Source organism: Dunckerocampus dactyliophorus, chromosome 2, assembly GCF_027744805.1.
Source record: "Dunckerocampus dactyliophorus isolate RoL2022-P2 chromosome 2, RoL_Ddac_1.1, whole genome shotgun sequence".
Taxonomy (NCBI): Eukaryota; Metazoa; Chordata; class Actinopteri; order Syngnathiformes; family Syngnathidae; genus Dunckerocampus; species Dunckerocampus dactyliophorus.
In genome coordinates, this window is record NC_072820.1 from 24,752,952 (window position 1) to 24,825,040 (window position 72,089).

General features: G+C 39.3%; 2 protein-coding genes across 9 annotated transcripts; both read right to left on the reverse strand.

Moving 5' to 3' along the window:
* Nucleotides 1–345: 345 nt before the first annotated feature.
* LOC129176996 (choline transporter-like protein 5-A) lies at nucleotides 346–34,893 on the reverse strand. 7 transcript variants are annotated; one of them, XM_054767654.1, is made up of 24 exons: nucleotides 34,777–34,872; nucleotides 33,160–33,230; nucleotides 29,409–29,457; nucleotides 28,210–28,334; nucleotides 26,562–26,635; nucleotides 24,181–24,265; nucleotides 22,398–22,482; nucleotides 20,591–20,719; nucleotides 19,371–19,431; nucleotides 19,104–19,227; nucleotides 15,896–15,979; nucleotides 15,593–15,705; nucleotides 15,308–15,439; nucleotides 13,326–13,425; nucleotides 12,928–13,020; nucleotides 12,399–12,486; nucleotides 10,761–11,029; nucleotides 8,463–8,557; nucleotides 7,795–7,898; nucleotides 7,619–7,692; nucleotides 4,711–4,781; nucleotides 4,537–4,625; nucleotides 3,921–4,005; nucleotides 346–1,963 (listed from the first exon to the last, which is right to left on the reverse strand). In XM_054767654.1, exons 4-24 carry the CDS (start codon nucleotides 28,284–28,286, stop codon nucleotides 1,878–1,880), a joined length of 2,118 nt encoding a protein of 705 aa, XP_054623629.1. In that variant the 5' UTR covers nucleotides 28,287–28,334; nucleotides 29,409–29,457; nucleotides 33,160–33,230; nucleotides 34,777–34,872; the 3' UTR covers nucleotides 346–1,877. The 7 variants fall into 7 exon arrangements, with proteins under 7 accessions (XP_054623629.1, XP_054623630.1, XP_054623631.1 ...); XM_054767655.1 differs by having other exon boundaries at nucleotides 33,134–33,230; XM_054767656.1 differs by lacking the exon at nucleotides 33,160–33,230.
* Nucleotides 34,894–40,198: 5,305 nt separating this feature from the next.
* Nucleotides 40,199–66,137, reverse strand: sdr16c5a (short chain dehydrogenase/reductase family 16C, member 5a). 2 transcript variants are annotated; one of them, XM_054768291.1, is made up of 8 exons: nucleotides 65,977–66,137; nucleotides 62,467–62,807; nucleotides 59,358–59,489; nucleotides 59,138–59,237; nucleotides 57,098–57,242; nucleotides 50,870–50,995; nucleotides 41,073–41,213; nucleotides 40,199–40,874 (listed from the first exon to the last, which is right to left on the reverse strand). In XM_054768291.1, exons 2-7 carry the CDS (start codon nucleotides 62,785–62,787, stop codon nucleotides 41,117–41,119), a joined length of 921 nt encoding a protein of 306 aa, XP_054624266.1. In that variant the 5' UTR covers nucleotides 62,788–62,807; nucleotides 65,977–66,137; the 3' UTR covers nucleotides 40,199–40,874; nucleotides 41,073–41,116. The 2 variants fall into 2 exon arrangements, with proteins under 2 accessions (XP_054624266.1, XP_054624267.1); XM_054768292.1 differs by having other exon boundaries at nucleotides 66,007–66,094.
* Nucleotides 66,138–72,089: the final 5,952 nt, after the last annotated feature.

Consider the following 72,089-nt stretch of genomic DNA (forward strand, 5'->3'; position numbering starts at 1 on the left):
TTAGTAATCAGTGTCGATAATGAGGCAGGAGTGGAGGTAATCACTGCAGCTGTGCCTGCCTCGTCCTCCTGCAGCAGGTGTGCACATACCCTTGCTAGACGTTGGTCCATGTTGTCTACCGCTAGGGTGAGTGCGGAAACGGTGTCCGTGAGGTCACGCAGCCTCTTCTCATGGTCGCTGACCAGCTGGCCTTGATGAGACAGGGCGCTGCGGAAATGGTCCAACCCTGCGGGCTCCATTGTGGCCAGATTGTTCTGTCACGAGTGGGAGTCGCCACTTGTAAAAAGGGGCGGAACCCAACGCAAGGAGTCAGACCAAAAATAGAAACAAAAGGTATTTAATAACATAAAGTGTCCCGAGCGGGAAAAGTACAACACAAGGGAAAGTCACAAACCAAAAGTAGAAAAACACAAAACGCTGCCAGCAGAAGGCTGACAGGAATAACTAGAATGTAACTAAGAAATACTGCAGGCAAACCTGAGCAGGAACAATAACTAGTGTAACAGGAAATAGTACTAAGCAGAGGGACAAGGGTGAGCCAGAAAGCGGGGAACAGGTAAGGAGCCGGACGAAGCGGAACAGGTAGCAAGGAGTACAATCTGGCACTGGCTTCTCGTTGCCGCTGGGTATATAAAGGGTGCTTGATGAGATTGTCAGCAGGTGTGTGCTGGGAACTCCACCCACACCGGCTGAAGCTGCACAGAGAGCAAACAGACACAAGGCGGCAGCAGAGCGACAAACACCATCGTAACAGTTTCATTATTGGTCCAGCTGTAATCGTTCAACCACGGTAAGATTTCAACATTCAATCTGCAGTTTTCCTTTTCAACATTTGAAATTCCACCGTCTGGCTATCAGAAATTTTCAAAGACATTTCCACATTTTATACAATTCAGTATTTTCTGTCACAATTTTCCCGTTGTAAATGAATAAACAATTTCAATGTCACCCCCTGTTGGTAGAAATGCAGTTTACATTTAACATTGCATGTGATCTTCTGCTTGTTCTGTGTACAGTGGAAGGCTCAGGTGGTAGCGTGGCTGTCTCCCAACGTGATGGTTGCTGGTTTGATCCTCATCTACACATAGCATAGAAATGTAGATTTCAGCCATTTCTGACTTAAACCCCCCCACACCCTACTGGCAGTTTTAAAGTGTTTTTTAGTCACCAGATTAGCAATTATTTGTCATTGTATGGCACACATATGCACATCCATCGTCAAAAAACAACAGTGATGTTTCACAGCATCATGTGACAAAGTACGCAATCATTCCAGACTTATATCAGGATTTATAAGTGTAGTAAAAGTGATGGATGAAGTGAAAGTGGTACAGTAAATGCACAATTTCACTTGGCAGTGCAAATGAATCCAGCTTTTGTTGCCTCACAGTGAGAAGAAAAGCAGCTGCGTTAATTTGGAGTTTTCTTTATGATATCTGCATTGCAAGATCTTACTAATGTAGGTATCAGGCTTCCTTAAGGGTGTCACCAAGAGACATGCAGTGGTTGTGTCCATCCAAAGGCCTTTTTGGCTACGTTCACCCTGCAGGGTATAATGCCCAATGCCCAAAAAAAATGTGACTTGTTAATGTGAACGCAAAGGGTCTGGAAAGTGACTTGCATGCACAAAAGCACAAGGTCACACGCATTTCCGTGTGTTTACGGAAGTAAAGTTTGCTGCAGTGTGTGCTCTAGTGATGTGCTACACCACTGATTTAATTTCCGATCCTATAATGGATAAAATTCAGGCTGGTTTTGGTGGTGACCCATCCGATACTTTGTGTAAACAGTGTGAACGTAGCCTTTGACCCTCACACTTTGAGGATTGACCATGTTGCTTGCAGAGTCGCTGTTACATTGATGCATCTCAATGCATCTCAATGTTTTCCCAGAATCCTGTGCAACTCTGGGGACATGAGGAAAGGTTTTTCTGAGCTCCCGTCGTTCCTCTCTAGGTCGTCACCTGATTAGAAAAGGGGGGTTTGAAAAAACAGGCTCGTTAGTGCAATCTGTTCAGCGTTTAATTGACATGAATGTTAAATGAATCTACAAACATCTGTCAGTAACAGTTCCGACGGAAGAGTCCTAGCCCAAGCCTGTCCAGACTTTTTCCAGTGAGGGTCACATTAGTGAAAAATGAAAGGATGCCACTTTGATATTTTATAAAGCAACACATATAAATATGTTGAATTATGTATATATTTATGAAGTGATATGTATATTTCAAGAAAAAACTGCATATCAGCTTTGTGACATAAGTGAAAAAGCAGATTATGCTCTTTGCTCCTTTTTTCCCATTTTTGCTGTTTTTTGTGTTTTCCAAATACTTCAAGTTTCTTCTTGAACAATTTTTATGAATTTTATTCTCATAATATTATCACTTTATTCCCATGACTTTTGGACTTTATTTCCATTTTTATTGTAACTTTTCCCATTCCATTCCATTTTCTTTTGTATATTCAAGTCCGGGTCATAGGGGCAGCAGTCTCAGTAGTCCCTGTCCACCTCTTCCAGTTCCACCGGGAGGACTCCAAGGCGTTCCCATGCCAGCTGTGAGACATAATCCATCCAGTGTGTCCTAGGTCTGCCCCGGGGCCTTCTCCCGACTAGGCATGCCCGGAACACCTCACCAGGGACGTGCCCAAGAGGCATCCGAACTAGATGTTCGAGCCACCTCAACTGTCTCCTCTCGATGTGAAGGAGCAGCAGCTCTACTCTGAGCCCCTCCCGGATGACCAAGCTCCTCACCCTTAGGGTGAGTCCAGCCAACCTATGGAGGAAGCTCATTTCAGCTGCTTGTATCTACGATATCAATCTCCATAATTTTTCCATAATAATAATTTCCATAATATTTTTACTCAGAATTTTTTCCGTACATTTTCCAAAAATTACAACTTTGTTCGTAGTATTGTTTGTTTCTCATAATATTAAGACTTTTAAAAAAATAATCTTTTCTTTAATATTTAAATGTATAAAATGATGATAAAATTATAAAATTATTTGTTCTCATAATATTGACATTATGCTTGTAAAATTAGGACTGTTTCTCGTTAGATTACAACTATTTTCTCTTAATATTTTGACTCTATTCTTGTAAAATTACTGTACATTTTTCCATTTTGCTGTTGATGTTTATTTTTTTCGTTTTCTTTTTAAATGATCTTTTTAGAATGTGCCGCATGCCCATAAAAAACCCCGTCTTGGGCTGCAAATGGCCCTCGGTCCGCACTTTGGACTCCCCTGTCTTAAGATGTGTCTCAATTGGAGTGGATGGACACCCCCCCAGTAGTCGCCATCTTGGCAACGTAGCGGAAGGACACGGAGTAACTTGAAATAATGGTGCCTGAGGAGCAACCTGTAGAAGAACCTAGTAATTATTGCCATGCAAGAGAAGAACAAGTAATTTCCAGTAAGTGCGCAGCAACAGTAATGCATTTGGGACAGTACTACACTGTCAAAATTCATGCTGGTTTGTAGGGAATCAAATACTTATTTCTCTCCATTAAATTAATACATAACATTTGCTTATTTACAGGAATCCTTGTTGATATTCTGTCTTTCTCTAGAGTGAGTTATATTTAGGTAGCGCCACCTATCACCGCCAGTCGTACCATGTTCCTCTGAACCCCAAATGAGCAAGCACTTGGCACAGAGGCAAGGAAAAACTCGGTCTAGGGAGAAACCTCCAACTGAACCTAGACTCTTTGGGTCTGTCTTAGTTGGTTGGGTTGAAATTGGGAGACTGAGTAGAGTGGCAGAGGACAGACAGAGAAACCAGGATGGAATGGTTTAGCTGTTAGGGGAAACAATGTGTGTAAATATCATTCAGTTGGGTATGAGTGCCCTGAGTTAATGCAGGATAATAGTATCAAAAACAGATGGATGAGTGAAATATTTAAATAGAGTATTGCTTTACTTACAGAAGCAGAGGAAAAAGGTGTCCACACATGTGGTATAAACATTGAAGAAGCCATGAGCAATCAGGTAGGCACCCACCACTATCGTCTGATTTGGAAAAAGAAATAATAAGTGACCATGTTTATTGCCTTGTCTCAAGAAGTTAAAAAAAGCATACTGCTAAACTTGGATCATGCTCCTGAGTCGAGGTGCCAGGATATGCTACCTCATCTCACTCAGTGACTCACATGATAATGTGACTCTCCCAATACTAACATGCATGTCTTTAGATCTTATTTTCTCTTATTATGTCTACATGTTTGGAAATAGGAGTGTAAAGGAGACTATAAGGGTGTTATTTCATGTCTAGAGGGATCTAATATTGTTAAAAAGCGTATTTAGAAGGTCGTAAACATGTTTTCTATGCTCTAACTACAAAAATATTCCATTATAAATAAGGGATCCTACTTTACGCAAATTCACTTATCACTGTTGGGTCCAGAACCAATCGACCGCAATAAACGAGGGATTACTGTATTATATCTAAAAACATTGTAATGACTAATCTGAGTTAACAATGAATGGATAGCTCAGTAATCACTGAATATACATTCTTGCAAGTGTCTGTGTGTAACTAACCATTATTGAAAGCTCATAGTAATTGAGATTGGGCGCTTGTTCCTGAAGAAGTGGCATTTTTCTTGTGAAGAAAAAATATGCTACCACACCTGAAACACAGACATGAAGACACACTGGGTGTGTTCTGCTCCATAAAGAAACTGTCAGAATGGACTGTTGCAAGTCGTGACTTACCAATTCCTCCTGCTATCATGACTTTGCCCAGAAATAAGAGAAAATCAGTGACTCTGTCCAGAACAGCAACCCTAGAGAGAAAGGATGGAAAGAATATCTTACATCCTTCCACAATGACTGGACTATACATTATCACATGGAGGAATGTGCTCTAAATGGTGCCATATTTCTCTAATTGAAGTGTCTATAAAACCAGAATTGTGCTTCCATGTGCTTATCACGGGAATGAATACAGTAGATCCCGGCTTTTCCTTGAAGTTACATTCTGGGACCACTAGCGAATGCCAAAAATCCACAAGTCATCAATAAGCCATTAAAAATGTCAATATTTGACACACGACTCACTCCTCCCCCTCCAAACCCTCTTGCTAGCTTGACATCGACGGTCTCCACCGATTTCAGATCAACATTTGCAAAAAAAATGACTGTGTATTTACTACATTAAATTCACCTCCAGAACCCTCCCCTTTTTTTTAATTGCCATTGTTCATTCATGACCCAATTGAGGTTTAAGCCCTAAATATGCCTCATACGTTTATTGAACACATTATAAGTATAAAATGTACAGCTACTCACCACTAATGAATGATAATGAAAGATGATCCATGAACACATGGAATCAAATTTTATACAAGTTTCACATTTGTGTCTCGCAACAACTATGGTGCATTCAAGAACCACCAAACAAAGTGCAAAATCTCAACACTTGAAGAAAAAAACATTATCAGCGAAGATTAAAAACAACAAGTAAAAACTGTAAGGAGGAGTATATAGTCATAAATGAAATTCCTAAAATAATAAATATAAATAATGATTAAAAAGAATTTATAAGAACAATATGTATGCTATACATTTGACCTGTATTATCAAAAAAATATAATTTATTGACAATCTAGGGAATGAGATGCAGAATTTTATTTAATTTTTTTTTTAAAACCAAATATCTGTAAATTGGCGGAGCCGTGAATCAGCAATCACGAATGTGCGGGGATCCACTGTGAAAGAACACCTACTTTAAAAAAAAACGTGAGCGGTCCGTCATTTTTACGGCAGGTTTATTTTGACAGAGAGATGCAGAATATCGTGGTGGCATTTGGGGGGGAACAAATAGACCATTTAATTACATTTCTCTGTAAATATCTGGGCTATGGCCTTCATTTGTAACCGCTTTTTGAAATGTACTTTAAAAACTTCAGTAGGTGCATCCATCCATCCATCCATTTTCTATACCGCTTCTCCTCTTTAGGGTCACGGGGGCATGCTGGAGCCAATCCCAGCTGACTTCGGGCGACAGGCGGGGTACACCCTGGACTGGTCGCCAGCCAATCGCAGGGCAGGGCATCAGTAGGTGCAGTTAAATAAAAATCTTATGTCGATGTTGAAAGTCCCACTTTCAGAAAGACTAAGTCAGTACCACTTTTGGACAGCAGAGGGTACCATTGTATAACGAATAATGCATGGCCATATCTGTGAACGTTCGTGTGGAAGAACCTGGTATTAATACGGATTACTGTGTGCATGCAATTTGTAGTGTGGTGTGGAAATTAATACAGTGTGCTGCTGCACAGTGGCGGAGCGACGTGATGGTCAGGGGTGGCCAGTCCGACCACCCCACTGGCCACATAGACATTTCCGGTATCAACTTATTGCCACCCCTATGAAAAGTTTCTGGCTCTGCCACTGCTGCTGCATTAAGAGTGCTACGCCCACATGAAAATTGTGACGCTTGATTTTTTTCCCTGGACTTTTTGATGATAAAAAATATATATAAATGGCTACTCTGTTGACCTTTAAAACCAATGTCACAGCCTAAGCCAAATCGCATGTATTTCTCAGATATTTTACAATGTTGTGTACAGCCACGTTGAGAGGCTTATTGCTGATGCTGTACCCATTAGCTTCACAGATATGTGTCAATTTCACGACAGGTGATATGATGTTACACATATGGGTACCAACATATATCGGTGATATATGAGCACTGATAAGTAGATAAGTAATCATCCTACATATCTTTTGTTCCAGTCTGATGTTGGCATCCTTCCGTTTGAGCGTTTGGAATTTGAGCTTCACTTTCTTTGTCTACTCATGATGGGTATGGTTTGAGGCTGCATATGAATTCAATACAAAATTGAAGGGGCAAGTTTAACAATCACGATTCAGACATACTCGTAATTATATCTCACATTTTTAGACCAATCAGAATAGCTGAAGAAGATAGTTCCACCCATATGAGCAAATGCTACCTGCTAACTCGCAGGGCCAAAAAATCATATGTCAGGTTGTGAACTAGGCTTACAGGGATAGTTCGGATTTTTTGACATGAAGTTGTATGACATCCCCATTAGCATTGTAGTCCATTAACAGCGACAGTGTGCAGGAATACGACGGGAGACAAATATAACGCTGAGCGCTTTCTGAGGTCTGATTTTTTTGAGAAGGCATTTTTGTGATGCAAATGTATTAATCTTTTGAACGCATATTGTTGTGAAAAGCCAAACACTTTGCTTAATTGTCCCCAGCAACTAAACTGGAATATGTACATTCAGAATTAAACTTTGAATTTTCTTCAAAGATTGCACACTCAACAAGATGTCTTTTTCGTGTCTCACTGCACACACTGGAACCCCTCCCCCTTCCCTTGCTCACCCAATCAACAGTCAGAACGCAGTCTAGATGCAGTCACGGACTTGCGGTGAGTGGGATTTTTCAAACTCTTTCCGAAAATGCATGCTTCCTCCAGTTCGGTTTAAAAAAAAAAAAATCACCAACCCCAGCAAAGGGAGCCGCAACAAGGACCAACATGCATTCGTACATGGATACACTATACTGACTTTACTTTATATTCAACTATATTACTGAGTATTCTTGTTTTCTAATCGAAACAAATAAAAACAAGACCATATACCTGACCATATTCCTCATGAGAAGAAAGAAGGCCTCTCTGGCCGAGGTACAGAAATTCTTGCCATAGATTGCCATCTGGGGGATAAAAGATACTGTATCACAACTATTGCATGTATCACAACATTAACAGTCTTCGACGCAAATGCTTCCCTTATAAAGACACATGAACCGACTCACCATGATGTAAGCGTTTCGGTTCATGTAGCAAAGGAATTTTTCCAAACACCAGAAACAGCATTGAAGACAGCATATTAGAAACCTGGACAGTCTGTTGTCAAGACCTGCAAAAATACACACAAGCTCACTGGAGGACAAACAGGAGAAGAAGATTTGTGTACCAGGGTTGGAACAGTACATGTATTTCTCATCTGAGTTTTCAGTATAAAACATTTAGTGCGGTACAGAGGTGTACCGAGTTCCTACACAGTAAACATTAAATGAGGGACAGGAAGTGTGCCAATAAGGAACTTATCGGAATGGCACCATCTCCTCAGACTAGAGTTGTCCTACCAAGTCTTTGAGCATGAACCATGAAGCCTGCTAGGGTAAGAGGTGAAACGTCTGAAACTGACAACCAGCTGCGACTGATTCAACTGAAATTAGATATGATGCTAATTTGATTTTATGGATTTTCGAAAGTGCTTGTCCTTGTTAGCATAGGTAATGTAGGTAGGTAGGTAAGCAGGTGAGCCGGAGTTTTTCCAAGGTGACTTTGGGAAGATTTCATTTTAAATATCATTAAGGATGTTTGCACAAAAGCTCAAATGAAATGAACCAAGGTACTGTATGTACTGATATTATGGTGTACAGTTACACCCCTGGTGTGTAGTATGATATATAGAAACCTTTCAGTTTCTGCTGCAGGTATTCTAGTATGATCCGGAAAAGCTGGACAACAGAGAGAATCAGAGCTCCAAAGGCCAAAGACCCTGTGTGATACCTGAAAAGAAGAGTGTTCATTATCACTACAAATCTAAAATGACACATTTTCTACTTGTTTGTACAAGAGAACAAAGCACATTTGGGGATTTAAATAGCAAATGTGCTGTGAAGTAGTGCTATGGATATACCATAAGTCAGGATATAATATTTTAATTATATTATCATGATACAGTGTTTATGTGATAAACCAAATATTGGGAAAAACATATATGATACATTATGATATCGATGTGACAAGACATGGGAAGTTGTCTTGTACATGAAGCATGTAGAGACAAAAATGTACTGTAAATCTCTCTTTGTACAGGTGCTACTATATATTCCACAGTATGTGTACATTTTGGTCATGGAGCAGCCAAATGTTAAAGTAAGGATACTGTTGATAAATAGATCATAATAAATCATTAACATTGTTTCAATAGTGAATCTGCCAACATTTCTGATTGTACATAAAGTGGAATCCTTTTACGTTGACATCCCTCGGATTGGCGGACTCACATTGTTGTAAGCGGTTGTCGACATAGACGAGAACAGCCTTGCTTTCCGTCAGTGAAGCTCGAGTCTTCGTTGAGCACCCGCGAGTCAACAAAACACGACTCTTCACTGACCACTCACGAGTCATTGAAACTTGAGTCTTTGTGGAGCACCCGCGAGTCGGTGAAGCTTGAGTTTTCATTGAGCACCTGCCAGTCGGTGAAGCTCGGGTCTTCGTCGAGCAACCGCAAGTCGGTGAAACTTGAGTCTTCATCCAGCACCCGTGAGTCAACAAAGGTCAAATGTTTGTTGAGCATCTACAAGTAAAAAAAATTCCAGTCTTCATTGAGCACCTGTGAGTCATTGAAACTGGAGTCTTCATCGACCACCCGTGAGTTGGTGAAGCTCAAGTCTTTTTTGAGCACCTGCCAGTCCGTGAAGCTTGAGTCTTTGTCAACCACCCGCTCATCAAGCACCCGCAAGTTGGAGAAACTGAAGTCTTCGTCGAGCATCCGTGAGTCAACGAAACTGGAGTCTTCTTTGGGCACCTGTAAGTCAACAATACTGGAGTTTTCTTCGAGCACCCCCAAGTCGTTGAAATTGGAGTCTTCGTCAAGCACCCGTGAGTTGGTATAACTGAAGTCTTCGTCGAGCACCCATGAGTCAGTGAAACTTGTGTCTTTGTAGAGCACCCGTGAGACGGTGAAACTCAAGTCTTTGTCGAGTACACACGAGTCAGTGGAACTGAAGTCTTTGTCGAGCACCTGCGAGTCATTGAAACTGAAGCCTTCCTCGAGCACCGCCTGAGGAGTCTAACGTGAAAGAAGAAAGGATCTTTGGTTCTACAGTATGTCGAAACACTGAAGGTAAGTGGTAGTTCCTTTCCTGTTGCCCCTCCTTATCTCTGTTTCTTTTGATTGATTTTGAAAACCACAAATCTGCTTTTGAAAAAACACCAAACTGATAATGATGAAGGTAACAATACTACAACACATGCTCATGTGGTCATTAACAGACCAATTTTTCATAGAAATGACCACTTTAGCTCTCAAATTTTATTGCAACAAAAGCGGTCGACCATGTATGTCAATGGCCTCTTAAGGAGGCACTTTTTTGGGATCAGAACACAACGGCAGACCAGGACTTCAGTTGGTCAACTTAGACAAGTTGTCGACATAAGTGTGGTTAATTTAAACAGGAGCCACTGTATTAATGAAGATATCAAAATTTCTGGATCACTGATCCATTCTCCTTCATACAACGGGTCTATATAAAATGGTAAACAGACTTTCACTTGTATAGCGCTTTTCCGCTGTCAAGATATTCGAAGCACTTTGACACTGTTGCATCAGTAGCAAATGGCGGCTCTTGTGGGGGTATCTTGTCCAAGGATACTTGATCACATGGTCACTGGAGGACGGAGGATAAAACCAGAAACCTTAAAATTCGGAGACGTCCACTCTACCACCTGAGCCATGACGCCCCATTAACTTGTTAGATCCAATTAAATATAATTTAATTTGGCTGAATCTATGAAGTTCACACAGAATATATGTAAAAAGTGCAAAAATATCACCAAAATGCATCTTCAAGACTTGAATGTGATCAGCCATCAAGTTAATTCCAGACAACAATCAAATTTTACATTGGTGTAACTGAAATAAAATCAATCTAGATCAGTTTCAAACAAAAATAAAAATCCTGACGTCACAATATTTGGTACTGACCTGACAGCCGTGCTGAAAGCTGAAAACAGTGAACAAGGAGGTACATCCTGAGGCTTCCTCCTGGCCCAGTAGTAGCTGGAAAATGTTCCAGCAAGAGTGCACTGTTCCAAGGCCAAGCTGAAGTTAACCAACCAGAGAAAGATGAGCAGGTTGGAAAGCTGAAGCAGGAAGAGGTAGCGGTGGTACAGCGTCTCCCCTCCATACAATGCAAACAGACACTGAGAACCCAGACACCCTGTTTCTTTGGAGATGCTGCTTCTGTTGAATGTCTGGGATGTGAGGGAAGGAAAGCAGGACAACAGTGTTATGATGGACACAGGGGGCATTTAAAAAAAATTTCTGTACATATATTAGGGGTGTAATGGTACATCCATCCATTTTGTTCCGCTTATCTGAGTCCAGGCCGCAAGGGCAGCAGCCAGCCCAGGTTTCCCTACTGAGACTGCTCGCCTCTAGCCACATCTTCCAGCTGCACCGGAGCGAAATCGAGGCGTTCCCAGTCCAACTGTGAGACATAATCCCTCCAGCATGTCCTAGTTCTACCCCAGGGCCTCCTCCCGGCTGGGCATGCCCGGAACACCTCACCAGGGAGGTGTCTAGTAGGCATATGGACTGGATGTCCAAGCCACCTCAGCCGGTTCCTCTCAATGCAAAGCAGCAGCAGATCGCCATCGCCATTTTTGCCGTTGGTGCATATAGCTCCACAAAAAATGGTCAGAGCACGTGGAAAAAAACAGGTTTTACAAAATATCACAGACTGATCCAAATAATGGAATAATTCCGGATACTATGATCCAGAATATGAAAAAATAGGGGACCTTTGGAATTTTCATCGTAGGAAGGATTTTTGCGAATATCTCCTGAACTAATATTGATATCATTATGAATCCAATGGTATGTTTTCATGGTCAAGGAATCTAAACATGGCTGCACGGTGGCTGAGTGGTTAGCATGTTGGCCACACAGTCAGGAGATCGGGAAGACCTGGGTTTGAATTTCCGCTTGGGCATCTCTGTGTATATACGTAGTAGTTTGCCTCCTCTCCCCGTGCGTGCGTGGGTTTTCTCCGGGTACTCCAGTTTCCTCCCACATTCCATAAACATGGGATAGGCTCCAGCATGCCCCCGCGACCCTTATTAGGAGAAGCGGCATAGAAAATGGATGGATGGATGGAATATTGAATATTATGGTGTAAATCACAATATGGAAGGAACTATGGCGCTGGGCGGAGGTCTGCACTCTCTGAGTGCTTTTCTAGTTGTTTATTATTTAAGTTTTCCTGTTAAATTATATTTTTAGAATGTGCTACTGTGTAGACTGCATTTAGAGGCAAAAATAACATGAAAACCAGAGAGAAGATGGTGAGAAGAACCGGTGAGAAGATGGAAAACGATGAAAAATCAATCAGAACCATTGTGCAAACATTGGTCATATCCACTACAACCATTTGGAATGTCCTGAAGAAGGGCTAAACTTCTGGTGAACTCAGTTACAGATATTAAAAAAAATAATTAGCCGCTCTGTTCCAATACCTTTGGAGGGCACTGTACAGAATCAGCAGCGAATCATTATTTCCCCCACTGTATGTCTGATTTGTTCAAAAGATACAAAATGATGATTCAGAGCAATATACTGTACCTCTGGGTTGCAGGTGCCATTGGAATGAGGACATCTCACATCAGGAGATATGACTTTATAGATGGCTTCACTTGAGGATGCTAAATTACTGGTTTACAGTGTTAAAGCTGCACTGAACAGAATACTGGTGCATGAAAAATATTGATTGGAGCAAGTCATAACACAAGCAAAGTAATGTCACTGTCCCATGTTTGTGTTCTCCCGCCCAAAATTGAAAGGAAGTGTAATGGGTGAGGTACGGTAAGCATGCACTTTGTATGGAAAGTGATGTAGAAATAAAAGAGACTGATTTCATGAGAGCACAAACAGCATATATAAATTTATAATTTGTTGATATGAAGTGGAATTAAAAGTATTTGAGTATCATTTGAGTCACAGTGAAGTACACACATTTCGGGCCCTGTTTTGTGGATGTGCAACCTTTATAGATGAGACTTCATATGATCGATAACTCAATGTGGGTTGTAGAAGCATTTGAACATAAAAATTAGAACCCTCTTGTTTCACCTTTTACCTTTCTGGAGGATACAAGGCAGTAATAGTGAAGTAGGAAGCACACAAAGCAAGAGAGAGAGATGTGATCACTGGGTAGAAGAGAGTCGACATGATGTGACCGATAGCTCTGCAACGAAAGACAATCCAAATCAATGACACAACCCATAATAAATTAAATGAAGATAATAGACTGGAATAAATTCATACTATTTCATGGAAGAAATACTCGAGTCACCGGTAGTGTTTAGGCCAACAGAGAAGGCCTTGCTGGCCCTGAATGCACACCACTGAATGTGCTAACTCATTTATGAGGAAGTAATTCTGTTACTAATTCAATTACTTTTATAGGAAAGTACCTAGTAATTAGAAAGAATGACTTTTTTAAGAGTGTTAATCGCACATCCAGTTGTTATTCCATCAAGAGTTACGTACCTGCTGGCCTCTTTCAGGAGGACAACGGCCAGCTCCACTCTCCTCCTCATGATGACCAGTATGCAAAAGACTGAAACTTCTGTCATTCCAAGGGACATCACTGACAATGTAACAACAAAAACGTTTCTTAAATGCATGCTCATTTAAAAATGTTGACTTGTCAATGCTGAAGTGCATCCAAAGCATCCAAAATTCAATTTATTAGTCTTACTGCATCATTTTTTGATGCTCAACTATTTCCAAATTTCTACATCAATTCAAAGCATTCCACCATCAAAATGTTCAGCTCATTCAGGGTATTCAAGCTATTTATTTTCCACATCACATGTGAGACATCATCAGTAACTGTGTGTGAAAGAGTGAAACACGACTTCTCCAGCTGCATGAAGCAAGTCTGTCCAGGGAGGGGGCAGTCGCTATGTGTGACTGGCCAATCACAGAGCGTGAAGAGTGAATACATAAGTGGTTACCCAATGAGGATTTTCCTTCAGCACGAGTATGGATAATGACGAGCTGTACTCGTTTCATGCTCGTACTCGGCAAAAATGCATTATCCATAACTGAAACTCGTCTAAATTACCTGCATTGAGTCAGCCAGAGTCTGACATGACATTGTGAAAAAAAGTACCACTTCCACTTCCATGTGGAAGTGGTATGTCTTTGGCTTCTTACTTTGTCCTTCTTCCCTACTCAGTTTCAAACCTATCCTTAAGTTTAGAATACATAAATTGCTACGTTAAAAGCTTCAGAGATGCTGCGCATAGGTGGTGCACAATGTCATGTAAAACAAAGCTAGCAGCATTGCTGGAGTGTACGTCTATGTATGGCAGATTAGTATTTGTGTGGCTGTCAATCAATCAAGTGACAAATGTCATAGTGACGATTTTTTTTAATATCATGCAATCGACCCACATTATTTTCGAGATACTACAACAAAAAACTTTCCTAATACTAATGGTGAGTTTTTATGTCTTATTATTGCTTACCATTTCTACTATATTAGGTAATACAAGTATAAAGGTGACTATAGGGGTGTTATTAATGTCTACAGGACTCTGATAATGTTAAAAAAAACGTAATATTCCATTTATTAATATTGAATCCAACGGAAATTCACTTATTGCGGTCGAGTCTGGAACCAATTAACCACGATAAACGAGGGGTGATTGTTTATGCTAAGCTATGTGAACCAAACAGTGACATCTTAGCTTTGTGTTATAGGTAACAAAGAACATTTGTGTAAGATCTAATAATATATCTAATTAATATTGAATTAATTTAATTTTTTGAATATGCCGAGTGCAGATAAAAAAACAACCTGTGTCTGAAAATGGCTCATGGGCTTCACTTTGGACACTGATGTCCTAAAAAACGGATGAGAAGAAAAAAAAATCCAGCGAGACTATTGCGAGGGCTTGAGAAACTTCTGCAAGATTCTGAGAAACCTTTGTGATATCCTGAGAAACTTTTACAAGAGCCTGAGAAACTTTTGCGAGATCCTGAGAGACTTTTGCGAAAGCCTGAGACTTTTACAGGAGCCTGAGAAACCTTTAGAAGAGCCTGAGAAACTTTAGCGAGAGCCTGAGAGACCCTGAAAAACTATTGCGAGAGTTTTTCAAGCCTTTATTTACTTCTGGTATTAGCAGGTCCACTGCTGCACATGTTGTTGATTGCCAATCATTAATGAGCAGTATTGATGGAGGAGGACCTTATGGTTTTAAAAACGTAGGCTTCAAAATCTCTGAGGATATCACAAACGTTTCTCTGAATTTTTGTGGGGTTTGTTTTTCTCTCATCTTTTTTTGTCCAACATGTCCCCTTCTGGGCTCCGTATATTACATTTGTTAACTGGATTTAAAATGAGCTTTCATGGCAAAAAATAAGATTTAGCTTACCTGACACGTTTTGGCATTTTGTTTTCATATGTTAAAAGGATATCATCAGTTACGTTTTCATGTAAAACGAAAGAAAAGGAGACTTGCATAAAATGATCCATGTTTGTTTCAGCTGCAGATAGACTTTGATATCCGTTTGCAGACCGACGTCCACAATGGACACATCAGAACCTTGACTTTGTCCCAGCTTGCTTAACTCCACAGAGCAGAACCACAAACCTAAACGTGAGCAAACACAGTGAATGAGTTCCTGGAAGCCAATGAGAGATGAAAATATCAATACTTTATCCAACGTATTCAAACACAATCAGTAGACTGGCAGATATCAATCATGAACAATTGAGCAATGAAGTCAATGGTTGAAATGCGTACCGTATGACAGAAGTAGCATGACGGTTACAATGGTAGTCCCCAACAGTAGCCGAGCGGTGAACCTCAGCAGAACGATGAAGATGAGACTGAAAACCAAGGACATCAGCAGACCACTGCAAGACAAAATGTGAATTAAAACTGAAAAATAACTGGGAGAGCTACATTTCAAACAAATATTAAATGATAAGGACTGTTCATGTACGGCTATAAGGTGTGGTAATGATGTTGAAGCGCAAATAATATTCATTTAGAGCTCTGGTTTTCTTTTATTGATTGTGGTTGACTTTGTGTGATTGTAGTTACACAAGAATCCATGGCCACGACTTCCGAAAATCTTCCACTATCTTCTGCCCGAGCTGCTGAGTATCCACCAGTCCTCTTATTCCACTGCAAGGATGAGAAGGAGTAGAAATTGGAATGGAAGCAAAAATGGCAAACAAGAAATAAATAATTAAATAAATAAATGCAGTAATCCTTCATTTATTGGGGCTAATCGGTTCAATATTGGGACCAAAACTGTTGAATTTGTATATCAATGACATCTGTAAAGTGACAAAAGACTTAAAGTTGATATTATTTGCGGATTATACTACTTCTTTTTGTTCTGGGGAAAGCACACGAGCTAATTAAAAACGTCACCCATATTAAAAAGATAGTTTGATAAAGACAGATTATCCTTGAACTTAAGTAAAACTAAACTAATGCTATTTGATAATAACAGAAAGGACACGTACGACCAAATACAAATAGACGGAGTGGATATTGAAAGAGTGAAAGAAAATACATTTCTGGGGATCATAATAGAAGAAAAAATGAGTTGGAAATCTCATATCAAAAATATACAACAAAAGGTGGCGAGAAATACTTCAATATCGAATAAAGAAAAATATGTTCTTGATCAAAAATCATTCCACACTCTTTGGTATTACCATTTCTAACTTATTGTGTGGAGATACAGGGCAATAATTATAAAAGCAATCTTCACTGGCTAAATGTACTGCAAAAAAGATCAGTGAAAATAATTCATAACGCCGTGTATAGAGAACATATTATTTTTAAAATCACAAATATTAAAATTTGCTGATTTTTGTACATTTTCAAACTGCTAAAATAAGGCATAAAGTTAATAATAACCTGCTACCCAAAAATGTCATACATTACTTCTCTACAAGAGAGGAGAAATATGATCTTGGGGAAAAACTAAACTTACTGTATATGCAAGCACAACGCTAAAAACCCACAGCATTTCAGTGTGTGGAATTAAATGATGGAACGGATTGAGCAAGGAATTCAAACAATGCACTAAGATGAGCGAATGAAAAAAAAACAATACAAGCAGTTGATGTTTGCAAAACACAAGGCAGAAGTGTCTTGAACTTGTTTTGTTATGCTTGTCTCTATTTATTATGATTTATTTATTATTATACGGATTATTATATTTATAGTGAAAAAAATCTTAATAGTTAGATCATTATATTTTTATATTACCTAATCATTATTCGGTGTATTAAAAAAAATCACATATGGAATACAGGAAGTCAATAACATGTACTGCACAAGATGGGGGGTAGGATTAAATAAGCTTTGCTTCTTCCTACTCCTTTTGGACATGTGGAACTGTGAATTGAATTATGTGATGTATTCCATTGTAACTTGCATGCATGTTCAAACAAAATTAAACCATTACCATAAATATGGTTTTTAACATTATTTGAATCTTTTAGACATGAAATAACACCCCTATAGTCTCCTTTACACTCTTATTACCCAATACAGTCCACATAATCAGAAAATATATATACGACTTATATAAGACTTGTGCTCGTATGTGTTGCTGTAAATGTGTTCCAGTGCTAGGGGAGTTGACTGGGGAGGCGGACATGAAGTCAGGGATTCAGACTTACATTTGTGTTATGGCTCCAACAGTAGCCCGTGTTAGGGATTAGTGCCTGTTCAAACCTGCAATAAAAGCCTGTTGTTCCGGCAATCAAGTCTGGTGCTTGTGTGTCTCATCCAACATTACAGTAACATTACTGACACCTCTTGACCAGTGTAGAATACTACCATAATTTCTGGTGTTTAAGCTGCTACTTCTTTCTGATGTTTTGAACCCTGCGGCTTGTGCAGTGAAGCGGCTAATTTATGGCTAAAAACTACATTTCCCATGATACTTACAGTACAGCCTCAGGATGTAGTGACATGGACGAGTGACGTGGACATTTTGAAGTGGATCTCTGACGCATTGTAAGTAAGTTTGATCAAGTGTTGAATTACTACAGTTTCTGTTTGGACTACTCGGATCGCCAACCGTCCATTTCATTCAGATGGATTGAATGAAGAGGATATCGCAAGCAAAATGGCTAATTTGCCTATAGACAACGATGAGTGACAACAAAAGAGAGAGAGAGAGACTGACAAAATGTGTGACAAAGGAATTATGAGGCTTTTCAATTGTGATGCTTGTCAAGACGACTTGAGTGGTCTTCCTAGGAAGAGCAGGAGGAGGAGGACGGCGATGATTGACTTTTCTGGTTGGCTACTGTTTAACTAGTCATGTTAAAGGCACTGTGTTATACGCACTGTTCTGTTTATTTAATCAAAAGTTTAAAAAAAATCTTTCTTTGTAGCATCTTTTGTGTACTAAGTATCCCATGTTATGGCGTAGACACCTATGGTTTGTAGACAGGTGCGGTCTATCTATGTACAAATCATTTATTCTCATTAAATTTAGTGAGTGCGGCTTACCGGTTTGCTCTATAGTCTGGATATTACGGTACATATCATCACAATGTCAACATTTGTAGTTTACTTCATTTAGCCATTTTTATGCTTGAAAATGCTTAATTTAGGCAAAAATACGTAAAATTAGCTTAATTTCCATATTTTTTGACTAATAATAGGAGGTATTCAACCACAAAACAGCATTATTTGTTAATATATTTTTGAAAAACCATGATAGAGTGACATCACAAAATTTGAAGCACACAATTCAGCATTTACTGCCCTGCAATTTGGTAGATTTTTGGTCAATAAAATAATTGCTTAAAATTTTTTTCTCCGAAAATAGGCATTTTTGTCTGTAGAAAACACATCTCATTCACCATAAGTCATTAATAATTTATAAATATGTGATAAAACGGGTAAAAAACACAACATACTGTACATCTACCACTGTTTAAAAAAACACATACAATTTTTATATGTTTATGTCTTTATGCTTCACTGATAATGTTTTCTCCACAAGCATTGATTTTTCACACTTTGTTTTGCCGTCGTTGAACGCACCATAGCTGTGTGCTGTGACTGGCTACACCAGGACTCCAATTCCATGTGTTCATGGATCATCTTACATTTTCATTCATTAGTGGTGAATACCTATACATTTTATACTTATACGAGGAGCGAGCTGTGTGTCAAAAATTTAAATTTTATGTGCGCATCAGTTACTTACAGTATTTCGCTGACAATAATTAGCAAAAGAAAAAAAGATTATGTGAAATAGCAGACATACCTGGCAACATCTTGGAGTTCAGTCACACTATGTGCTATTTCAAGGGCTTCTTTGGACTTCGTCTTATTTGCCACAGTCACAGTCTCATTAAGAGTGAGGACATCTGGCAGACACCTCTGAAGATCTGGGACACACACACACAGTTACAATAATGAATCGTAAACACAATGCACTAAATAAGTAGGTACGTGACTCCAAAAGAAGCAATGTGAAAAAGTCAAATTTAAAAAAAGTTTGATATTACGAAAATTCAAGCATCATCCTTACATGGTTTACTTGGCACAATCATCGAGGGACAATCCTCGTCTCGTAGGACCTGAGATACTGGCTGGAAGATACCAAAGAGAACGGGAAAGAACAGACAAATGAACATTCACGCTTGAATGCTATTTTCCAACTTTGTAATTGTATAGTAATGCAGCATTACAATATTTGAAACTCTATCAATCAGTAAATATCACTGAATGTCTATGCTCAGTTTCAGATTGGCTAGGATGGGTTTTGCCTGTTTAGACTACATTTAGAGATGAAAACAACATGAAAACCAGAGAGCTGTCTATGGGTGAAAAAGTGAGAGAAGATGGAAAATCAGCAATGGGAGTCAATATTTTCTTAACCAAATGATCCTGCATGGTAGATTATGAAGAAAGAGGGCAAGAATGTTGGCTATGGCAGTTTGTGGAGAACTTGCTGCAACGTCTGTGGATGTCGGAGCCATTCACCCACACATGTCGGAGCTGGGACACTGCTGTGAGCCGCTACACTGACACTTATTGAAAATAATTTTCGGATGGCAAGAAGGGCTTTTGCCTACATCGGTGAGTTTCCCTTTATCCACGTCTCGGTAAGCACAGCAAAACACGCCTTTCGATGACTTATAGGTCGCATATATGGGACCTGACCGTTCAGACTACAGTAGTTTCGCATACGTATCACATTTATAGCTACATACGAATGAGGCCTGAGTCGCCTTTGAAAAAAATTGGATTTGTGCTGTTCACACATGAAAAAATCAGATACATGTCACATATGAGCAAAATAAATTAGAATTAACCAGCAGTATGAACATAGCCTTACTTGTTGCCATTGTGGCAAAATAGTTCAATCTTTTTCTCATCTGACCATCAGACTTTTGTTCACAAGGCATATGACTATGGAGCCAAAACGCTGACAATAAGTTTTGCTATTGAAAAAAAACTTGGCATTGCAGAAAAAGTTGCTTTGACGATTACCGTAGAGGTGTTTGTGCCAAGAAGGCCTTCTATGAGAAGCTATTAGACTGAAAAAGTTCATAGACTGAATCTAAAGGTGTAATAATATTATTAATAATATTGAACAATAGAAAACCACTTTACAATAAAGGTGTACTTACACTGATACGTTCTTCATGAGAAGTTTACTGTAGAAACTAGATTTAACAGTTTTTTTTTCATAACAGCAACTCCTACAGTGTTTGTACTTGAACTGATCATATATCACCACCATACCTTCTCAGGATCATCAAAGCCAGGTTTACAGAACTGTCTGTAATACTCCCAAGAACTGTTGCCAAGTTTGTGCTGCAGTTGCATCGCAGTAAAAGTAGCAAATTTGTCAGGGCACTTGGACACACAGATCTGAAACAAAGACAGGACATTTGCCATTTACATACAGAAAATAAAGTCATACTAAGCACTCAATGGGTCAGTGTAACATGGAATTATATGTATATATCCCAAAAAAACTACCCTAATTATGTACTTTTGTACTTAAATTTGCACTTGTGATCAAAATTAAGGTGAGTAGATTCTTAAAACAGTAAGGTGGTATACGATGTTTTTGTTTTTGCAGTGGATCCCTGCACATTCTGGATTCAGCATCCACGGTCCTGCAAGTTCACAGGTTTTTGGTCAAGAGATACGATTTAGATTTTTTTTTCTCCAAAATTAGGATGTTTTTTTCTGCAAAAAACATCTCATTTGCCATAAGTGGGTGGGTAATAATGTATTCATGCGTGATAATAAAGGTAAAACATATACAGTATACTGTATGTATAGCAGGAGTGTCCAAAGTGCAGCTTGGGGAACATTTCCGGCCCATAGCTGTTTTATTATTGGCCCATGGCACATTCGAAATATGTAATTTAACAAGAAAACTAAACAGCAAAAATGTTGAAATCTGCAGTACTTTTACAAGAATGTCAAAATATATAGTAATACATAGTAAGTAAAAAGTTGTAACCTAACAAGAAAAAGTGGTCATTTTACAAGAATAACATTATTATATCGTTATTATTATTATATTATATTATTATATTATATTATGATGAAAACTAAATTCACTTTAGTAGCATAAAGTTTAAATATTAAAGACAAAAGACATTTTTGAAAAGTCGTAATATTATGAGAAACAAACAAAACAACAAATGTTGAAAATGTTATACTGTTACAAGAAAAAAGACAAAACATAATGGGAATAAAGTCATTATTATGAGAAGAAAATGAGAAGAAAGTTGAAATAGCTGGAAAATAATAAAAAATCATAGACAACAGAAATGGAAAAAACAGCTGTAATTTTACAAGAATAAAGTCAAACTATTGAGAGAATAAAGTCGTATTCTAACGAGAAAAACAAACGTACCTTTACAAGAATAAACTCGTAATTTTATGAGGAAATATAATGTCATTTTAGTTGCAGGGAGCTGAATTATTCAGAAAAAAATATATTATTTCCTTGAAGTCTTGTTTTCTATTATGACACACAAACAAAACAAAATAGTTGTAATATTTGGAAAATTAGGTTGTCAAAGAAGTTGTAATACTATGGGAATAAAGTAAAAATATTACGGGAATGAAGCCATAATGTAGAATCTCTATGACGATTATTTAAGGAGAAAGTTGAAATATTTGAAAAAAATTAGGAAAAAATTTCATACTCATAACAGGCTTTTTACATTTGATCTATATTTTATTTTTATATTTTATCTTATATCACAAAGCTAAGATGCAGTTTTTTTCTTGGACTTGCTTCCATCCTTTCATTTCTCAGTATGTGGCCCTCGCTGGAAAAAGTTTGGACCCTCCTGATTACAGCATACATGTAGCACTGTGAGAAAAGGCCACAATTTCTACATGTTTATATCTTTATGCTTCACTGATAATGTTTGTGAGGTGTGCAGAAAAACATTTTTAAGTGTGTATCAATAACTCTGGGTTTTTTGCCATTCGCTGGTGGTCCTGGAATATAAACCCCACACAAGACAGAGATCTTCTGTTCTTTTAACAAAAACTGTCATCTGCAAAATCTTTTTAGTACCTGAGTTGTTGGGCACTGTAGGTTGATGAGAATAGCAGGGCTGGCACATTTTATGATGTTGAAATAGAAGAGAATTGGCCGCTTGCTGAAAAAAAGACAATACACTTAAAAGATGTGTGTCAGATCTGGCTTGACCTGTAGTTAAAACCCATGTCCTTTATGTTTTGCAGCCAATAGCAATAAAATTACTCGCATGCCCTGCTCATGCATTTCTTAGTTCCCGAGTTTTGTATTATATGTTCATTTCTTCTTTTTCAATGCTTAGAAAGAACTTGAGTCAATCTATTATAAATTGTTGAACTGGATTGGATAGTTTGATTTGGTTACACCTGCCGTCCATTTCCACTAATTTTGTAAAAGAATAGCCCAACCAAAGAATGGACTCTGCACCGCAAGTGAATTATGAAGAAACTTTTTGGAGGAACCTAAACTGAATTGTTGCTCCTGGCCTGGAACTTCAAAACTTTTCTGCTAACCTCTACTGGTGCCATGCAGTGGCCATTCTGTGAGAAACACTACTGAATTCAAGAAATAACTCATAGCAAAACAGGAAGGTGGTGTCCGTGTTGATCTCACTCCCACATCGTGTCTTTGGCAGCAATAAGGTCTTCAATGAAGGTCATCAATATATATCTCAGTCATCATTTATATGCATTTAGAATTGTTTTATCCACATAAAACTATAATTGTAAAACTATAAAAACATGTTTTGTCTTAACATTTTTGGCTTTCTGGAACAGATTAATTGGATTGACATTAGAGGTGCACAATAAATATCAGACTGATAATTTTAGGGGTCATTTCTAATAAAATGCTCCACTGTGATGTACGTGGGTCAGGGTTAGAAAATCAAGCGCTCTTTTTCTCCTATTTGTGATGTGCTGTAGACATAAACAAACATGTCGTCGATTGTGTGGGACCTCGCCATTGCCTCAAACACCTCGCGCGAGCACAAACACTTTGCGACGAGAGAAAAAAATATCAACCCTTACAACACCAAACCCCACCAGCCACCCGAAACACTAGCGACACCACAACGGTGCCCCGGCGCCAACGAAGCTGCTCTAAAATCAGTCACAAAGAAAGACTAGCGGACTGAAGATCCCCATTGGCCAACACAACCACTCCGAGCCACTGTTTGTACTTCTGAGTCGCTACTATTTTTTATGTTTTGTTAATAGTAGCAATGTCAAGATATTTGGTCAGGACAAATCTATAGATACAGTCTGTCAAATCCACCAGGTGTACACAAACAACAGTTAATCGAAATAAATAAAACAAATATATATAAAGATAAATAAAAAGTTATCAGTTATTGGGTATCGGTCATGAGAAGCAGGAAGTTTGAAAAAAGGCCTGAAAAAAAATATCATGCATCCCTAATTTACATTATTTCTTATGGGAAAAATGTATTTGGTTAGAGAACATTTCAGTTAAAGTCCTCCTGGAACAGATTAATCATGCTAACCAAGGGTCCAATGTATATTATTTCTGTCTGGGACATAAAGTCTTCAGTAGATGGAGAGTCACCCAGGCATTGTGTCCCAGACGTGTCATATCTTGGAAAGTCAGCCCTTGTCTTCCACTCCACTGTATCCCATCTTATTAGCTGTCTATGTAACTAATTGCACTGTTTGTCTCTGTTAGTGTCCTTATTAGCTTTTACTGTCTCAGTTTTTTTGTTGCAGTGTCCATGTTTTATTTTATTCGTTTTTTTACTAAATCGAACGTACGTTACGCAGGGAATGTCATAAAAGCTCTATATGTGTAAGGAATGACTCACGCATTGGAGGTCCCCTTCTGACCACAAAACTCGCCATTACTGTTGGTTGGATGGAGAACCTTCCTGGGGTCACCATGTAACCAGGCTGGAAAAACACATCATTTGTCTGACAATCAATTTTCATTACTGCTTAAACATCCACCTACACCACTTTATTTTCGATTCTTCTTCTATGCCGCTTATCCTCACGAGGGTCGCGGGTATGCTGGAGCCTATCCCAGCTCACTGCGGGCGAGAGGCGGGGTACAGGTCACCAGTCAATCGCAGGGCACACACACATATAGACAAACAACCATTCACACTCACATTCATACCTATGGATAATTTAGAGTCGCCAATTATCCTATCCTAACATGCATGTTTTTGGAATGTCGGAGGAAATCGGAGTACCTGGAAAAAACCCACGCATGCACGGGGAGAACATGCAAACTCCACACAGAGATTGGAACGGAGATTGGAACCCAAATCTTCCTGATCTCCTGACTGTGTGGCCAACATGCTAACCACTAGGCCACCGTGCGTCCCCCTTTACTTCTATCTATCTATCTATCTATCTATCTATCTATCTATCTATCTATCTATATGTATGTGTAGATAGTTAACTCGTGTTGAAAGTGCAGATTTCAGGCTGCATACTTTAAATGCTGTAAATGTCTCAAGTAAAACCAGACTTATGATCAATGCTATTCACCAGGATTTCCTCGTCACACTTCAAACCAGAAGGATCTGCACCCAATGGAATATGACACTGCCTTGCTATTCTTAGTTTTGTCAGGGCAATTAATCGATAGTAACTGGACTTTTCAGGTTATCTTAGAAGATTTTTCGCCATCACTGTCATACATTTTTTCTTATTTTGAGTAATAACAGTGTAAAGGTGACTATAGGGGTATTATTTCGCGTCTAGAGGACTCTAATAATGTTGAAAGCCGTATTTAGAAGGGCGTAAACAGGCTTGCTACGCTTTAACTACAAAAATATTCCATTTATAAATAAGGAATCGTACTTTATGGAAATTCACTAATCATGGTTGGGTCTGGAACCAATTAACTGACATAAACGAGGGATTACTGTACTGTTTTCCTCTGCTGACATCAACAATGTCAAAATGTTACTAAAAATACAAAGAAAAAAACATGTTTGAGACAGATACATTTATACAGAAAGTGTGAAGGATGCGGGACACACTTTGATATATTGTGTGCATTAAAGATGCTAAAAGCATCCAGTGCAGGTCAATATATGCTAACAGGTGACAAAGCAGATTTGTGTAATAATATATCTCATTACCAATGAATTTGTTATTTTTACAATATGACGAGGGCCAATAAGTATATGTACCGTTACACCCCTAAACATTAACATTTAGCCTCAATTTAAAAAAGTGTCCTTGCAACAATACAGTTGTATCCCGTCACTTTGCGGTTCAAATTCCGCGACTACACCCTATCATGGTTTTTCAAAAAATACATTAATTAATAAATCATGCTGTTTTGTGGTTGAATACGGACTAATTTGAGGTATTTTCAAGCATAAAAATTGTTAATTGAAGTAAAATATAAATATAAGGCCTTCAGAAGACAATGTATTCGACACTGGTCACTAGGTGTCAGTAATGTTACTGTAATGTTTGGTGAGACACACAAGCACCAGACTCGATTGCCGGAACAACGGGCTTTTTCATTTCATAACAGGCACAATAATCCCTAATAAAAAGACGAGCTACTGTTTAAAACTCACACCAAAACTCCACTCTGAACTCCCGCCATCACTTCCTGTCCGCCTGTCACTCACCTCCCCTAAGGAACATATTTATTGCAACATAGACAAGCACAAGTCTTATTTATGTCTTAAATGTGTTACTTTATGTTATTATGTCTAATATTGGGTAACAGGAGTGTAAAGGTGACAAAAGAGGTGTTATTTCATGTTTAGAGGGCTCTAATAATGTTTAAATAATGTTTTTAGAAGGTCATAAACAGATTTCCTATACGCTATCTGTGAAATTATTCCATTTATAATAAACGGAATCCTACTTTGCGGAAATTCACTTATCACGGCCGGGTCTGGAATCAATTAACCGCCATAAACGAGGGACTACTGTATTCGGACTTGTTTGAGCAAGTAGATGAGCAGATGCAGGTATTTATTTCCATGTATGCACTGAATCCGCACATTGTTACTGTTTTCAATTGAGTCTGTAAGAATAAGGGTTTGGGCTCCTGACTATTACTCAAATATAAGAGTCTGTGGTTCAGATGAAATTGAAAATGTCCTCAGGTGATACTGTCAGCCTTGATGGGATTGGAATTGCTAGTTTTCAGATGCAGAGTCCAGTTAGATTACGTTCAAACAAGCGTGTGTATGAGGAGAGGACTTACCTACTATCCCAAGGGTGATGTATGATAGAACGACAAGGATGAAGATGAAACAACAGAAGACATCGGTGCATCTTCTGTGAGTACAGATAGGAGAAAAGGTAAAAAATAAAATAAAATCAGTTCATCCTTCAAGACGTCAGAAGGCTACAATTTAAAAAATGTTAAAATAGATCTGAATTGTGAGAAACTAAATATGTTTTAAAAATCCAGAAATAAATGACTGCTTATTTGATTCTGGGAAATAAGTATTTGATCCTCTACCAACCAGCAAGCATTGTGACCCCCACAGAGCTTTTTGCTTTTTGCATGCATCAAGTAGACTCAGCAGAGAGTCCAACAACAGCATCCCTATACTGTCCATTCTGCTTTGGGGATGTTTCTCTCACCAAAATCCCTTTTGAGATGTGTACAACCCTGGTGAGCAACCTAAAGAAGTGTCTGAACTCTGTGCTTGCCAACAAGACTCTCTGAACTACAGGTGTCGGACTGCCATATCATTTTATGTGGCCCGCAAATACCTGGGAATAATGTAAAAAAGACACATATTTTCTTTTTGTTATTTTAAAATTATTTTTTAAAAATATCTGAATATATATTTTAATGTTATTAATAAAAATGTTTAAAACTCCTTTAATATAGTTATATTTTTATGTATAATATATAAAGAATATATATAATACATACAGTATTTTTTTACTTATTTAAATATTTTTATATTTCATTAAGTAAAAACATAATACAAATTATTTTTTTTATCATAGATTATATCCCTTGCTTACTGTATTTGTTGTACAAAATTTATTTTGTCGTCAAATCCAATAACAATATTTTTTATGTATTATTAATAAAATTATTATTATTAGAATTATACACTAGTTGTATACTCAAATTAGCGCTTAGCACCTTGACTTCTTTCATCGTACATTTGTTGCTAAAACAATAGAAAGTAAAAATTCTAATAATCAAATGTGCCATACTATCATGAGGTGATTATACATGAATATGGTTTCATAGTTACAAGTGGCCCTCTGAGTTAGTTGGTTTAGATCACCACATCGGTTAATCGCCTTTTGTATTGCCCTCAAATAATGAAATCCAAATTAATTAACCTCCATTTCATTTACTGTACATGCTGTCTCGACTATGAAAATCCTTAGTCGAAGACAGCCCTAATTGTCTGTGGCTAGGGGGTACTTGGTTGAAAAAACGATTCCACAGGGTAATTCTTATTTTCTCTTAGTATTAGGGATGTCCGATATTGTCTTTTTTGCCGATATCCGATATGCCGATATTGTCCAACTCTCAATTTTCCAATTTCAATATTAACCGATACCAATATGTGTAATGTCACATACCTCCTGCCGTGGAATTAACACATATCTGTTGTGAAACTAAAGGATACAGCATCAGCAATCATTGTCTCGACATGGCTGTAAACATCTCGCATAAGCAAACTACCGCGTCTGCCTGCCACAATTTCCCCATTTTTTTACATTCCCGCTACCCCTTAAACATATGAATGAATTAATTGTATGCGTAATACAGTGTTTTCCACAACGTGGGCAAATTATGCTCTCAAACACGATGTTACAATGGCCAAATCATGCAGTCTATGGGCCAAATACCATTCAAGGTAATTAAGTCTTACCTGTGAAATGTTATCCCCTGGTATTTGGTTTGCAGCACATGAATGAGGCCTCTTCTCAGCTCCGACTCTTGCCACATCCAATATGGCGATAACGTTGACGTACTGCTCAGCGCTCTGTGTGACGTCTACATAGATATGTCTATGAGCTACCCCGCTCACCATTAGCAGTGTTTTGACAACCCACCACGTCCTGACACCACAAACACGGTTAAGCAAAGCATTGCCTCAGGTATATGCTGTGTGTTGACTGTTATGGTGACAGCAATGTTGCTTGTGGCGCTTAAAGGGCCATATCGGTTTTTATTATAGGGGAAAAAAAACAATACCGATATTACATTTTTATGCCAATATCGGGCCGATAATATCGGTGGGTCGATATCATCGGACATCCCTAATTATTAATTCTATTATATTGGGTAATAGAAGTGTAAAGGTGTATAGGGGTGTTTTTCATGTCTCTAATAATGCTAAAAAGTGTATTTAAAAGGTCATAAACTGGTTTTCTATTCTCTAACTACAAAAATATTTGTTAAAAAAAAATGTAAAGAAGGAATCTTACTTCGAGGAAATTCACTTATCACCGTCGGGTCCTGAACGCGATAAACAAGGGATTACTGTACATAGTTCTGAATCGTTTTAGGTGTTTCCGTGCGGACAGAGATGTTTCCTGGCAGGACTTTGTGCGTACAAACAATTAAAAAACAACTTCCATCCATCCATTTTCTATACCGCTTCTTCCTCATTAGGGTCGTGGGGGCATGCTGTACCCCGGGCGACAGGCGGGGTACACCCTGGACTGGTCACCAGCCAATGGCAGGGCACATATAGACAAACAACCATTCACACTCACATTCATACCTATGGACAATTTAGAGCCTCCAATTAACCTAGCATGCATGTTTTTGGAATGTAGGAGGAAACCGGAGTACCCGGAGAAAACCCACACGCACACGGGGAGAACATGCAAACTCCACACAGAAATGCCCAGGGGAGAATCGAACCCAGGTCTTCCCGCTCTCCAAGCTGTTACTGTGCTGGCCAATGTGCTAACCACTAGACCACTGTGTGGCCCCAAAAAACAACTTACAACTTAAAAAATATTTATATTTTAGCATGTGTTTGGCAAGATTGGTGTTACAGCTGTATCACAAGAATTAATAGATTCCAACAATTCCTGCATGCAAAGATGAAGCATTTACCTTCTGCGCACTGGACCTCTGAAGGAAGGATCAAATTTGTGTGGCTCTCCTGCAGAGTATAAAAAAAGTAACAATTTATGACATGTGATCAAAGCTGAATCTGTTACCCATTTCGGGGTACTGCAAGTTACAACTAAGCGGCACTCACACTACTAAGTCATTCAAACCGTGCCAGACTTGGACTCGTCTTAAAAGGATGATGTTTTGTTGTTGTACTTCATATTCCGTGGCAGTGGTGTGTCTCTTAATGGTGTGTGGTCGGCAGCGTTGGGAGTAACATAAGTTACTAACACTGTTATTGTTTTCCATATATAAACATATATATAAATATAAATATAGAGGGTTTACGCCTTAAAAATTAACTTTAAAACAATGTTAAGTAATATATTGTATGAATATATGAGAATATATGTACATACTGCACATGCCATATAGAAAAATATATAGCTTATTATTTACGCACATATTGACCACAATTAGTTTGAAAACAATTTAAAAGATACAAATTTTGACTGCGCTTTATTTGGAAAAACATGCACCGGAATCGCATCTCTGCCGTGTCGGCACTTGCTCATGTCAAGGCCAGTGTTGCTAACTTCGCAATTTTGTCTCTAGATCTGGCGACATTCCAATCCCCCTTGACAACATATTTTCTCAAAAGCGACTAGCGAAAAATCTAGCGACTTTTTCTGACATTGCTGGGGAGTTTTCTAATATGGTGATAGCACATATTGTTCAGCATTTTGTGTTCTCGCTGAGCAGCGGCGGGTGGTGATGTGGAGCTCTAGGCATCGAAAGTGCAAATTAATTGCTATTACATATATTGACCGGAAGAATGTACTTATGACTCACGAACCACATCTGTCATGTTAATGTGAGCCATAGAATAAACACAGCATAATCTGTTATTCACTGCTCAGTTGTGCTAATTTAAAAAAACTTCTCAATTGCCAACATGTGATGGGAGAACTTTGAGAGGCGCTGGCCGAGATAAAATATTAGTTATTTTATTTTTGATGAAATGATGGACAATTTTAAATTAACAAACCAAGAATCAAGTTTATTTGTAGTTCTAAACGTAATTAAGGTGTTTTTTCCTCACTGTTTTAGTCTCTCCTACGAGGTTTTGCTTTTTTCCTACAGCATTTTACAACATCATATGCAAATGATATGCAAATTTGACTGTGACATCATCTGGCAATTTATAGCGACTTCTAGGACAGCCAATAGCCACTTTTCTTACTGAAAAGTTGGCAACAGTGGTCATGGCACTAGTGTCTTGTGTTGACGTTCACTGTGTTCCTTATTATCGTGCAAATTAAAAAATAGTAAGTAATATGTGTAGTCAATTGACGACAGCTTGTCACATGCTAAGCCTATCTATGCCAGCGTGTGTGATCGCTCACGTTTCAATCTCATTTGACTTTCTGCCGTCTTTTACCCATTTGCACTGCCTCTCTGGTGGTAACTAACTAGATCAGAGGTGAGCTACACGTAGCTATCACATCCATGCTAACTTACTTTTTAAAGTGTCACTTAACAATCTTGCTCTCTTGTCACATTTATTATCAATATTCATACGCTACACCCCCATGGAATCATCAACATTAGGACCATATATGCGGGTAATGCAAAAGTTAGCAATGTCATCACATACAGTGTATATTAATTATTATATATCTGCCTTCTGTGTTCCTATTGGTGTTCCTCTAGCTGTGAAAAAAACTGTCTGTCTGTGTGTGACCCATGTGTGACCTAACATTCACAAACCTGCAGGGACAGCGTTGATACTTTTGAGTTGATACATTACATTGGAGAGGGGAAACAATATGTAATATAATATTTACTATATATTCCATGAACCCAGCTTTGCCGAGGTCCACACTTTCAGCTGCCATACATCTCACACTGCACTCGACCCCCTTGGCCCCACCTAAAAGTGGTTAGCCCATTGGACAGGGGGAACCCACTTTGCCTTTTCAGGCTGTACATGGCCGGGCCCCAATTGGTTCAGGTCCAGCTAGCTGGCCTGGCTCCAGACGGGGCCCCCGGTGATCCGTGTCCGGGCGAGGGAAAACTTAGTCCAACTTTGCCATTCATTGTTAGGGTATCTTGCACTACACTTAGTGTGGTCCCTCCTTAGGCCCTTTTTGTCTTAGGTAGCCCTACTAGCGACATACACACCCCTGACAACTTAGCGCCAAGAATCATTGGGACATGCAAACTCCTCCACCACAATAAAGTGGTAGTTCAAGGAGGAGCAAAGAGGGCGAAATGAGTTTCCTCTGTAGGTTTACCGGGCTCACCCTTAGAGATAGGGACCCAGGACAAGTTGGAGAGATGTCTCTCAACTGACTTTTCTGTCTCGGCTGCTGAAAAAGATGGATGGAGTGTGTGTGTGTGTATATACTACAGTGATATGAAGCTATAGCAATATGAAAATATATTGCAAACTTATATGAGGGTTAAATGCTTCCCACCTTAGGCAAGCAATGGTTTCATCTGTTTTTAACTTAAAATAATCATCAATACATTTTTCAATACCTATACCTCTTTCTATAGCGCTTATCCTCCTTAGGGTCGCAGGGGTATGCTGGAGCTTATCCCAGATGATTTGGGGCAAGGCAGGGTACACCCTGGACTGGTTGCCAGCCAATTGCAGGGCACTTTGGTCAGTACTTCAGATGAAATGAAAAAGTAATCGATGCATGCATGAGTTTTATATGAAGGTTCAAATATCAATCTTAGGTTTTTCATGTGATTAGTTAACATTGTCCTGGTTTGTACAGGAGTTGCATCTCTTTGGGTTGATCTGTTTAGTCCTGGGTCGAAGGTACAAATAAAGTCCAAGGTGGCCACTTTTTGGTTAAATATTGTATATCTGAGGCTTCTAGGAGTGTTTCCTGTAAAAAGACGACCTTGGATATGAAATACTTGATCCTATTCATTACTTGTTTCAGTTTTCTTATTTCTCACGTACTAACTTGACACAGTGACATCCATATTCTTCTGTATTGTTCTATGAATGTACTGTTCGGCGCAGAGCAACTTTATGGTATGGTAAGAATTCACAGAGGATAAAACTAAAAAACAAGAGTATAAATGAGGCAAAATAAACCAAATAGTAAAACAAAGTTACCCTCCTCTCTCCCCTCTCGCAGGAACACAATCAGAACTTGACCCAGCATTTCTCACATCTGAAACGCTTCCCTTAGCCCTTCCTTGGTTTACCCCTTACTAGTGGAACAACTAGTCACGTGACCCGACCTAAAATTCCTGATAGTTTGTTCACTTCCTCTGTTTCACATGTACCAGCGAGGACGAAGACGATGGTTACCTTTTACAAGCTGCCCTGAGACAGATGAAAACTATTATGCTGTTTTCCATTTGGTAAAAATATAACAGAGAGGCTACATCGAACAGTGGTTTCCTTAGATATGGTTGATACCAAATAAATTAAATGCATTTATGTGACAAAGTACTAGCAAGAAGCAGCCAGGTGATGGCCAAGAAAGAATGTATAGTAAGAGACGCTGAAATAAACAGACCTCAGTTCAGCTAAGAGCATTAGTGAAGTAGAGTTAATCTTCATCCTGTTCTGACTAGATAAGACCAGCTGGCCCTCTGGTGCAGACCACCATTGTTGTTATTGTTGTCAACGAGGTAAGGAACAGAGACTACATTAGATCTGAGCGGTCAAATACAGACGGGTCTGACAAGATTACCAGTATATTCCTTAGGAGTACAGTACCAGAGTTCAGGGCATACTGTACTGTAGGCAGTGCTTCTCAACTGGTTTTGTCAGTGGGACCCACCATCACACTGTAATGACAAGTGGTGACCCAAATTACGTACATTTTTCAACCCAAATTTCTGTATGTGTAGTGTGTGGGGAAGAGTAGCTACAGTGAGGTTACCCAGCATGTTTTGCGGGTATAGTTTTGCATGAATGTTAGTGCATACGTGTTATTTTGATACACTTATGCACTACCACACAACACACGTGGTGCAGTTGCATTGTGTGTTCCATTTGTGTTGACTTGTGTTTGTTTTGTTTGCACCACGAGTTATACAGGTGTTTGTTTTGATGACCTCCTGTCCATGTGAGTTGTGTTGGGAGGGAGTATTTGCTGGCTAATTACTGCAAATATAGAAAATGTCCTTACAGTATGAGTGTTGTTGCCACCTTAAGTAGTATTAAAATGCGACCACTCCATAAAGAATACTCTTCAAAATAAGAGCATCATTTCTTTTGCCCGGGCAAAGACACGCGACCCACTGAAAAGTGTTGGTTTCATGAGTTATCGTCGAGTGCACAAAAAAAAACTCCATCCTACTCAACTTGAGTGATACCAGATGGCAGCTTTTAACACCAACAAAAGAAAACACCAACACTAAATGTGTAACAATATGATCTACAAAAGGTATTTATTAGTTAAGTCATTCGACATTAACTTATTAGAACCCAAGGGGAGAAACTATTGGATTCAAGAAAGAACTCATAGCAAAACACCAAGGTGGTGTCCGTCTTGTTGCCACATTGTGTCTTTGCCAACAATCACGATGAACGAAGGTAAAAGGTAAAAGTAACCATAAATGTTCATGTAACCCTTTCATTTAGCAATAATATGCATTTAGAAGTGTTTTATGCATGTAAAGCTATAATTGTAAAACTAGAAAAACATGTTTTGTGTTAACATTTTTGAGACTCAGGTCCTAACTGTTTTAGTTAGCGAGGAACTACAGAGTCAACATACTTGACATCATAGACGGGTGACGTCTGCTTCTTGTTTCCATGTATTAGCAAGCTAATCGGATGCTAACAAGGACATTTTGTGATAGAATACTTTAAGAACAGTTTGATTCACGCAGTGTATGAATAACATGACAAAAAGTGTGCCATATTGTACGCTAAGCAGAAAATATATGCAAACAGAGACCAAATGAATTAATTAATACCAGTTGGCAACGTGTCATGTGACTATCCCAGGATATGGCTTCTCCAAAATGGCGGCGTCGTGTCCTCCAGGTTATATTTTGACATCAAAATGTCATTTTAAATCCATTTAACAATCATCATGCTGTAAGAGTGTCAAATATCATAGTTTAACTCTTCTTACTATAGTTCTTCAATTAATTCATAGAAAACAAGCTTGGAAAATATCACAATCAGGCATTTAGCCTCCAGATTGCTCTGGAAAACCTGATGTAATGTATAAGTATATTTGTGGTTCAAAGTTCCTTTAAGTTTCATTAAGAGTTGTTATGGGTTCAGTGCATTTGGCCTGTCATACATTTCAGGACAGATGCTTTAACCATGTTAGCATTGGATGTTCTTTGCCATGACAAAAAATTAGCATTTACTCACCATAGGGACCAGGGTGTGAAGCTGAAGTGACTTTCTGTGAGTTGGTGGAGATGTACCGCTGCGGTGCCATGGCGAGTACAACAGGACCAAGACATTGGAAGGGATGAATGAGGTACACAGATAAGCTGACTGAGCTGCTCTCTCTCTCATTCGCTCTCTCTCTCTAATTCAATTCTGACTAATTCAAGCATGCTTAGCAGATCAAGTTGTGCAAATACAGTGGTACCTCGGTTAGCCTCCGTTTTTCATTTAACGTCGTAAATTTACACCACAGTTTTGCCCCATTTGAGTTCATTCTCCACTTAGCGTACAATATGGCGCACGCATGTTGTTGTGTGAGTCCACCTGTGTTTTGAATGGGTTTTTTTTAATCACAAAATGTCCGAACTTGTTAACATCCTACAAACTGGCTAAACAAAATGGCCACCAGGACCGGAAGTTCTGCAAAATAGCTCACGCTATAAGCACTATGGTGCACACATAGGGCTTCTGTTTTTCCTGTTTGTCAATGTTATTTTGTATCTGGCCCTATCAAATAAAATGAGTAAGTAAATCAATTAGTTGCCGTTTCAGACATCATTTCTTGTGTGTAGGCGACTTATTTGGAATAATCCCCACGTAAATGATTAGATTTTCATTAAGGTGAATGAATTTGCTTGAAACTGCAGCAGTTTTGAAAGTTGTGATTTTTATTAACTTTTAATGAAAATTAGTCGATGAAGTAAATTGACATTGACAGTCTCCATGGAATTTTGGGCAGAGGAAACTGCTTCACAAAAGTTGGAGCTTCCATTCAGTGAACAGGCTCTCTCTTGCGGAACAAAATAAAATACAAATTGAAAAAACACACACAGAAGTGGTCTGAAGTAGCCAAGTCAACAGCGGAGGACATGCTAGTGGGCTGCTTTACTTGAATTTCGTGATTGACTCCACCAGTAAAAAATAAAAATAAAAACTAGAATAAGTAAACGCAATCAAAACTAAAAGAAAAAAAAAGACACAGGACCACACAACTCATTCTGAGTTAAAAGCCAGAATATAAAAGTGGGTTTTAAGATGAGACTTAATGCATTCAACTGTGGTGGCTGTTTGTATGAGCAGGGAGAGTGTTCCACAGCTTGGGGCCGATTACAGAAAAGGCTTTTTAAGTCTTGTTTTAGGCACCACTAGTGGGAGCCGGCCTTCGGACCTCAGTGAGCGCTGGAGTGTAAATTTCGACGAGGTCTGAGATGTATTGAAGGGCCAGCCCATTCAAACAAACAATACAATTTTAAAATAAACTCTAAAACAAACAGGTAGCCAGTGCAGGGAGACTAGAATTGGGGTGATATGCTCCCTTTTTTTGGTTCCTGTTAAAAGCCATGCCGCAGAAATTTGGATTAATTGTAAGCGAGAGAGTGATTTGTGGCTTATTCCAGAGTAAAGTGCATTACAGAAGTCCAGACGTGACGAAATAAAAGAGTGCATGACTTGTGCGATGGCATATTAGTATTGATAATAAGATGTAAAGCTTATAACAGTGAATAATAATAACATATATAATACATATTGCAAATACACTACCGGTCAAAAGTTTTAGAACACCCCAATTTATTCAGTTATTTATTGAAATTCAAGTGGTTAGCTTGAATGGTGAAGTGGTGAAGTGCCAGAGGTTAAAAAAAAGGTAAGGTTATCCAAAATTGGAAAATAATGTATATTTCAAAATTATACAAAAAGGCCTGTTTCAGTGCCCGCAAAATGGGTCAACAATTTAAAGCAGTTCTGCAAGCTTTTCTGCAAAAATGGAGGTTGATCAAGCCTTGGCAGTTAGTGCAACTAATTCCTACAGGTGTTCCAAGTTCTGGAGAACACTTCAAAATGTAGGTTTGTCCTCCAGAGAAATTGGAGTGTTCTGAAACGTTTAACTGGTAGTGTATATGTATGTACATTATATATATAGTATAATAACCAATCTTCAAGTCCATGTCTTACGGCTTAAGTCTATGTTCTGCAAGTTCTCTATTTCACCTCCAAATGTTTCTTCCTCCTCGAAACTCTTGACACACCACTCAAATATTTGCTATAATCACTGTAAACATCCGTCTCATACACTGCCAAGTTTTGTTTGCCTTAGTGATAGGACCTCGATGGCGCCACTTCCGGAAATGAGGCTGAACTGTGAGAGGTAGTTCGTCATGGCTGGCACCATGAACTATAAATGTCATTTTTTTTTACGAAGTTACCGTTCGCTTTCAAAAATCAAACAAAGTAGAACATAATTACAAACAATAAATAACATATTTAAGCAAAGTTGATGAATCGTGTCAGGGACCCTTTAAAATTTGGATCAGCTGATTAAGAGCTTATTATACAGTAGTTTAATGCTTGTGTGAAATAAACTGTTTATGCAATGTTATGTTTATGTTTTTTCTTGGTTTCACTTCCATTTCTTCTTTTTGCATTTCAATGCTCTACTTAGAACCTCCTTAAGGTCCAACAGTGCAAAATGTCAATTCTTGCAATTTTTCAACTGGTCTTAAAATTTTGATCAGGAGTACATACTGTATATAGTTTTCAGTGTGAAACTCAGTGATTAACTGCATAATACTCAAACAACACACCATTGCAATTTGAAGTATTTATTGATATGAGAAAAACATAATATTAGACAGATCAAGTACTTTAGTACTTTTAATACATGTGAGCTTGATTGGACCATTGGAATGTAACACAAAATCTTTTGTGTTTTCGATTATTAGGATTTTACTCACATTGCATATAATCCCTCCATAACTTCTAATGAGTCAGAAATTAAATAGACATTGTGTAATACTCACATAGATAATGATGAATTGTAAAAACAAAGTGAAAGGAAAAAGTGCCAACAAGTAGATATCACCTCATAGTTGCTTTCTTCAGCGCCCCTTTTAAAGGTGACATTTTGGCATGTCTAAATACACCAAGTGTATGAAACAGACAGACTATACACCAGTCATGAAAGCATAATTATGATACTTGCAAGCAGAGGTAAATTGAAACAAATATTCCTGAGTATTACTGGGTAAAGCACTTTTAACCTTTTAATACCTGCAACCGCCTGTTCTGGGGGCACCTGGGTTGCATCACTCATATCAATATAGAAATGCCATACATCCACGTAACTGGGAGAATGTCATCTAAAAGCTCAACAAAACCAAATTTGGGAAAGCAGAACTGTGAGCGACCAATCATCCTATTCAGGCCGACCAATACTTTCTACCAATTATTTTGCAGCTTCATTTAATTTGTAACTGCCGCAAAATAGACTATTTTTATACAATCTGTTCTTTGAAACCACTATTGGTAACACAAGCTATCCTGCAGTGGAGTTCTTATAGTTTTATAGAATAGAATTTGGAGCCAAAGACAGTACCTTGAAATGGGAAAATGCACAAACTTAAGCAATGACCCTTTCATTGATACGAGTGTCGTTCCTCTACTGTACTACTAAAAGTCACCGTCTCATAAAAGCTGCTTCATTTACTATTATTCAGTGGTAATGATGCTGTAAGTACATTTTCACATCTACAATAACCATCAAAGTATTTACTTTCATACCAACATCATCCATATGACATGTTCTCCAAACCTGCAGAGACATTAACTAGGATCTTCTATTCTACCGGTATAGTGATGATAAAATAAATCTTGGGGAACATTTGGTCTTTTCTTGATCGATGATTTCATCCTGGATTTTGGTAAAAAAGGTGACAAAAACGTGACAGGAATATCATGGTTTTATTGAGTTCCTCTAATGTGAACTATACAATGATTTGCAGTAGAAGTCATTATTGATGTGCTGTTTGTAAAATCTGCACTATTTTGGCTCCACAGATAAAGCTGATCACGTACAGGAGCTTTTGAAATCCAGTAACAATCGCTACCTTTCGTGTCCTCCACCATCACACACGTTACTTAGCAGAGGTGGGAGAAAATCTGTGTTTTGCAGGTCTCAAGTCTTTAATCCCAAGTCAAGACAAGACCGGTTGAGTCAAGTCTGAAGTCTCACACTTTAAGTTTTTGAGTACTTACAAACCATAAGCACTGATAAGTGTTTACCAAATAAAATACCCTGACCTCATTCTCCTTGGTAGCATGTTGACTCATCCCGGTGTTATCACTGCCACTCTCCAGCAGTCTGGCACTCACAGAAATGTAAACCACACCCTCGTTGTTTGTACTTAAATGTCAATAGAAGCATTTAATGAGGCAGATTTTGTGGGAAAATTTGGTGTCTTGCTGAAAATTACACAACGGTCACATTAGTTGAATACTTTGAATGGGGACACTTTTTCACAACACATTCACTGAAAATCTCAAGTATTTTCAAGTCATCAGACTAAAGTGCCAGTCATTGATGTCCAAGTCCAAGTCGTGTTTCTAGTCTTTGGTGATATTGTTGAGTCCAAACTCATCAAAAGTACCTTGAACGCCTTCTGTTTTGATTCTAACACACACCAGCTGCAAAGCAAGAAGTTAGGCTATCGTTATGGGGCCAAATTACATCACATGAATAAAACGTTATTACGTTAACTAGACAAAGCCATTTCAGTAAAAATTGCGCGTGAATGCTGAAATGCTGATGCTGAACTGGCATATTGAAATATCCTAGAAATGTGTTGAAAACGATTTACTTACTGAGAATCGAACCGAAAACTATCAGGTTGACCTGAGCCATCCCATCGTGCACAGTCAACGGAATGTGACATTGTTGCAATGTCACATAAAATATTTAATTATGGAAAATGTAGGAATTTGTAGCAAAGTCCTGTTAGATAGCACTACATGGTCTGAATGAGCTGAACATTTTGATGTTGGAATGGATGTTTGAATAGACTGAGAAATGTGAGAGGAGTTAGCAGGCAAAAAAATGGCAGAATTTGAAATGTTGGAATGTAAAAAACGGAAAATGTTTGTTGAAATGTTAAACAATTACTCAAGGACTGATGATGGAACCACCAACCATCGGGTTGGGAGACGACCAATCCACCACCTGAGCCATGTCACCCTGTAGAATAAGTGGAATGTTACAGTAATAGAAAATGTAAAATGATTTTTCACCAGCAAGGGGCATCATTTAATGTGTCCATTTGTTTTCAGCAGACTAAAAGCGGCAGAATTTGAAATGTTTGAAAGTAAAAATGTATAAGTAGGGTGAATCACTACAGCAGGATCAAGGATCGAACCAGTAAACGTCGGGTTGGGAAACAACCACTCTACCACCTGAGGTATGTCTCCCTATAGAATATGTAAAATGATTTTCCATCAGCAGGGAAAATAGTCACAAAGAAAATGAAATGTCAGTAAATGTGGCAATTTTTGGAAAAGTCGTGACAGATTGCCAGCGTGTCCTGAATGAGCCAATTTTGATGTTGGATTGGTTTGAATCGGTTGAGAAATGTGGGAGGTGTTAAAAAAAAATGAGGCAGAGAATAGACAATAGAAGTAACAGATGAAAACTGCTGTACTGTAGAATTTGATGTGTGAATGCTTCTCAGCATAAAAATCATGTGGTGTCCAATCATCACAACTGTTATCACTGACATTCATGTTTTGTGAGTGCAAGGTTTTATTATATTTTTCATGAACTTAACATTGTACGGTTATCTTTTGACGTGTTTTTTTATGATGTGGTGGTGATTGAACATTGCAAAAAATAAGTATGTTTTGAGTGCACCTCAACTGAAAATTTGGACTCTTGTCTGGTTTTTAGTCAGCAGGTTCAGAGAACATGTCATATACACCTTGTACATGCAGAGAAAATTATATTTATTTTGTTTTTTTCTGGCAAGCTCAGACATGAATAATTTAATAACAGACAAGAGAAGAAATTATTTCAACAATAATCGGAATGGAAATGCACAATGGCATGATAATTATGAGTACATTCACATACAGCTACACTAAGGAACTATTACAAACAAGATGAAACATCCGTCCTCATTTCCATTTAATCTGTGATAAAATAATCAATCACTGTAATATGTATGAATACATTTACAAATTACAGTACCTACATGTGCATTTTGTTGATGCATTCGAGGGAAGTGTTCAGTGTGGTTTCATTGTTGAAGACACTGAAAGGAAACACAGGACGAGTGACTAAAGAATTTATACATTCTTCTTTTACGTGTGTAAATTATGCCTCATAATAAACACTGCATTACAGTTGAACGGCTGTGGATCATTATAGGACATTGTGAAATTTCAACTAGGATCTTGCGGCTCTGCGTAGCCACTGCAGCAAGAGCTGTGAAAAATGTAGCAGCCATTACCTCCACTCTCCTTTCCTTTCAAACATTCTTCAGTTTTCTCTCCTTTACACCTTTTTTTTGTTTCTTCCCCTGAATGAATCCATGAGGTTGAAGGCTCCAAAGTAGTAACCCAGCAGAGTGCCCTGCTTCGTGGGGAGGATACTGAGGAGGAAATAACAACAGAGAAATCAGTGGATATAATATACTGTAGATTTCATTAAAAATAAGCATGGGCCAGGAATACGTTTTATAGCTTACAGTAACATGGAAATGTATCTCGAGATTGGTGAAAAGAACACTGTACATCTATAGAAAGTATACATTTCACCTACATAAAGAAAATACAGTGATGTGAAAGTGTTGGCCCCTTCCTGATTTTTTTTTTTGTCACACTTAAATGTTTCAGATCAAACACATTTAAATATTAGTCAATGACAACACATCTGAACACAAAATACAGCTTTTAAATTAAACTTTTTATTATTAAGGGAGAAAAAAAGTGATGGTCCCCTAAACCTAATAACTGGGTGGGCCACCCTGAGCAGCAACAACTGCAATCGACGGTTTGCGATAACTTGCAATGAGTCTCTTACAGCTCTGTGGAGGAATTGTTGTAATTCAGCCACATTGGAGGGTTTTCCAGCATGAACCGCCTTTTTATGCCACATGTCATACCACAGCATCTCAATAGGACTCAGGTCAGGACTTTGACTAGACCACTCCAAAGTCTTCACTTTGTTATTCTTGCTGGTGTGTTTTGGATCGTTGTCCTGCTGCAGAATCCAAATTCTTCAGGTCACCAACAGATGGCTGGACATTTTCCTTCAGGATTTTTGTTAAACAGCAGAATGAATGGTTCCATTTATCATAGCGAGTCTTCCAGGTCCTGAAGCAGCAAAACAGACCCAGACCATCACACTACCACCGCCATATTTTACTGTTGGTATGATGTTCTTTTTCTGAAATGAGGCATTACTTTACGCCAGATATAATGGGACACACACCTTCCAAAAACTTCAACTTTTGTCTCATCAGACCACAGAGTATTATTTTCCCAAAGGTCTTGGGGATCATCAAGATGTTTTCTGGCAAAATTGAGACATGTTCATAATGTTGTTTTTGTTCAGCAGTGGTTTTCGTCTTGGAGCTCTGCCATGCAGGCCGTTTTTGCCCTGTCTCTTTCTCATGGTGGAGTCATGAACACCTTTCAATGTCCCATGTTTGGTGCGCTCCTGCAAATTCCAAACAACAATTTTGTGGAGTTGAAGGAGACGAGGCCTTTGAAGACGTTTTTTTCTTCTTAAAAGCCTTCTCTCACAGATGCCGTCTGATGGTTATTGGACTGCACTCGGCACCAGTAACAACCTTCATTTGAGCAGAGGATGGTCCCGTGTCGTGACGGACAGCCAATCGGATCCTCCAGCTCAGGGCCAGCAACATTTTTTGGGGTCTATCACTTGACTTTTTTGCTCTGTAACACTCAGGATCTTTGGAGGTGTTTCAAATGACTCTCTTACTGCATCAAATGTCTTCTTTTTGCAGAAGGGGGGGCTCTATTTAAAACCTCCGTAAGATCCAACAGTGCAAAATGTAATTTTTTGCAATTTTTTAACCGGTCTTAAAATTTTGACTGTATATAACTTCAGGAATTGAATCTAATCTAATAATTACAACCGTCACTTTCACCGTCAAGCTAGCAAGAAGGTTTGCGGAAGGAGTGTGGTGTCCTTTTAGGACAAAAGAGAGACGATTTTTTTAATCTTTCTCCATTATAACCTTTGTGTAACCGCATGTAATAATGTATGTTAAAACTTTTAATTCCAAGAGATACACTAATTGGATTATGACTCCAAGTAGCCTCTGTGTTGGAGTGTTGACCTCAATATGGGCCACTCAGACGTGTGTATGTGTCGTAGCACAGAGAGAAGATTTAGGATGACAGCAGTCCGGTACCTTGTGCGCACAACAGGGTCCTTTCAACCAATCAGGAGAAGCTGAGACCACACTAAGGAACGTGTATGAACAAAACATGATGTTAAGACGACATCAGATAATTATGACCAATCAAAAAAGCTAAAAAAGACAACTCCTCCTTAGTGCGCAAACTTTTCTTCCTTAGCAAGAGGGAATAAAATGTCATGTTTCTCTCAAAAAATTAAAGTTGTCTCAGCTGTACAACTCCGCTTTGGAATAAACTTTTTGGAGTCTACCTGGAACCTGGCTACAGTGCTTTTCGGACTTGGAATTTTATTCGTTCTGCAACACATTGTAATATTTCCACCTGCCGAAAACTTTTTGCCGAAGGTTTTAAGAGGATCCACTCTCTTGGTTCCTTTTCTCAAAGAAAACTTTTGAGTTTCCTCCGAAGGAAACTTTCATTTATTTTGGACTTTAATCAACAGAAGAAAATTACAACAACTATTTATACAAAAAGGAATAACTTGACAAGAGACTTAAGAGACGATGCAAGCGAGACGCTATCAGCTGGTCTTGGCCACCTGGATCTGCGAGCCATGTGTCAAAAGTAGACATTTTTATGGGCGTATCAATTCATTGTGGATTTTTGCCCTTCACTGATGGTTTAGCGTACATTATACATGCCAGGGTCTGCTGTTATCTGCCTTTCACAAAAATAAAGACAATCAATGAGCATCAAGAACAGTAATTTACTTGTGGATCCACATATTTAACAGGATTGGAAGCGGTTACATTTCAGCCCACCAAGGTGCACTTATCACAATACAGCAATCAAACTAAGCAATAAACCAAGACTGATCACATCAAAACGGCGACATTTTGACTAAGTCAACTTCAAAACAGATTCCATTTTTCTGCGAGATGGTGCAGGAGATTTATCCAAAGTCTCCAATGTAATTCTGTCAAAAAGGCAGCGCATCAAAGCAAGTTTTGAGCCATTACATGCCGTCTTTTCTGCAAGGTGTCCATAATGCCAAAACAATGCATCTCTTCTAAAATCAGTCCACACTCACAGCATTTGAATGACTGACATCCTCTGACTAACAATGACTGCCTTCAAAGTGAAGAAAGATAATCACGGTGAATACAACAACACATTATTAAAATCCTGAATACAATGGCTTTTATGTGAATTTAAAGAGGTGACAGGCGAGGCACTTTATCCATTTGTGTGCACTGTTCCAAAGAGCAACGCTTTCTAATATGGAATAATGGCTCTGTCCTCAGACAAATGGACCAAATAAATACAACAAGAACAAAAAGAGAAGACAACTTTAGAAAGTGTTCTTATCAGATGTAATTTCATAGAAAAAAAACTCAACTCAACAACCTTTTATTCAAGGCATGGTTAACTGAGACTATTTATTTAAAAATGTCATGTATTTTAAATAGTTTGGTAAATAGATTTTATTCATCAATTATCTATTCCAGATAGGAGATTTTTGTTTGCAAAAGCAATGCTACACCCTAACAAACAACTATGAGTACACTTGCCTTGAGACACAAACATTTTTTTCCCCATTTTGACCCAAAATGTTGTTTTCGGATAAGAAAAAAAAGATGTACAGTGGAAGCTCCGTTTTTTTAATCCATTTCAAAGGGTCCGTTTAAAACCGAATCGAAACGGGAAAAAAATGTTGCATATGAAACACTGTAAATCCAATTAATCCAAAATCTTAGCAGAAAACACTTTTAATCTATAACGATTATAGTTTCACATGCAGAAAACAATGTGAAATGCATATAAATGACAAATGGATGGGATAAATGGAATAAATTACCATTTGTTGGGGCACTCCATTCCTAGTGAGGCCTAGGCTTTTGTTAGGCGCAATGTTTGTTGTACGATAACCAAACAAAAACATACTTTTGGCAATAATTGGAATCAAAAACTGAATGCGGTTTGTGCACAATATTGCGCACGTCTTGTCGTGTTGTTAATACACTTAATGAGTCCAACTTTGTTCTTAATGTATTTTTTTTCATTACAAAACTGTGATTAAAGACTGTGGCCATTGGAGCCGTTAGCTTTAGCCATGCACCGCTGATCAATAAACGAGCTCAATCACTCTCTCTTTATTGTTTATGTCGTTTTTATTGGCTACACAGTGTTCCCTACCCTGTGTAACCTTTGCTACCGGTCGAGATTCCCCTAAGTCTGGTGCCGGTAACACATGCACATCTTTTTTCCTTGTCTTTTGCCTCCAAACATTAAGGAAGAGAGTTCACTCCATGCATTGGTTTCAGCAACTACAAAAAATGGTGTGCGTTCACAGAGAGCGTAGTTTAATATATATTGCAAAAGAAATGCCGTTCATTAATAAAGTTGAAAAGCCAGCATATCAAGAAGTGCTGCAAACGTTTTGCAGCCAGTAGGAATTCCCTGTAAAAAAAAAAAGACGTCATAAAGGGCAATTGAGTGAAAGATGACATATTGAAGGAAATATTCCATAATTATTATTATTACTATTATTATTATAACATTAGTGGTTTATTTGGTCTAAAAAATGCTGATAATATCCCTTCTGTGTCACTTTGTGGGACATTTCAAAACCTGTATTGCTCTGTGACTAATTGAATAAGTAAATAATTTCATATTTTTTCATTTGACTTTTCTTAAAATTGTGATGATGTTCCACCCAGTTCCACCCTTCCGATTATCATTTGGCTCTTAAAGATGAACCCTCGGTGTGGAATGTTACCTACTAGTGCAACCGGTCGAGAATTGGCAATAAGTGCAACAATATGACGATGACATTAGCGATCTCAAACCTTTTGCAGTGGCTATCATTCAAATCAGTCAACAAGACGTACAACAGCAGAATTACAGATTGTGTGACAAAGCAAAACGCTGAAAATGAATATGTGCTAAGTTGAATTTTCTGTGCTGCCAACAACTCCTTTTAAATGTTGACACATAGTTGTTTTTGTTTTTCAGGATGTACGTGATCATGCCAGAAAAATAAACCTAACAAGACCAGAACACTGAATTGGATCCTCTGTGACCCCTTTTAGTATAATAACCTGTGTGTCGTGGATAGAACAATTTCAAGTGCAGGGATACTATTAATCTACCAATTATAAAGGGCCAACTGAGAAAACCTGTAACAAAGCGCATTAAACCTGACTTCCTAAAAACGGTCATCATCTGTCATCATGGTCGGAGCCTGCCATGATGTCTCTCAGGTCCTGACCTTGATCATTTTCTTTCTGAGACAGGTGCTTACAGTACATTATTACAGTACAAAGGTGATATGCTGGAATTGGTCCACAGAACATGTGACCATGGCATTACTAAACTGCCGAGCTTTCATGACCAAGGGCTGGTTCTCGGAAAATGAATGAATCCATTTTAACCTTTAGACTGCTAAGCCATTTTCCCTGTTTGATTCATCTCGACTTTACTCAGTAATGTATTGGACATCATTACTTCAGGTGAAGATGGCTTTCAGAATACGCGAGCTGTATTTTGTATGTGAAGATTATTTGTCCACTCCACGAAACAACTCCTGTCTACAGAAAGACAAAGGCTCACATTACAGGTTTGCCACTTCCAGGGGATGCTGTGATAAATCCGCCTCGTCTTCCTGCACTTGCAATTGATGTACACATTTCTTTTTTAGTAGCTGGGTCTCATTACAATAGATTAGTTCTGCCACACGGCTCGCCTCCCCAAACTCTCCTGCTCGCTGGTCATTGGCATTCTTCTCTGATTTCCAATCAACTTTTGCAATAAAAGTGACTGTTGTAATGAATAAATTACATTCAACTCCGGAATCCTCCCCTTCACTCTTCAATTGCCATTGTTCACTGGCACACAATCTAGGTTTAAGCCCTAAATATGCCTCACACACATTTTGAAATCAGATGAAATCAGAGTCACGTTGTAGCCAGTCACAGCACACAACTACAGTCCTCCCTTGTTTATCAGTATATAAACATAATATTGGTTCCATACCCCACCGTGATAAGTGACTTTCCAAAGTATGAATCAATATTAATAAATGGAATATTTTTGTAGTTAGAGGACAGAAGACCTGTTTATGACCTTCTAAATATGTTTTTTTTTTTTTTTACCATTATTAGTCATGAAATAAAACCCCTATACAGTAGTCCCCTTTACACTTGCATTACCCAATATAGCAGACAGAAAAATAAGTCATCTTAAACATAAATAGGATTAGTATTACATTAGCATTGACAGCGCATTTCCTGCGGTGGCTATTGTCTCATCGATGTAACATTACTGACACCAAGAGACCAGTGTAGAATACTACTGTACTGCTGCTGTGTGTGGTTAAGGAGAGACTCACGGTGCACTTCAATCGCTTCATTAACAGACAACGAACACATGCAGTGAACATTCACACAGGAGCTGCTGTCGGCCACTCTCTATACTGCTAACCTATTGCTAAAGCAGCGTTTACATTTTGCACACATTTTGCCTCGTCATTGTCCCGCAATGTGCCATGGCAATGCGTGCCATTTTTAAATTTAATTATGGCTCCCCTGAAAAGTGTGAGGACTAGTTTGTGCACTGTTTGCCTTCTGTTTACGCATAAATTACGCACTTGGTATGCAATTTGTTACCGAAAATGGTCGGTGGCACCAAATGACCACACTCCCGCCCGACTCATTTACACCTTGTCTGTGTAGTGCACGACAACAGTACGTGCAACGTGCATTGTTTCCGCATAGTATGCATTGTCACAACCACTTCCATGACGCAGTCGTGGCATTATTTGGTCCCGCTGTGTCCTGCGTGACGCCATGCAACAGTAGGGATCACCCCTAGCTTCATGAATTCGTCTATTTGCAAGGGACCTACAAGATGTTGAACTCCAGAGAAGAAGCTCATGCAAAAAAGAAAGGTAAGTCTGTAAGTCCTTATTTTCTTGCAGCTGCAGACAGAATGTGCAAAGCGCAGGAAGGAGGCAATAAACTAGAAAAAAAAGAGGCGCTGGCAGCGTGTGAGAGGGAATTCCTGCCTAGAAGACATCGCTTTGGGCATTATGATCCCTTATTAACAGCAAATCACAAAGAAATCCAAGAGGCTCCAGTGACAATGCATACCCATGCGGGAACAATGCGGGTTCTGCTTACGATGTCGTACACTAGACATAAACAGTGCTTGACTTACGTGTAAATAAGTGCAAAAGAGTGGCATTTTGTGCCAGTGTGCACCATTTTCGGTCATGAAATGCGTGCCAAGTGTGTAAGCAGCGCGAAAACAGTGTGTAAATTAATATTCAACCTTTTCAGGTATGCATACAAATGACACGCATTGCCACCGCAAATTGGGACAATGCGGATGCAAAATACGTGCAAGTGTAAAGACATTCTCTCACAGTCCGTTGAGTGGAGGTCAAAATGGTCTATTTTATCATCCGGGGAGCGACTATCGGCCAGGATGATCAATGAGAAGCCAGCTTTTATAGGTTCGCCGTTAGCCTAGCCCTGATCCCTCTGCTTCCTCTCACACCGCCTGTGGCGCTTTCCCCGCGGTTGCAATGCAGTAGTCAGGGTCGAGGCTGAGGTGGCCTGCCGGAGGATGCCTTGCTGCTGTAATTCCCTGGCATCCTCAGGTTTTAAAGTCCATAAAGACCTCCTGCCAATGTCTAAAAGAAACTTCCGACAGTACACGTGTTGTGGTGAAAGCAAAAACATGTCAACACATTGAGAGTGGAGCCGCTGTGTCCAGTCGCACTGCCATCTTAGCTCTTCAGAATAAAAGCGAAATATTATTTTTGTATCGATTTCTTTGGCAAAGATCCAGGACACACTTCCCAGTTAGGAATCACTGGTCTAAGTCACTTAGATTTGCCAGCTTGGTTGGTCGCTTCATGTCACCAACAGAAAAATCCCACTGAATATGTTCTTCTGTTAATAATTTTTTCCGTCCACTTTTCGTAGCTTTTTTGTTCTTGTTTTTTTGTTCCATTTTCCAAATGATCAACATAAAGCTTGTAAAAAAACCAAATAAACAAGTAAAATACAAAGTAAGATACAAAACAAGATGATTTCAAAACAAAGTGAGCTAACATACAAAAAATTAGTTTGAGCTTTCTGGTGTGGGTCTGGACAAGCCTGTCTGAGAAGGATGAGGGTCAGTCAAGTCCATACGGTCCATTTCAATTTTAGATAACAATAAATAAAGAACAAATGTCAATGATGAGTTCACGGTGACAACACTGACCCATAATGACCCGTAATGAAATAAATAAACAGTGGTACCTCAGTTAGCCAACGCCCCTGTTATCCCTTTTGGAGCCTTTTGGTCCTTGCTGTTGGACAAAGAGCGTGAGACCACAGAACAGTGCCTTTGTTTTTAAATAGCTTTTATGTATTTAGCACAAAATACCTGCACTTTCCAAAGTATATGTATTCATATACATTGTATATTGTCACCACTTAAATTTGTACATTTCCACGTGTGACGTGTGCTGCTGACCTCTTGGCCAGGTCACCCTTGTGAAAGATATCCTGATCTCAACGGGTTTTTAATCTGGTTAAATGGTTAATAATAATAATAACATATGTTTTGGTTTACATAAAAAAAAAAAAATTGCCTTGTATGGCGTGCGTCTTGTCGTATTATTAATACACTGCGTGTGTCCAGCTGTGATTTGTAATGTATTTTTATCACAAAACATCCTTGTTAGCAAAGTGTTAGCATGGAAACCAGAACCGGCGGTCATTGTCGCCCCATTGCCCGTCTATGACATCATCAGCAGTTGACTCTGTGGATCAGAGTTATGCCACAAGTCTCTGCTTTTCTTATTGATAACAGCTACAAAATAAGCCTCAATGGCGCTTTAAAAAGTTGTAAGTAGTAGAATTTTGATAAAGCAACTGAGAAACACTATTGAATTCAAGAAATAACTCATAGCAAAACAGAAAAGTGGTGTCCGTATTGATCTCGCTGTCACATCATGTCTTTGGCAACAATCACGTCTTCACTTACCGGTAAGTTAAATGTAACCTTAATTGTTTCATTCATCACTTAGCCTGGAAAACTGATTGCTAAACTATCAAAAGGTGTTTTGTGTTAACATTTTTGGATGTCCAGAACACATTAATGGCGCTAACAAAGGTCCCGCTGTACTAAATTACTGTTCTGAACATTTGATGTGATTTACCCTCGCTCCACTCATTTACCGTCTCCTATATATTCGGCACATATCCTCAAGCAATAAGCTAACGGAGTCCTTTGTTGCTGCAGTATGCTGAGCTGGTCATACCACTTGTTGTGTCCAACAGTTACAGCCACTGGCTTATTGGCTATTCCTGCACAGACTCAAACTTAAGTGTCACCGTCTGAAAGTCCTGCTGAATATGTTCTTCTGCAAATGTGCTGAAAAGTTGTCAGACCCCTTCTTGTAACTTCTCTTCTTCTGCTGAAAAATGAAATAAAGTCTGCTGCTGCACACTAACTTAAACGTGGTGGGTGAGTAGAAACAATGCAAGTGCGTTCCACCAATTAGTATTCTTTAACACAGACTGTCCCACAGACTATCCCACAAACGTCCCACTTCCCAGACTGTCCCACAAACTTTTCTGGCCTGTTGGGGAACTTCTTCTTTTTTTTTTTTTTAAACTAGGGTAATACACGATACGTTTTTTCAAAAGCTCAGGGAATTTCAAAAGTTCCAGCCATAGAAAAGGAGCATAACTACCAGTTTGAACTCCAGGTTTCTCATGACGTTAGGCGCCACAGAATTGTTCATGTGCTGGGGAGTTCAACTTGAGAGGTTGTAGTGGTATTGTAGTAATACAGGTATTGTAGTAAATACATGCAAATAAATGCAATGGAAGTTGTATACTTGGAGGTAGACACTAACTTCTTGAGAGCAGCAATGATGTACATGCTCTTGGGCAACAGGAGAAAGACCTGGTCTGTTAGTACAGCCTGGATGATCTTCTTGGCAACATAATTTGGATCAAGGATCGGGAGCACTCTTGGCCACCTGTTGGAGACAAGAAAAAATATTACATACTCTAGAAAAGGCACTAGAAATGACAAGAGCTGACATATTCAAGTGGTGTTTGATGAAGTGCAAGGAACATACATTTATTAGCCTTGTCAAGAGTATTATGTTTTTATTAGTCACTACTGGAGTGCAGATACTAAGGGTTGAAGAGGTTGAAAGGAGGGCTTATTTTAGGGCATCAATGTGCAAAATCACGAGCAGAAACGAACATGACAAAAAACATGGCTTTGTGGCTTCAGGGTGTTGAAGAATCGATGCAGGTGGGTAGACAGATATAACAATGGACAGGTCTTTCAACACCTTCAACATAACACCAGGCCATCTGATGCCTCTGGTGGGTTGGTTTGAGCTTAAGCAAAGTGACACAGTCATTCTTGTGTCCCGCACAATAAACATGAACATGGAGACATAAGGCAGTTTGAAAAATGTTGTTTACTGGTTGCGTAGTCTGTCTTTTAAGTGATTGCGGTACCCATGAGTAAGAGTTTGGACATCATCAGCATTCATATTTTCTTTCAAAATGTGAGACAGAATTGTGAAAATCCAATTTGCAATCTGCTAACATGGTATGCTTAAATATTAGGGGATAATGTTTCATTAAATATAATTTTGACTAAGGCTTCTGAGGATACATTGCCGTGCTTGAAATTCTCTTTCACTGTACAATTCCGATTCACAACTTCACAAGACGTGTTTAAGATGTGTTTTAAAGCAAGCAGTAACATGCTCAGTTTTCAAAACTGCAATTGATTTTGACCACAAATGTGTCAAAATTGGAGGTCAAATAGAGGCGCTATGCTAGCATCACATGGAAGTGTATAAGATTGTATTTGTATTTGTATTTGTACTTTATTTATCCCACAGCGGGGAAATTCACTTGTTACAGCAGCAAGCAAGACATGCAAGTAAAGAATACAGTGTAAAGAATACATAGTGAAAACAACATGGTTCAGGTGGTGCAGGTGTTGTAGAGCCTGACAGCGGTCGGTATGAAGGACCTGCGGAACCTCTCCTTCTTACACCGTGGGTGTAACAGTCTGCTGCCGAAGGAGCTGCTAAGGGAAACCACAGTGTCATGTAGTGGGTGAGAGGTGTTGTCCATGATGGATGTAAGCTTAGCCAACATCCTTCTCTCCCCCACTTCCTCCACAGAGTCCAGAGGACCGTCCAGGACAGAGCTCGCTCTCCTGATCAGCCTATTGATCCTGCTCCTGTCCCTGTCCGTGCTGCCCCCTCTCCAGCAGCCCACAGCATAGAAGATGGCTGAGGCCACCACAGAGACATAAAAGGTCCGTAAAAGAGTCCTGCACACACCAAAGGACCTCAGTCTCCTCAGCAGGTGGAGGCGACTCTGGCCCTTCTTGTAGAGGGCGTGGGTGTTGACGAACCAGTCCAGTTTGTTGGTAAGGTGAACACCCAGGAATTTGTAGCTGTCTACTAACTCTATGTCCGCTCCCTGGATTTTCACCGGTGTGAAATGGGATGTTTTCCTCTGGAAGTTAATGATCATCTCCTTTGTCTTGCTGGTGTTGAGTTGCAGCTGGTTAAGCTCACTTCAGCTGACAAAGTCCCTGATGACCGTCCTGTATTCCAGATCATTCCCCTCTGAAACACAACCCACAATGGCTGTGTCGTCGGAGAACTTCTGGATGTGACACTGTGTGGAGTTGTGTGTGAAGTCCAAAGTGCAGAGGGTGAAGAGGGGAGAAGGGGAGAGCACCGTACCCTGAGGGGCACCTGTGCTGCAGAGTACCATGTCAGACACACAGTGACGGAGCCTCACATACTGTGGTCTGTTGATGAGGTAGTCTATAACCCATGCAGTCAGGTGTTGGTCTACTCCCACACTCTCCATCTTCACTCTGAGTAGTGACGGCTGGATGGTGTTAAAGGCACTGGAGAAGTCAAAAAACATGATCCTCACAGCGCTCCCGCTGTCCTCCAGGTGTAGCAGTGATCTGTGCAGCAGGTAGATCACTGCGTCGACCACTCCGATCCGAGGCCGGTAAGCAAACTGCAGGGGGTCCAGCTGAGTGCCCACCAGGGGTCGCAGGTGCTTCAGGATAATCCTCTCCATGGTCTTCATCAGGTGAGAGGTCAAGACAACAGGCCTGAAGTGGTTAGGCTCCTTGGGACACAATGTCTTTGGTATCGGTATCAAACAGGAGGTCTTCCACAGGGCCGGGACTTTCTCCAGGCTCAGGCTGAGATTGAAGAAGTGCCTGAGAACTCCACAGAGCTGGTCAGCACAGTCCTTGAGGATTCTAGGGCTGATGCCGTCCGGTCCCGGGGCCTTCCTTGCCTTGATCTTCTTCAGCTGACTCCTCACCTGATCATCAGTTATGGAGAGGGGGGTAGAGGATGGCTGGGATGGGGATGTGGGGGTGAAGAGTGGTGAGTGGGTAGGGGAGGGAGGGTGGGCATACTAAATCTGTTGAAAAACAGATTGAGTTCATCTGCCCAGATCTTGTCCCCACTGTCTTGGTCTCTCCCCACTCTTTTACCATGGCCTGTGATGGTCTGCAGGCCTCTCCAGACTTCCCTGGCATTATTCTGCTCCAGCCGCTTCTCCAGTTTCCTCCTGTAGCAGTCCTTCCCCTTCCTGATCTTATGCCGGAGTTCCCTCTGGACTCTGCACAGCTCCTCCTTGTCCCCCGAGTTGAAGACCCTCTTCTTCTTATTCAGCAGGGCCTTAATCTGAGAGGTCACCCAGGGTTTGTTGTTGGGAAAACACCGCACCAACTTGGAGGGCACAGTGTTCTCCACACAGAAGTTGATATAGTCTGTGATGCAGTGAGTCATGCTGTCAACGTCACTGCCATGGGGACTACAGAGCGCTTCCCAGTCTGTTGTCTGGAAGCAGTCTCTGAGCCTAGCACTGCTCTCCTCAGACCACTGCTTCACAGGCCTCTTCACAGGGGGTTGTCTATTCACTACTGGAGTGTAGTCTGTGACGAGATGGACGAGGTTGTGATCAGAACGACCCAGCGGGGGGAGGGGGAATGAGGTGTATGCATCCTTGATGTTTGCATACAGGAGGTCCAAAGTTTTATTGTCTCTAGTGTGGCATCTGACATACTGGGTGAAGGTGGGAAGAGCAGAGGACAGGGAAGCATGATTGAAGTCACCGGAGATGAGGAGGAAGGATTGGGGGTGCTGGTTCTGAAGTTGAGAGACGATGGTGTGGATCTGCTCTATAGCTGCAGCAGCGACCGCTGAGGGGGGGGGATGTACACAGTCATAGCAATAACATGTGAAAACTCCCTCGAAAGGTAGTATGGCCGCATGCTAACCGCTAACAGTTCCACGTCTGTGGTGCACAGTTGCTCCTTCACACAGATGTGTCCCGGGTGGCACCATCTATCATTCACAAACATTGGGGTGGGTGTATTGATCCCAATATCAATCGCAGCGATACCAAGAGTTTGAGTATCACCTTGGTACCAGCATGACATTGATAATTTTCAATTCTCCTGTTTATTTTTCAAATCTCATTTTTTTTTTTGCTGTGTTGTTCATTATGTCGTTATTGATATTGTTATATTGTGCCAACTGTAGGCTACCTGGACTTAATCATATGCAAAGATGTACTTAGACATTGAGACATGTACTAAGACATTTGGAATATGATGAAAGGTAAGTCATCACATGCACAATAGTCTGTTCAATTGTCAGAATTAGTCATGAATATACTGTAATACCAAACAAACCCTTGGATAAATTGATTATTTGACAGTCAAATGAAACTAGAACATTTGCTGTGATGTGGATGACAATCTGTGACCAGACAGACAGCAGTATGAGGATGCCCAAAAGGGTGATGACGGTGGCCAGGAGAGGGAGGGTGAAGACAGCAACCAGTGAAGTGTTTTATTTACAGCACTGTAGGCATATGATTTTGCTATTTTTTTATGTGTTTATATTATAGTACGTTATGCTGTACACATTTTCTTATTACGTTGATGTATGGAAGATACTTTATACAGTATGTGTGAATAAAAATAGTATAATTTTCTTGGCAGTATGAGAGCAATATGTGATGTCAAACCTAGGAGGCTACTGTTACCTTAAAAACCTATTTTTTTCAGTTTTATAAACAACTGTGTTGTTGCCTATATAAAAATGTGAGCACAGTTACCATTGTCAATAAAGGACTGGGCTAAGATAGAGAGGTGGACATGAGGGATATTTCAATGATCCTCTGCCATAGTGACAAAACATCTAAACATTTTGACTTGCAGTGCTTAAGTCTCAAGCGACGACGACGCACAAAGATGTACAAAGTGCGCAAGTTTGTCTTGCAACCTGAAAAAAAACATACCGGTAAGCGGCCATACAATTTGTTTGACGTGACAAAGAACCTCTGCTTTGGAAACCCAGCTTCCACACTCAATTCGGCCTCGAAACTTGCAGGGATGTGAACACAAATTAATACATGATGAAATTACGCTGCTGAAAATACAACATGCAAGCCGTGTGGATTATGCAGACGCGGCCTAGAGAAAAACCTCCTTGAGGCAGGTAGCCTTTTGTGCTGACAGTCATGCTAATGCCTCAATTAGGCTTCAGCGCCGTCACTACACCGGTCCTTCTGATGACGTCATGATTCATTTTTTGTTTTCCGGGTGGGGGCTGACATATGACTTGCAATTCTCCACCAAAACAAATCTCGTTGACGAGCTATTTAGCTTCCTGCGTACTAGTACACATTGAGAACTGCGACATCCAAATGTTGGTTGATTCGATGTAGAACGTCAGTCACTTTTATTGTACACTTTTATTTATTGTTGCTCTCAAACTGCTCATATTTACATCCAGAGATGGAAATTAAAAAAATTACATTTACTCACCGGATCAGAGATAAATTGAGCCAGGATAAGCAAGATATCCCGGCTTAATCCCTTATCCTAGTTTTGTGCAAAGGGCCCCTGTTCTGTACAGTACTTCTTGTGGTGGCTTTTGTCTCATCAGTGTAACATTACTGACACCTAGTGACTAATGTAGAATACTACATATCATCACATTGTCTTTGCATCTTCTGAATGGCTTGTATTTGTTTACTTCATTTAGCCATTTTTATGATAGAAATACTTCATTTAGGTAAAATACAATTTTTTCACTAATAATAGGCCATATTCAACCACTAAACAGTCAATATTTATTCATTAATATATATTTTTTTAAAACCGTGATACAGTGAAGCCGCAAAATTTCAAACAGAAATTGGTGACAGATTATTGTATCGCATATTTCTACGCTCTGTGGTCAGTAGGGTTGGGCATCGAGTCTCGAGCATCAATGGGAACAAATGGTCAATGGCATCAATGGTCATTCATTATTTAATGAAATGTTTTATTTTCTCTTGTGTATTTATAACTGCACTTAAAGCAAGCAAAAATATGTTTTTTCCGATTCCTTGATTAATCGGGAAAATTTTCAGTAGAATACTTGATTACTAAAATATTCGATAGCTGCAGCCCTAAAGGCTACAACGTGACTCCACTTCCATGTGTTCATGACTCATCTTACATTATCAATCATTAGTAGTGAGTAGCAATACATTTTGTACTTTAAATGTGTTTAATAAATGCGTGTAATCCAGGGATTACACCTGGATTGTGTTGCGATTGAACAATGGCAACTGAAGAGAGAAGGTGAGGGTTCCACAACTGAATCTAATCAGATCCAATCTATTCTAATATAATATAATATAATAACGGGAGTATCAATTACTTGCAGTTTTTCAGCATTCACTGGTGGTCCCAGAGTCCCCAGCGAATACTGCATATTTATTATTATTTTGCTGATAGTTACATTGTCTCATATTGTTAAATTGTTACAAATGCATTGATAAAAATGTTTTTTTTTGTTTGGCCAAAATCTTCTTCCTATGTTTTATTCTGATCGTAATCATCAGCCACTAAATTAAATTAAAGGAAAAAATGCCTCTCCATCTTAACTGTACAAGGTGTGTATGTGTAACTAATGACTTTCGTGTGAACAGTGTAGAAGAGGTTGAATGGAACATGTTTACATATTCACATTACTGTGACAGAAAGATCCTGTGAAAACACCTACTTAGTTTGGCATCCGTCAAACATCCCAGTATTAATGAAGTACGGGCAAACAATGGTGGTCTTGATGCCATCTTTGCCCGCTGCCAGGAGTTCCAGACCCACAGATTCTGCAAATCCCACTGCGGCAAACTTGCTGGCACAGTAGTCTGCAAGGACGAGATGATAGAATTTAACAATGTCAGTTGTCCGCTTATCCGGGCCCGGGTTGCACGGACAGCAGTCTCAGTAGGGAAGCCCAGACTTCCCGATCTCCGATCTCCCCCAGTTCCACCGGGGGGACACCAAGGTGTTCCCAGGCCAGCTATGAGACATAATCTCTCTAGCGTGTCCTAGACCTTCCCAGTGGGCCTCCTCCTGGCTGGGCATGCCCGGAGCACCACACCAGGGAGACATCCGTAAGGCATCCGAACGAGATGCCCGAGCCACCTCAACTGGCTCCTCTTGATATGAAGGAGCAGCGGCTCTACTCTGAGCCCCTCCCGGATAACCAAGCTCCTCACCCTACAGTATATATTGAAGTGAGTCCAGTCACAATATCAGCCACCAGTATCTGCAATCTCATTCTTTCGGTCACGATTCAAAGCTCATGCCCATAGGTGAGGGCAGGAACATACATTGACCGGTAAATTGAGAGCTTTGCTTTCTGGCTCAGCTCTCTCTTCACCACGACGGTCCGGTACAGTGACCACATTACTGCAGATGCTGCTCCAATCCGCCTGTCAACCTCACGCTCCAACCTTCCCTCACTCGTGAACAAGACCCCGAGGTACTTTGAAATCCTCCACCTGAAACTCGAAAAGTGCAATCCACTTTTTTCTGGCTGAGGACTGTGGCCTCAGCTTTGGAGGTGCTGAGTCTTATCCCGGAAGCTCCACAAGGCAGCTGCAAACCGCCTCAGTAAACGCTGAAGGTCACAGCCCGATGAGGCCATCAGGACCACCACTGCTGGCAATGCAAACCATGCTCCTGCTCCAGTTGTACAAGGCCCAGATGGCACATAGTAGCATGCCACAAACCCCGTACTCCTGGATGACCCCACACAGGACACCGCAAATGACATGGTCGAATGCCTTTTATAAGTCCACAAAGCACTTGAGGACCATTTGCACACCCTCTCATGCACCCTACGGTACCTTTACAAAGATTTCGTGCTGGTCCAGTGTTCCACAATCAGGACAAAAAACACTTAACACCTCCTGTAACCGAGGTTCAACTAACAGACGTACCCTTCACTCCAGCACTCTGGAATAGACTTTCCCAGGGAGGATGAGACGTGAGATCCCCTTTAGTTGGAAAACGGTCACTCTTCTTGAAAGGGGGGACCACCACCTCCTGTCTGCCAATCCACAGGAACTGTTCCCGACTTCCAAGCAACATTGAAGAGACGTGTCAACCAACACAGTTCTACACCATCCCGATCCTTTAACAGTTCAGGGAAAAACTCATCCACCCTTGGAGCTTTGCCACTGTGGAGAGGTGACGGACATGTCTGCATTTGTGTTCTCTGTCTGCTTCTTGTACGGAAGGTATGTCAGCAGGATTGAGAAGGACCTCAAAGTATTTCTTTCACCCCTCTAATGGACCCCAAGAAAGCCAGGTACTCTGAGCTGCCATTAGGTGTGTACGCGCAAATGTTAGAACCCTTTCTCAGACTCCAAGACATAGAAAACAGACCCTCTCGTTCCACTTGGGATGACTCCAACACATAGGCACAGAGCCGGACAGCTATAAGCTTATGCTTATAGCTGATTTTAAGGCAGTATGTTAAGAAATGAACATGGTTCAAATCAGATAGGATAGCACACAACCCCATGACGTAGCCTTTCAGAATACAGTAACAGCTCATATATCACAAAATAGAGTAAACCTACTTCTCTCTGATTTCTGACTGGTATTGAACACAAAACTTTTGCAATCCTGTTTTGAAAAGATACTTGATGTGCTTTGTGCGAACATGCTAATTGCAGCCATCAATGAAGAATTAAAAAATTCGAATGAATTTAAAATGAATGCATACTTTAAAAGATACGAAAACCCATACCTGCCAATCCATTGACGCTTATGAGTCCTGCAGAGCTAGCAATGCTGACCAGATGACCATGATTATTGGCGATCATGGCAGGAAGGAAGGCCTTATAGGTCTGACAGTAGGGAGAAAGACAACTATCAATCACAATTGTATGAAAAATTCCCATTAAGATAGCTAGATACAAGAAATACAAGACATTATCAGTTTGAATGAAAGTCACCATAAGACTGACCCAGAAGTGTGCCAAGGTGTTGACTTCCATCGTTTTCTCAATTAGGGAATCAGGAGCATCCATGAACTTTGTTCCTGTCACAATGCCAGCATTATTCACCAAAATGCTGACGTCACCCACCTCCCGCTTCACCTGTTGGGGGATGGGAAGGTTTAGTAGAAGCTGCATTTGCACATTAAACTCATGGAATGAGTAAATATATAACAAGTATTTTGCACTTTACAACAGGGGTGCACCACCATCACTGATCATCTTTAAAGTGCCTGACCTGTCAATTCCAATTTCGGCCAATACAGATTGTTTTTAAATAACTGACAGCACACACTTTCAATGTTCCAATCTTACTTTCTTGAAAAACACTGAGCAATACACACTTGTTATAAGTGCACATGCGGTAGTTCTCTCAAATAGAAATAAAAAGCTTGGAAAATTACTATCCAAAGTCCTAAATGATATCTTGGCAGAGAAAATGGATGGATGGATGGATGGAGTCTTTTATTTTTCACATTTTACTGATTACATTGCAGACCTGATTTGAGCCTCTTACAAAAAATAAAGTGCACAGCGACCGAAAATGGCTGGTCGTCCAATGCCCTGAACGCCATCATTTTCCTCGTAGTAGCTTTGCTCTTTTCACTGTGTATTTCACAGTGTATTTTACACAAGATGAGCAAATCATTTTTATGGAGCGTTATGAGTAATATTAGTAAATAAAAAAAGGTCAATATTGGAAAGTCACACCCTAATCTGCAAATTAACTCAAGACAACTATAAAGGTTTCCTCGGCTTTTAAATGGTCTCTCCGTCTGGGTCATTATCTGTAAGCCATTGCAAGAAATAAAGACTTCAAATGTTTCACTGTATTTCAGGGGTGTCCGAACTTTTTCCACTGTGGGCCACATACTGAGAAAGGAAAGAATGCACGGGCCACTTTGATATTTTTAAAGCAACACATGTAGATATGCTAAGAGGTTATACTGTATATTCAGTATTTCAAGACAAAAAATGCATCTCAGCTTTGTGAAAAAGGCTATTATTAGTGTGAACTTTGCCTTTTTTGCCCCCATTTTTGCTGTTTTTTTAATTTTCCAAATATTTCAACTTTCCACTTACATAATCTTCATAAATGTTTTTCTCATAATATTATGACTTTATTGCCATAGTATTAGAACTTAGTCCCCAACCTAATTTTGCCAAAAATTACAACTTATTGCTTTTGTTTGTTTCTCTGTTTAAAAAAATAAGTTTTTTATTTAATATTTAAACTATGCCACTAAAATGACAACTTTTCTTATCATTACAATATGACCTTTTTTACTTTATTCTTGTGAAATTACAGCTGTTTTTTCAATTTCTGCTGGGTTTTTTTCCTCCCCCCCAACTATTTCAACTTTCTTCTTGGAAATGTTATTCTCATAATAATATGACTTTATTCCCACAATATTTTAATTTTATTCTTGTAATATTATAACTTTTTCCCTAACCTAATTTTCCACATATTGCAACTTAATTAAATTTTTTTTGTTTCACATATTACGACTTTAAAAAAAGTGTCTTTTTCCTTTAATATTTCAACTTTAATGACATTATTTTTCCTCATAATATTACGATGTGCAGGTAAAATTAAGATTTTTCTCGTTAGATTAAAACCTTATTTTGACTTGATTCTTGTAAAATTACTGCAGATTTTAACATTTTTGCTGATGTTTTTTTTCTTTAGTTTTCTTGTTTAATTACATTTTTAGAATGTACTGCGAGCCAGTAAAAAAACAGCCGTGGGTAGCAGGTATGCATGTAATGTATCTATGTAATATGGGTTACATTTTCTGGAATGAGTGACAAAAATATTAGAACTTCTTCATGATATCGAGTGAAAGATACATCGTGAGATGCACTGGGACACATCATCAGTGATGTTCCTGAGTTCATCGGGCGTTTCGGGTCCTTCAACATCATACGCCCTCACTCCGGTGACCCATCCTAGGGTTGATCATTCCCTGGCTTGTGTCCCAGTAGCATTGGCCCACAGATCTTTCCTCCTGATCCACAGCCACCTGGAGGCTCTCTCTGCTGCCTCCATGGTGAACTTGATGGCTTTCCGTTTTGCAGCCCCGATGATGCCAAGTAGTGTGAAAACCTTGCAAAATGAGCGGCCAGCAAAGCCCCTGCACCCTACTTCAATGGGCTCGCATCGTGCCTTCCACCCTGCTCTTAGGCATTGCTCAACCAGCTCCTGGTACTTTGACCGCTTCCGCTCGTTTGCCTCCTCTATACGATCCTCCCAGGGAACTGTCAGTTCTAACAGAAGCACCTGCCTTGAAGAGACTGACGCTAGCACGATGTCTGGCCTCAGGGAAGTTGTTGTAATGTGGTCTGGGAACTTGAGCTGCTTGCCTAGGTCAACTCGGAGATCCCAGTCCACTGCTGAGGTGAGATAGCCAGCTGGTTTGGGCTGTGGTAGTGGCTGCTCTCCAGCCCTGACAAAGGCGATGTTCCTCTTGCCATTGCTATTAAATGAAGCAAAAACTTCAACATCTACTCCTCAATTTGTCATCATTTCCACAGATGTGTCTATTCATTTGCTTTTGTAACAAATGTGTTCAATTTTAAAGACATTTTATGGACAGCCTGTGGAACTATGTACTTGTACAACCATTACTATACTATTACTATAACCATTACTGTACTATGTACAACCATTGACACTACATTGTCTGGATCAGTCCAATCTGGAAAAAAGAACATTCCAAACAAATCACTAAAAGTCCTAAATTCAACCCCATGATGAGTGTATGTAAACTACATGGTTTCACAGCTATAGGAACTCAACGTCTGAAGTGGCCCTCGGTGGCAACCTTTGAGAAACGGGCACAAATCAGCATGGTATACCAGGGGTGTCCAAAGTGCAACTGGAGGGCCCATTTTCAGCCGTCTGGGTTTAGTTAGTTTTACCCTATTTATGTGTTGTCGCAATAGCAAACTACAATGGGGCTATTCACAAAAAAGCAAAAGAACTGAGCAAAAATAAATCATTTAACATGATAACATAATTAGATTTTTGTAAAACAGCTTTTTGAGGAACCAAGATGTTACCAGGAAAAGGTCTTACCTGGTCAGCGACTCTATAAACCTCATTCTTGTCACTACAGTCACACAGATAGTAGTGAACTCTTATAGCTCCACTCTGCTTGGCCAATCGAGCCGTTTCCTTCATGCCTTCCTGGTTAATGTCCCACAAAACCAGCGCAGTGCCGAGAGCTGCAAACTCCTGTGCCATAAGACGACCGATCCCACTGCCTGCACCTGTGATTAGCACCACTTCGCCAGATATATTCTTCCTCTTCTTAGGTAAAAAGCAGTAGATAAAGGACTCCACGTTGTACCAGATGGACAACAGGATCACTTGTAGGGTTTCCAGAAAGAATTTCATGTTTGTTGATGTGCTGTGGTCTGAGAAGTAAACACATGTAGGAGAAAAGAAAGACAAAAGAGAAAACACATTCAACTAAATGACAGTTTAAAGAGAGCATTAGTTGCGTGTCTATAGATCATTTTGAAGGCTGCCAGTACAGTAAATAATTGGTTCCAGACCCGACCCTGATAAGTGAATTTCCGCCAAGTAGGAGTCCTTATTTATAAATGGAACATTTTCATAGTCAGTAGGGATGCCCCGATCCACATTTTTTGGCTTCCGATCGGATCCCATTTTTTTTGCCTTGCCAATCTGGTAAAATACTTTTAGGGTAGAATTAACCATTTGACATGGTTATAGATCAATTTGCGGTGTGGTTTAGATTTTTTTTTTTAACAAACTCTCTTAGGGCCCTATGAAATCTGTTTTATATTTTCCCAAATTCCATTTTTTCCATTTACATTTTTTTAGAATTCCGTTTTTTACCTTTTCCAATTATTTTACCAGCATATTTGGATTAGTGAATAAAATGTCCATGAATGAAATGCAAAAATCCTTTCATTTATTGGTGCAATACATCACTGGCCCATTTTGTCCAGTAATTGAGAACTGGATGTAGCTTGGCTAACTTTTCTAATGGGACGTCAGCCTCAGCACACATTGCTACAAAATCTTCCACAAACTGTGATGCCCGTGCTTGTGATTAAGAAAGATGTTGTCACAGATGTAATTCCAATCGCGTTGTTAATATAAGATATTTTTATGATGCACTTAATATGTTTACACAATTAGACAAAGAGCGCACTTATATTGAAGGCCGGAAATGTGACCTTGATACGAGCTGGGTAAAAGAATAAACGTGCCTCTGCACGTCGTCAGTGGGCATTGTAAAATGGCCCTTACATTACAAAATGGTCCTTACATTAAAGCGGTAAAACATAACGTGGTGAAAATATACCGGTACTCATCCAGTCTGAGTCGCACACACAGACACACACACACACACACACACACACACACACACACAGCTGCACTGCTAAACTAAGCTAACCCCGGTAGCTTCCATTCACGTTCCGTAACACAGGAGATACAGAGCTGAATATCCAACGTCCAAAGTGAAACTAACTTCACCACGGTACACCGCGGCCATGTCTGCACTGTAGTGTTGCGTTTTCTTCTTCTTGGGGATGGCCTGTGTCGAGTGACAACCACCTTTTCAGGCGCATTACTGCACCGACCATGTTGGAGTGTGGCTCAGTGTTCCAAACGTATAGGGAGGCAGATATTATCTGATCTTCAAAATACAGTGGCTCGGCAGCCAATCCCAATCCCGGAGATCGCATCGTGACATCCCTAATAGTCAGAGCATACCTGTTTATGACTTTCTAAATATGGTTTTTAACATTATTAGAGCCCTTTAGACATAAAATAACACATCTACAGTCAACTTTGCACTCCTATTACCAAATAAAGTAAAATAATAAGAGAAAATAAGACATAAAAGACATAAATAAGACTCATGCTCGTGTGCTCGAGTGGAAGTGACGGCAGGGATTCAGAGTTGAGTTTTGGATTGGTGTGGTTTACGGCCACAACAGTTGCCTGTGTTAGGGATTATTGTGCCTGTTGCGAGATCATTCAAAGTTGCAATAAAAGCCTGTTGTTGCGACGATCAAGTCTGGTGCTTGTGTGTCTCACCAAACATTACAGTAACATTACTGACGCCTTGTGACCAGTGTACAATACTACATATCATCACTACATGTTTGAATGCATCTTCTGAATGTTTTATATTTATTGTGTACTATATTACTTAGCCTTTTTATGCTTGAAAATGTTTATATACATATTATTTAACTAATAATAGGCCGTATTCAGCCAGGAAACAGCATGACTTATTAATTAATGTATTTGTAAAAAACTGTGACAGTTTTGAAGCGCAAAGTGGCGAGGAGCGACTGTATTCAAACAAAATCCAAATAAAATGAATGCTATCTTTACAGCAGGGGTGTCCAACCTTTTTTTAATTCCGAAAAATGAAAAAATGTGAGGACCACTTCTATATTCATTACATTTTTGTTAACTTCTTAAAGCCTGGGCATGAGCAGCTTTGAGTAAATAGACATATCCAAGATAATTTTTTTTTCCTTTTCTACACAGTCTACATGGATGATCTTGGCATTTATATGTTGATGTGTATTACGGTATTTATGTGTTTATATGTTTTTGGTTAACTTGTCTTTATTCTATTTATTATTGACAATTTATTCCTACTCACTTTATTTTACTTTAATGTTCTTCTTATTGCTTTCTCTGAACACTGCACAAGTTACACAGCGTCATTATTTTAACTTTGGTAAACATCATAACACGTAACAGGTAAGTTAACACACAACAACAAAGAACCACCATTCTATTTGGGGAACAACAACTAAGCTCAAACAACAAACAACGTAACTCTAAATGTGAGTGATCACAAAGCATGCTGGGTACTAAACTCCCCTCAACGCTACAATAAAGTCATATATTAGATCTAAAATGACGTGTTCAATATCTTTAAAATCAGCACACACTTACATAGAGCCCAGGAAACATCATTCATGTTTTTTTTTTACTCTCCTCTGTGCACACATGTGGGTCTACCGCTGCACAAAATGAAACCAACACCCATAAGTCAATAACTTCATGTTCTGTTATTAAATTGGATATAAAAACGTGATATCATGGAGCAAATTTTACTTTTATTTTATTGGTTAACCCATGAAATAAAAAAACAAGGTACGGGTCACAAGTGGCCCCCCAGCCACACTTTGGACACCCTGTCTTCATAAGTGTACAGACTGAAAAACACGCAAAATTTTCGATTTACTAACTTCAGGATCAACTAAGGTTTAAGAAACCGTAACGAAGCAGGACTTCATGATCGATAGCTGTATGAATGAGTGTGCTTTAGAAACTTGCTGGTGGTCTATCAAAAACGAAAAACTATACCTGTATGGTCAACCACGGTATTAGCTTAATCACCCCTAACAATAAGTCACGTAGCTGTTAAATGGAAATAACATGAGCTTCCCTATCTGTGCATACAAACAACGGACCTTTGCTCCCTACGTACTGCCGTTAGGAACCCCATGTCTAGTAAAAGTCTGGTGAACAACAAATATAATGAACCAACAAGTGTAGATATGTGGAAGTCAGGTAACATACCGTGGTTGTTATAAAGCGGGTAAACCTTACGTTCGAGCTCGTTGTCCCGACAAACTGTAGTTAATTTCCCGTAGCCTGCACGGTAATAAAGTCAACTTCGGTCTGTGACGTCATATGCAAGTCCTGCACAACACAGCTGGGAGGTGGCAAGTAGGTCACGTGACAGGTTAACGCCCTACCCCGTTAGCACGCAAGGTATTGTGGGACTTGGTACGATTTTCAATGTTTGTCACTTATTTTTCGGTTTTTTCGCCAGCCAATGGCTGCTAGAAGTACTATGATGCTGAGCGCCAATCAATGCAAAGAAGAAGAAGAAGATGTATGATTGGTTCTTTGTGTGGCGCGACAAAGTAAACAGGACGTTAGTGCCCAGCTTGCAGCATTGCATATGTACACGTTTTTAAAAAACTGTACTTTTAATTTATATAATTACGTACATTTTTATCGTTATACTTTTGGTTAAATGCAGTATTAGCTACTTTAAGACTTTTACTCGTTTACGTTTTCTGACGAGAAACTTTCAGTTTGACTAAAGTAATTTTCCTAGAAGGTCTCCATCATGTCAACTAAAACAAAAAAATAATTTTATTTGGCGTTTGCTGCTATTAATTTGTTTGTAAATATTTAATCTTCTGTTTTATATCAGAACAGTTTGACAGGTTACTTCATATTAATAGATGTACAATATTTGTACAACGGTTCAAAAGTTAAACAAAATCAAAATAGAAATAGTGTTTGTTCTCAAACAATTTTTATATTTAACAACATTGTCCTTAACAGCAAATCCGTTTGATTTTAAGAATTGTTGCTATTTCCACATTTGTCAATTGACTCAAACCAACATCAAAACATTCAGCTCATTCAACATATAAGGCTACCTATTTTCAACATTACAAATTTTTCCTGAAAGTCTACATGAGGGGTGTCCAAACTTTTTCCAGCGAGGGCTGGACATATGACATATGACATGGAAGGCTGCAAGTGCCACTTTGATATTATGCTGAGAATTTATATCTATTTCAAGAAAAAAAATGCATCTCAGAAATATAGGTGAAAAAGCCTATTGTTAGTATGAACTTCGCTCTTTTTACTTTATTCTCACAATATTTTGACTTTATTCCCATAATATGATAACTTTTTTCCCTAATTTTAACCAAATTTTCCAAAAATTACATTTTGTTTTGTTTGTTTCTCATAATACGGTGTTATGTATATGTTACCAATACTGGTTTAAAACAACAGATTGAAAAAAAAATTCAATATTTTTTTACAAATACCAATTGAATTTCAATAAAAATTGTCGTACATGGCTGTCACTCACGGCTGTCTTGTACATACGTGCATGCACGTGCATGGCCGTCACATATGCAACACACATAAAAGCCGTCTTCGAGAAGTGACCAACAATTTGCAGTCATTCTGTTGTCCGGGGTGCTCATTACGTCAATCGAGAGCTACCAGTAGATCCTCTACCAGGGTATGCTGGAGCCTGGAGCCTATCTAGCTGACTTTGGCCGACAGATGGGGTACGCCATGGACTGGTCGCCAGTCAATCGCAGGGCACATATAGACAAACAACCATTCACACTCACATTCATACCTATGGTCAATTTAGAGTCTCCAATTAACCTAACATGCATGTTTTTGGAATGTGGGAGGAAACCGGTGTACCCGGAGAAAACCCACGCACGGGAGAACATGCAAACTCCACACGGAATCGAACCCAGGTCGTCCCGATCTCCTGACTGTGACTGTGTGGCCAACATGCTAACCACTAGACCACCGTGCGGCCCACGATGCTTATATCTATAACAAAAGTTATCCGTTCACTTGTAGCGGCTCATTCTGTAGAAAAAAGTCAATTGCTTGATGGTTTTGCGTCACGTCATGAATTCCACTACAGAAATCAGTGCTTTCCACACGAACGCTTCTTAAACTATTATTTTATGATGAAATGGAAAATGTGCCCATTGCTGAAACCTTATGAATATGTTGCCTTGGCTTCGGCTACATTGTCTTTTGCATAGTCATTTTCTATTCTTGTAAATCGGTAATGTTTGATTTGAAGCTAACTGGATGTAATACATGGACTGTGTATCCTAATGAACGCTACGTAGCTATTTTGACTGACATATTACCAGTACTCAGGTTATGTACACAACTGTTGAGGAAGTATGTGTAATTATCTTTATTTCCATATTGAATACAATTATGACATCAACTACTTTGATTACCTGTAAACTTTGACAATGTCGATGTGAAATACTAATCATGAATACTTACAATAGTATTTCAAAGTTTCCCGGTTAGATTTTAGATATAGAAAGAGGTAGATCATTGTGGCTTGTAACTTGCATGCTGAAAAAGTGGGTGCACCCCTGATATACAGTACATGTACCGTCTAACGTACATAAATACGTACTCATATTTTTTTATAAATACAATACTTTATAATAATTTGTAATATAATTAAAATATTTTCTGGTGACCCCTGCTGTAATGCTTGCAAAACATTTGAATGTTAGCACCCTCCAGCCAAACTCGTGCAAACAGTCCCTTTAACAGTCGCATTAACATGAGCATGTGACCAATTATTTACCAGCCTGTTAGAGAAGCTGCAGTTCAAGTCGTAGGGGTGAAAAACAAAGGCACATATATTCCTGCAAGATGTTTACTTATTTCAAAGTACAACATGCTAAAGCAAAAAAGGCCCCACTCTTCCCAAACACTTCATGTCACACATCACACATCACGTCTTCCCTCGTTGTATTTGTATGACATACACCTTCAGGGTTCAGGCTGTCGCATGATTTCCGAACACAGATCTCGACCATAACTACCTCTGTCAAGAGCAGCGCAGGCGGAGCGCGGCGTTTGTCTGTCTGTTCATCTGTGTTCAAAATAACTTGAGAAGTTCGGAATGGATTTGGATGAAATTTTCAGGAATTGTCAGAATTGGGATATGGAAGAAATGATTACATTTTGGGGATGATCCAAAATTCAACATTTTCCCAAAATTCAAACTTTTCCCTACAACTATTTATTACCTGCTACTGCTGCCACATTTCTCAAACGATTCCAGACGTTCCAACATCTGTTCAACACATTCAGGACATTCGGGCTACCTATATTTATACTGAAAAAAAATTCAACATTTTCCCAAAATTTACACTTTTTTGTAAAACTGCTATTACTGACTACTACTTCCACATTTCTCAACCGATTCACATAATTCCAACATCAACTCATTCAGCAAAGTCAGGACTTTCATGTTATTAGCCACTACACAAAAATTCCCACATGTTTTCTTCCGTAATGCAAAATGCCTTTGATCTAAATAGTTCTAGAGTTCCAAGAAAACCCACAATGGACATAAAACTGGTAGCATATGTCTTTCCCACATTAGCTTCACTTCCTCTTTCACATGTCTTTGTTTTCTGGTTGTATGCTAGTTTCCTTCTGTTGCTTTGTCTCGCCTTGTTTCAGCCCTTTCCAGGGCCTAATGGTGTATGACCTTTACGCTCCAACCAAGTCGTTGTCGGACTTGTTAGACTCTTGGACTTGTATATCTTACGTGGACTTTGAGCTATGGTTGTGGCTCCAGCCTGCTGTGTACACCTGTAACAGGTTATGTCGGTTATGTAGAGGGCTTCATTTTCGAAAATGTTCATAAAAATAACAAAGAAATAGCAAGTTTTTACATCAGTTCCAAAATAATGTGTTACTGTAGTATGTTACCTTACAATGTGGAAAGAAATAGAAACTTAAAGGGATAGTTTGGATTTTTTGGCATGAAGTTGTATGACACCCCCATCAGCAGTGCAGTGCATCAACAGTGACTTACTCCCTCACTTCATCCCGCGAGCCGAGTTCTGGTCGGATTTCGGTGATGACAAACATAGTTCCGGTTAGTTGACGGGGCCATTTAAGTAAAAATTTTGGCTTCTCCAAACAATATGCATTCAAAATACATTTGCAGCACAGAAATGCCTCCTTAAAAAAATCAGACCTCAAAATCGCTTGCCGTTACTTTCTCTCTCATCGTATCACTGCTCCTCCAGTGTTGTGTATGTATTCCACAGTGGATGAAGACCTCTGCGCATGTAAACACCCAAATCATGAGACGAGACAATGCATGATATTGGGTCCACGAGATCAGATGCAATTTTAAAGGGTCACTGACATGATTTATCAACTTTGCTTAAATATGTTCTTTGTAATTAAGTTCTACGGTGTTTGTTTTACGAAAGCGAACCATAAAGTTGCAAAAATTCCATTTATTGTGCATGGCGGGAGCCGTTACAAACTCCATTCGCAGAAAAGGGGCCCTCTGAGCTTAATCCGCCTAAACAAACGCTTGTTGAGGTAGCTCGTCGACTTTGTTCGGTATATTTTTAATCAAAGTAGTAGTCATGCCAAATCATTGTGTTGCCGCTGGCTGTCCAAGTGTCCGAGTGATATTATAAGTTTGTTTTATTTTCCAAAAGACTAAGGTTTATTAATACTACAATGAACGAAGCAACTAATAAGCAACTAGAGACGAATGGACGCTCACCTCACGTTCTGTTCTTTGCAATGCTCATTTCACTGAAGACTACAATGAAGAACCTTTACCACCTTTACACGAAGCATTTGGTTTGAAAGTACAGTATAAAAGCATTTCGGATGCTAGGATGCTTTTCCTGATGCTATGCTACACAGGAAAAAAGAGAAGAAGAACAACGTCAAAGTTGCCACAGAGCAAGTCGTGTCTTATTAACATCTTGTGTTCTAAACACTATTCCACCATGGCATTCAAAGCACATTCAAAGAATTATACAGTACATGTTATAAAACATATTTTTTACAACATTCGGATACCGCCATGTTTGTTGACTTGTGACGGTCGACGGCGCTGACGTCACTTAGGATCCACCCCCTTTTGTGCGACTAAAGTTTGTCATGGTTCCCGCCATGAACAATAAATGTAATTTTAGCGAATTTACCGTTTGCTTTCATAAAACAAACAATGTAGACCATAATTACAAACAATATAGAAGCAAATTTGATAAATCATGTCAGTGACCCTTTAACATTAATTGAAATCATTCCTTAATATCTTCATTCATTTTCTATGCTACTTGTCCTACTAGGGTTGTGGAGGTATCCTGGAGCCTATCCCAGCTGACGTTTGGGCAAGAGGCAGGGTACGGCCTGGAGTGGTTGCCAGCCAATCGCAGGTTAAAATAAAATGTATTTATTTATTTGAATAATTTGTTCTTTTACATTTTGATTAATTAATTTATTTAACCCAATCACAAAACAATGCAGGTTCATTTTGAAACGTTTATTGTCCCACAAATTGACGCTAAACAATATTATTGTCAACAGTTTTGAGATCAAATAAACCACTAACCACTGTTATAATATCTAATAATAAGAAGAAGAAATAATAACATATCATAAGAATGCAATATTTTCTTTCATATTCCAACTTTCACTCTGTAAAATTGCCATTTGTCACATGCATTTTCTCACAGGTATATTTCACTGTCCAACATTCTTGAAATGCTGACTTTTCAATAGGGGTGTCAGCATCAGTAGTTCCAGCGTGCAAATGAACAATGTTAGCTCACTGTTTTCATCTCGTTTACTCTTTGTTTATTTACGTAAGGGCTGTCCAGCTGTCCTTTGATATTTATAATAAAAAATCAATGTTATACATATATTTAAAAACAACTCTGTCTTTTTATTAGTTGTATCAACATTTTAGTTTTTTCCAGTTACATTATGTCTTTTTGCTCTGTTTTTCCACTTTTGCTGCAATGAGCCATGTTCCACAGATGACCAATGCGCCACACTTTGGACACACACGTGTTTCACCAGGAAAGCAAAGTGCTGCCAAGGGACAGAGGTTTGTGTCCAAGCCCTGCCTTCTTAGTTCTGTCGCTGGTCAGGGGTTGAGTTGCATTCTGGAGGGGTTTATGCAGTTTTCAGATCCGCCCACGGAGGCAACATTACACTCCCACGGCGGATACTTCACCTATGTTGACCACTTGTATTTAATTACTGAATAAATGCATCTCATAAGAAACACTTCCTGTCTTTCACTTTTAATGTGCGAAAAATATATT

What these genes read in the sequence shown, in the direction of transcription:
- LOC129176996 (XM_054767653.1), bottom strand. Translation starts at nt 34,846, where the DNA reads ATGGCACCGCAGCGGTACATCTCCACCAACTCACAGAAAGTCACTTCA. An exon ending in CTCCTGAAAGAGGCCAGCAG is followed by an intron (nt 13,021 to 13,325) that starts GTACGTAACTCT and finishes CTTTCGTTGCAG; the next exon opens with AGCTATCGGTCACATCATGT. An exon ending in ACCGAAACGCTTACATCATG is followed by an intron (nt 7,693 to 7,794) that starts GTGAGTCGGTTC and finishes TTTATCCCCCAG; the next exon opens with ATGGCAATCTATGGCAAGAA.
- sdr16c5a (XM_054768291.1), bottom strand. Translation starts at nt 62,787, where the DNA reads ATGAAATTCTTTCTGGAAACCCTACAAGTGATCCTGTTGTCCATCTGG. An exon ending in AAGCGTCAATGGATTGGCAG is followed by an intron (nt 57,243 to 59,137) that starts GTATGGGTTTTC and finishes TCGTCCTTGCAG; the next exon opens with ACTACTGTGCCAGCAAGTTT. An exon ending in TTTGACGGATGCCAAACTAA is followed by an intron (nt 50,996 to 57,097) that starts GTAGGTGTTTTC and finishes TGTCTCCAACAG; the next exon opens with GTGGCCAAGAGTGCTCCCGA.